Raw genomic sequence first — 72,089 nt, 5'->3', positions numbered from 1 at the left:
AATACGCACATTAAAATTCAGTCCAAGAGAAGTCCGAGTCTGATGTCAGAAGATGTAACCAAAGAAAATAAACAAAATGACAATAATACATAAATAACAACAGACTACTAGCAGTTAACTGACATGCCATTTATATATCAAAAATTGTTATTTCAAATTACAAAAAGTTTTGACCTAAGATCAATGGTTAAGTTTGAACTTGTAAAATATGAATAGTTTGAGAGCACAAAATCACAAATGCTACATTATATATATTATATGGTCACCTTTCCGATGGGATTACAACCTAATTAATTGTTTCATGTCAAAAAATTGTAATTTCTGCTAGGACTTATGTCAGATTTATCCATCTGTTATATTTTTGAAGTAAGAAAATAGAAAAAAAAATAAAAAATCAAGGATTGCACCTTATTTAGATATTTGCACTGCTTGTTTAACTCAAAATAAGGAGATGTGGTAGGATTCCCGAATTTTACACTTTCCCCAGTAAGAGTCTTGATATTAAGTTACAAAATCAGCCTTAATGTAACTGTGCATTTTCGTAGCCTGTATAACGATCTCTCTTCTGTTTCGGGTATTTCTATTTGCACACAAGTGATTTGATTACAAAATTGGCAATAACACTATAATATTTTTAACTCACGATTAGTTTATATTTTAGATATTAGTATTTACTTCTCATCAGTATTGCATGAAGCCAAGAATAAAAAAACTAGAAATATGTTGATGATCCATTATTTATTCCTGTGAAAGACGCTTTTTTTTTTATTTTATCGTCACAGATAAATATGTTTCAGGGCACCTGTTGTGATATGCGTAGCTCATACAGATTTATAAAAAAAGCAAAACCAATGCAATATTTGATGAGCTTTTGAATATACAATAAGAAGTGGAAAATTACAATTAAAATTCTCTATCTAGACACTTGAAGAGAACTCGTGGTCAAATATCCCCAATTACTGTACTACATTCTAAATATATACACATTCTAGATATAGAAAGATCAACATTCTAGACAACAAAGTTTATATTTGTTTTAAATTTACAAGGAATTGTCAATTAAATTAAAGGTGATGCAACTAACCATAGCTACAATGATAATGACATTAATGACGCCCGCACAGACACATATCCTTGGAATGTTTTCACGTGAAGACTGCAGTCAACAGACTGAACATTGTTATACAGAGCAGGGAGAGAGTGTCAATTATCATAGAAATAAAACTTAATATAAATTACAGTGAACACGATTTTGTTGTTAAACGTAAAATGATACTATCCATAAATATGTTGGCGGAAACTACCTACTAAAAATATGTTTGGAGTACAACATTCAACTTGAAAAAAAACCCATAATATCCGTAGACTTACACTCCTTAGTTCAGAAACACATATAATTAAAAGGAAATTCATATATTTTTCACGACGAAAAGAGCAATAGTATTGAGAACTTATATCTCATGTATTCTTCTGAGGTGGATTTATTTTGAAAAACCTTTAGATACTACAACCTTATTACTAGTGAAAAAAATGATCAATTTTTAGTTTTCATATATTTAGTTTCCATTCTTCAATATCACCATTCCCTTTCACAATTATTGATATTATATACTTTGTCATAAACACATGAGAAATTTATTCCAACAGTGTTAAACTTCTATAGCAAATTTGTGGTAGCAAATAACCATTCTTCCTACTGTTGGGTTTGAAACTTATATACTTCTGAGACCTCGAGGTAATTGCGCCTGCACTGTCTACTAGACTCCTCGGCCAAGTAAGATATATGTAAAAATAGTTTACCCATTCGGATATATATTTATGGTGGCATGTAGATAAGATATTTTGCAGAAATGAATTTTTCGTCAATCGTTAAGGTTGATAATACTTGCAATATACTGATATCAACTTTTTTTTATTATTTCAAACGTATATATATATTTGACAACTATATGGCACATCTATGATCAGATATTCAAGACGTATTCAGAACTTACATCATTAATTACTGTTACCCCGTTTGAAATGCAGTCCAATAATGTAAGCTGCAAGTTTGTGGTAAGAAAGTGTTGACCTCCCCTTAGCTTGAACTTAACCCATGCCTCTGTGACACCATTACTACGTTACCATGCAGTCAAATTAACATTTAATAATTTAAGATAAACATGTATAATGGCACAAGACCACCATTAAGGTGTCATACCACCAAATCATGGTACGTCACATCCGGTTGTATGCGAAAGTAGGTCGAAAAAAATATTCCCTTGAATTTGAGAGTTGTAGGTAATTAATCCTACATTTTATTGCAGTAAAAACATTTCTGTGTCATAAACATATGTCTGGGGTTTTTCAAAACACCATTATTTTTTATTTGGGATTTTTATAGAAAATTTTGCAATCTTGAGCTTACATGGTGACTAAACCTTGTACACAGATAAAATAAGGGGAGAAATTTGATTGGTTAACTTCCAATGATGGTTATTTTCTTATATGCAATGAAATGTTATGTGAAATCTTTTCTATAGAATTGGATAGGATTAAAGTTTACTCATGCCAAGTATTTCTTTATTTGAAACAAAGATAAATTCTGCACATTTTTTCTAAAAGTGCAAATTTAACAAAAACTAATAGGAGAAAATCAATGGTGGTATTGCACCTATTATGGGAAGCTGTACATGCACGTTTGACCTTGTGAGTAATCTCATGTGTTAAAATGTCTTGCTATTAAGTGAAATATTACAAAATATGAAATGTTCTGAGTGGATTGAGTCTCCAAAACACATTTTATGAGAAAATTGTCTTTAATAGGACTCTACCATGAATATTCAGTTGACAGAACAAGCCATACTAAGTGTATTTTTTTTTTGGGGGGAGGGGTCTCTTTATTTCTTATATTCTGCTATGATAAAACATTTTCCTAGGTAATACTTAAATAAATATATAGTTATAAGTAGATGAAATTATTTTTAATGCTGTAACGACAAATTATTTACTAAAAGAGAAACCTTTTATGTCCCTCTCTGGAATGCAGCGTAAATTTAATTTTTACGTAAGGACTTATTGAAACCTCCTTGGAGACAGTGAACTTTTATATGGATTGTTCATTCTGCTAAAATGCTTCATTTACTCATTTCTATTAACATTTCTAACATAAATGAGTGAAAGTTACCCCATAATTTTTATTTATTGGTCTGAAAAGTAATTGAAATTTTGAGGAAATAAGAGGTATAAATTGACCAAAAGAGACCTTATAAAGAAGACAAAGAGGTCCATTAGTGGTATTTATCTTCTTAAAATCATCTTGATCACATATTCAACTGTTTGTAGGCAGATAAGATAGATATTTGATCATTTATTGGTCCACACTCTATTCTATCTTGATGCGGCTTGGTTTGGATTTGTCGAAGGAATTTTTCTCGAATCGCTGTAGATGTCGTCTTTCATTTTACTAGATTTTTCTCAAACTATTGAACTGATTATGACAAAACTTGACAGAAATGCTTGAAATAACCAGTATTACAAAGGAAAAAAGTGACATGCAGTTTATTGAACAATAATGTCTTCTTTATAATGACCCCGCTTTTCGTTGTCCACGAATATAGTTCCCTTTAATTATAGTGTATTTTTCTTTATTTTTTTCTTTCCCTTTCTCATACATTTCTTAGTTTTTCTGGGGTGGAAATGAAAGAAGAGAGCTGAAATAAAAAAACTTTTGGATGTTTTATTTTAACTGATTTTGATATGGAAAGAGTGATTAGGCCAGGTGCAAAAATATGATATTTACAGTTTATAGTTTACGGAACATCTCTTGACTTGTCCATAGGGGTATCGATATGTATTGGCTAAATTTGTAAAATACAGAGCAGCAATCTTTCTGAATGTTGGATATATTTTTGGACTTTAAACACACAAAAAATTTGACAAAAAAATTAGATGCAATTTTTTTAATGAAACAAAACGTTATAAATAATTAATAGAGAATTTAATTGTGGTCTGTGTCCTAATGGAATTGCAACATCTTGGTAATTTGTTCATAATAATTCAGCTAAAGGTATATTAGATGAATCTAAGTCGAGGTGAATGTCAGACGTTGCTGGTTTATAATTAAAGCACATCGAACATTATGTCATTAACTGCAGGATGAAAAATTACCTAATTTAGTTGATTGATGCATGAAGTTGAGGGGTATTCTTTTTTGCACGATCAGTATTTAGAGTATTTTAAGAAAAAGTTTGAAAAAAGTTTATGAGAAATGATAGTTAACGACACAGTGGTAAAACAGTCCACTATTTTATTGATAACCTGTGATTAATTTCTACTTCTTTTTCAATCCATTTCAATTAATGGTTGACAATTGCTTTGAATCTTTATCATGTGTATCAGGTTCATTTTATTTTCATATATTATAATAGACGGTTCAAATGTTGGCAAGTTATGTTGTTTTACACTTTTGGATGAAATAATCAGACACAGTGTATTTTTAAGAACAAAAATTCCAAAAAAGTATATGTAGAAAAAAAGAAGAAAAGACCAAATGAAAACATAGCTCTATAAAGCAATTGAGCTTACTAAATTCTGGCAAAAAAAATATTAACTTTTATCAAATTGAGAAGAGTTGTTTAGTAAAATCACTCAATCCATCAACGTCAGAAATTAGACAGACCATATTATTGTCTCCTGTAAGTACTGACTTTTATTTAGTAGTCGTTTTATTCGATAATCCTCCCCTCCCCTTAAAAAGCTCTATAAATATATAACGTTGTAACCATGACATAAAAAATGTGGTTTGGACATAAGAAAAGTATATTATATTGTCGTTCTAGTATGTTTGACGAAAATATATCAAATGTCTTAGTCAAAGTTTAAACTTTTGTTTATCTGGCTGTACAGACTTCTCCTCTGTTTTGGATATACTTTTGTAGCTCTTATATTTTTTGTAATGTATATTTTACTGTTATTGTACTGACGTTGTTTATCATCTTAATAGCGTGTTATATTATTCTTTTATTTGTCTATATTAATATTACTTTTACTGTTAAGTCTGTTTTTTTTAGATATCCTTTTTGACTTAACTCTGTGCTTATGTACCCCGTCATACTTTGAACGACAAAATTATTTTATGATGTGACTCTATACCTATGTATCTTGTCATACTTTGAATAACAAAATTATTTTATTTATTAATAGTACTTTTACTGTTAACCCACTTTTTTGTGATATACATTTGACGTGACTGTGTACTTATGTATCCCGTCATACTTTGAAACACACTATCATTAGGTCTTTCCACTTTTCTGTGGAAAGACCTATTGTTTTTCTTCTGATTATTTTTTTTTCTTCCGCCAAATTTTGTTCTTCCGATAAACATTTGTTTCGCAATATGTCGCTTAGATATTTGGTATATGATATCGAACAGTTTATGCGCTTTTGAAATTTACCCTGCGTAACAGAATACTTTTCTTTGTAGGAGTTATCTCCCCAAACACTGTTTTCCTTGTGCTCACAACTCCTTCGCAACCGTAAAAGATTACGACAAATTTATTTTATAAAATTGCTCGTTATATCCTTCGCATGATTTGTCCAATTTCAACCGAAGCAATATGAACGCTCCATATGAGAGTTATTTCCCTTTTTGTATTTGAAATTTTGAAATGTATTTTAAACTGGAGCACCATAAGTGATAGAGACCTAGGATCTTTTGATTTGAGTTCCTTGGTCCAAAAAAATGAAAATCAGGTCAAGGTCAAAGGTCAAGGTCATATTCTAATTTTTGAATTTGTCTTATTTTCACTCATTTTCATTAACCTTATAAGATATCGACAAATTATTTTGTATAAATTGTTAGTTGCGACATGTGGTAACTAAATAATTTTAGTTGAAAGGGTGCGTAAACAATGAATGGGAGTTTAAGCCCCTATTATATCTAGAATTATGTGTAAAGTGATATAACTTATTAACCATACATATTAGAGACCTAGGATCTTTTGATTTGAGCTCCTCAGTTTGTGACCTTGAAATTTAGGTCAAGGTCATAGGTCAATATGACGTTCTAGATTTTGCCCTTTGCTTTAAATTCATATCTATACATCATAAAGCCATATGAACTGACATTTTAGACTGATTTTTAATATTTCAATATCAAAATAGATATTAACTGGTGGAAAGACCTTCAATTGTTCTCTGAACAATTGGTTTTTAATTTTATTTATTATTACTTTATACTGTTTAGTCAGTTTTTGTTATATCTATTTTGACTGACTGTATTTATGCATCCCGTCATACTTTGAACGACAAAATTATTTCATGTCTACCTTTGCGAATTTCAAACGCGCAATTTTACACTAGTACTGAAAACCCTCCGTCCTTGATGGGTGCATTTTACATAGACAAATAAAATCGTATAATATAATCAAAATGAGGATGTTAATTTGATGTGTGCTTCTTCGTTACATTTGTTGTCTTTATAGTGATTAATATGATAACACAATGTTGACTGCTGTACCCCTATTTTTGACATTTTAAACTATTGTGTCTGTTTGTTTTGTTCAAGCATCGGTGACAATATAATGGAATGTGATACGACTGTCATACAAGTGAGAGGTTTAGCTAGCTATATAACTAGGTTCAATCCACCATTTTCTACATTTGAAAATGCCTGTACCAAGTGAGGAATACGACAGTTCTTTTCCATTCGTTTTTGATGCGTATTGTTATTTGATTTTACCATGTGATTATGGACTTTCCGAATTGATTTTCCTCTGAGTTCAGTATTTTTGTGATTTTACTTTTTATAGATATAAAGGAAGCGTGTCATTTTCTCTGTAGTGATGTATGCACGAAAACAGAGAAACTTTTACTACGTGAAATGAGACTAATACAGCATAGTTTGCTGTTACAATTTGCCATAGATATTTTGATTATGTTTTAGTTACATTAAGTTAAGAAAGTTATTAAAATATGACAGTTGTTTAGCGATCGTTCCTTTTATTGATTACATTTGGTTTTGTTAGTTTATACGGATTGCCTCTTTTGAATTTACCTTTGAGCTCGGTATATATGTAATTCTTTTTACTGACCATTTAATCATGATTTGTTTTTAATTCAAATAAGTATTTGACCTTGCCATTTAATACTAGCAAATTACTGTATATTGCCACTTGGTCACTTAATTATATCATTATGACTTAGAAGATTACCTATTTTATAGTGGTGCAGTCAAAGCCATAAGGAAATATAATAAGGCATATAAAATATTATATGTATTTGAATTGTATTCTAGAGCAATGTTTTTTTTTCATTGTTACGGATTTTAACATTCTTAAAGCTACTTTTTCACCCCAAGGTTTTGGTGGGGTTCGTGTTGTCTTTAGTTTTCTATGGTGTGTCTTCTGTACTAATATTTTCTGTTTGTCTTTTTATTTTTAGCCATGGCGTTGTCAGTTTATTTTCTATCTATGAGTTTGACTCTCCCTCTGGTATCTTTCGTCCCTCTCTTTCCGAAATCAAGAGTTTGGCTAATGTCATTTAACAGATCTTTCTAGACTTAATTGAACGAAAAACGAAGTCGTGGCATATACAATAATTATAAAAATTAATAATTATTAAAAAGAAGATGTGGTATGATTGCCAATGAGACAACTGTCCACAACAGACCAAAATGACATAGAAATTAACAACTATAGGTCACCGTACGACTGTCAACAATGAGCAAAGCCCATACCGCATAGTAAGCTATAATATTCCCCGAAATTACAATGTAAAACAATTCAATCGAGAAAACTAACGGACTTATTTATATAAAAAACCCGATACTAATGTAAGAATATTAAAAAAATCACAAATGTCGCACTGGTCCATGTTCTTATAGATTATATGTACGAATTCTGGTGGTGATTAATTGTGTCTCCTATAAATAAAAGGGGAGAAACATTAAAATCTCATCTTTCTGGGTTTTTTTCTACTCAAATTTTGTAAAATAGTGAATTGATTTGTTTCTAGTCTAGAAACAAATCAATTCACTATTTTACAAAATTAAAAAAAGAAAACACATTCAAGAATATAAATATTATCATAGACAATAGAGAAAATGTTAATAAATAAGGTCACAATTGAAAATAAACAACGTTTAGTGGTTGACAATGTTAAATTTGATTTGAGGTCAAGTATAACTAACATTAGTTTAGTCAAACACAAAAAGGTTTTCTTAAAGATAGGTATATAGGCTAATGTACTAGATTTATTTATGATCTGATGGAAAAGATGTTGCGGGTGTAACAATTAATGACTCTGAATTTCTGTTGAGTCAATACGCTGATGATTCTTCCGTATTCCTGGATGGTGACCAAAAATCCCTGAATCAGTGTTTATACTTGTTTGATAAATTTTCAGAATGTGCTGGACTTTATAGGCATTACTTAGGTGTAATGTTGACAAAACCGAAGCCGTATGGATTGGGTCAAAAAAGGGTAGTATGGAAAAACTTTTGCCAGGAAAAAATCTTGTTTGGAACCATTCTTGGAGGTTTAAACCATTCTTGGAGGTTTAAACCATTAGGTATATGGTTTGAACTTGCTAAAATGGATAAAACTCTATGTAATTTTACAGACAAGATAAACAGTATCAAGTCATTACTTAATACTTTGGCTATATAGAGAACTAACATATATTTGAAGGGTTGTAGTTATAGACTTTAGCACTTCCCATTTTGGTTCAAGTTCTGACTGTCCTTCCTACCCCCCCCCCCAGAAGTGGTTTTGAAGGAGATTCAGAATATATTTTTTTAACTTCTTATGGAAAGGAAAACCTGATAAAGTGAAAAGGGCAGTTATTATGTACGAACACTGTGATGGTGGTCTTAAGATGCCTAATATTTATTATTTTTACTGTAGTGTAAAAATGTCTTGGCTGTATAAATTATTAGATCCCCAAAATCATTCTCCTTGGAAAGTCTTGCTACTTACATGCAGTTATATACAAAAAATTGTGGGGGGGGGGGGGGGGGGGGCTGGGGGGTACAAAATTTTACACTTAAGTCAAGAAGGTTTACTTGATTTAGCAGAAAAAGTTTATCCATTTTGGCATGATATCCTGGTAAATTTTTCCAAGTTAAAAAATAAGCCGAAAGCTGAAAACAATATTGAAATTTTGACCCAGTCCATATGGCTGAATCCGAACATCAAAATGGATGGCAAGATGATTTTGAAGTTCAAATATATTGAAAATAGTATATTCTTCATTAATGATCTGATGTCAGCTAATAATACATTATTCTCATATGATGAATTTAAAAAAAAGTATGATATCAATACTAATTTTGTAGAATTTTATAGTATTTTAAGTGCGATTCCAAAGAGATGGAAAAGTATAATAGAAGGTAGTTCAAAACTGGAAATTATTGAAAATAAGTTAATAAAAGAAATCTTGGAAATTTTTCTATAAATTATTTTGGGAGGATAATAAAGTGATATCTTTATCTTCCCGTGAAAAATGGGAAAGAGATTTAAATATGCAGATTGAAGATTGGAATGCTATTTATTCCATGCCCTTTATTATAACCAGAAACTCCTTTTTGCAAAACTTTCAATTTAAGATTGTTCATAGGATTCTACCATGTAATTCATTTTTATTAATATGTAAATTAAAAGAAACTGAACTTCGTGCTTTTTGTTCAGAAATTAAAGAATATATTTTTCACATTTTTTGGGAATGTAATGTATTACAAAACTTCTGGCTATCCGTTATAGATTGGATTAAAAATTATGGCATTCTCCTGCCTTTCAGTGCAAAAGAAGTCATTTTAGGGGTATCTGAGGATATTGTTAACAGTAAAACAGTTAATAATATTTTGTTGTTTTTCAAATATTATATATACAAATGTAGATGTAAGAACATATCCCCACAAAATATGGTGGGTAGAATATTTAAAGTATTGGATTAATATAGAAAATACTCTGTATGTTTCTTAACCCCTGTACAAAAAGTAAAAATGGATCAGAAATGGCATTTGTTAGAAGCAGTTTTTATTTAATTTATTTGATTAATTAACAAAATCATTTGTAATATTTATATCTATATCTTATTATATCCATATGACCTAACTGATCTATCAAGTATTACTTTATTTTTAAAATGTGAATCGAATACTGTAGTATGTAATTTCACATGTTTTATCATCAAAAATAAAATAATTACAAAAAAAAGTATAACTAACATTTGATATTAGGTTCCATATATCCGAAAAATAAAGACGGTTATGTTATCAAATTTTAAACCAATAGAATTTACGGCTTATATGGTAACATTATGATAATTGTATACTGTTAAATGTAGTTCGTGTTGCGTAAGATAATTGTATACTCAACTGTTAAATGTAGTTAGTCTTGCGTAAGATAATTGTATACTGTTAAATGTAGTAAGTCTTGCGTAAGATAATTGTATACTGTTAAATGTAGTAAGTCTTGCGTAAGATAATTGTATACTCAACTGTTAAATGTAGTAAGTCTTGCGTAAGATAATTGTATACTGTTAAATGTAGTTAGTCTTGCGTAAGATAGTTGTATACTCAACTGTTAAATGTAGTAAGTCTTGCGTAAGATAATTGTATACTGTTAAATGTAGTAAGTCTTGCGTAAGATAATGCATGTTATGAATATAAGCAATATCATGATTTTCTTTCAACAGTTAGTTCGTGATCTGAATGCCTGTTGTGCAAAATGTCATTTACATTTTAAGCACGTATCATTGTTTCATTGCTGCTGAAAAAAATTAGATCTTTAGAGAGATTACCTATGGTGTAAAATCCGATCCGATAGAATTTTGTTTTTATTTTATTTTTGAAGATGAACATTTTATAGCTAGTTTAAAACTAGCAATTGATCTCCTTAAAGACGGCTTGAAAGAAATAATTAGCTTATTCAGTATTTTTCAGGAAATTGTTGTGAATAAACCATACTAGTCAGCATGTTGTAATATATTTTAGAAGTCGTCATGACATAAGATACTGTCTGACTAAGCACGTCAACGTTAAGAATTTGGTGAGGTTGCATCATTTCGCTTCATGGTTATCTCTCTATGAGAAAATCATTTCATTAGATCACTTTAAATATGCAAAACTCCAGAATGATTATTCAATAATACAAAAAAGGAGATAACATAAGGAACAAGAAAGCATTACACAGAATATTTATAAACAGTTTGATATAACCACAAATAAGATGCTCCTCAACTAAATATTAAACATAAAATATAAAACGTGTAACGACATTTCAGGGCATTTGTTAACACCGTATTTGAGTAAATGTTCCATATGTCTACATCGAAACTTTTGACTCAATATTTTATATTCAATATCACTCTAGATTCAAATCAATTCGAAATTCTAAACTTAATATCCCAAACAAAATAAAACTAAGTTATGAAACTATAACGAGCAAGGGAATATCATACCCAAACAATTAACACATGATACCAAGGGTGAATTGATAACAAATGAAGTTGCATTGATTTGAATTTACTTCTGTCTGATTATATCGGATTTTAAACTTGATCAGGTACGTTCGTTTTCCAATGATGAATAAATACATGAAAAAACATTTACATTCAATACAAATAATCGTATCATATTTAAACTACTCAATATGTATATGTCTGTTATACGGATGAATATTTTTTATTTCAAACATAGCTGTATCGGCTGGGAAAAAAACAGTTTACTTACTTTACCATTGAAAATATGTTTTCTAATGTGAATGGCTCTCACACTAATAGAAAAAGTCAAACATTGTTTTTGAGTGAATCCCCCCTGCGAGTATTTCACACAAAGAAGAAAACGTATTGATAATCTTTATGTTTTATACAACAGCCAATCTGTATTTTGATTAATTTCATGACTAAACTTATTTGCTAGTGTAAACGTCGTTATGTAAACCGTCTACACATTATCATGACAATTCTCAAGGGTACCGTTCTGTTTGTATTCTATCAGGGTTTTAGTTACGTCCTTTAATGCATGTTTATAAGTCTAGAATTTCTTGAAATTCAGGGAAGTATATAAGATTATGAAGAACTGTCCTTGTGACAATGATATTGACTTCAACATTGATAATGACCTAGCCTTCATCTCGGGTATTATCAATACTTTTGTCAATATTATGTCCCTTGGGCAGTCACCATATCATCATAATGTCCTCTTCATAAAAAGTATTGCATATATGATAATATTGTTGACGTGTTCACATTTTCACTGTGACGTAGATGTCATACTAAACACATCTGTTGTAATTCCTTCTTTTGGTGAATTTATCTTTAACTTCAGGTTTAATGGCTGCATTATTTAGTTGTTTAAAAACTACTGAAGTTAACACATTCAACACAACGGGTGTCATCTGTTGAGAGGAATCTGCTTATCCTTCCGGAGATTCTGAGATAACCCTACTATTTCGCCGGGTTCGTTGTTCTCAGTCTCGAGGTTTTTATATTAAAGTTTGTATATTGATGTTTGTCTGTTTGTTTGTTGGTCTCTTTATTTTGCCATTGTATGGTCTGTTTATTTTGATCTGTCGCCCTCTCTCTTACTTTTTTGCGTAATTAAAGCCTGATGCCACATTACATGTTTGAAATGTTTGAAATGGGTATACGATACGCGATTCCCAGTTCTTTTATACAATGTTGAATGATTAGTTTTGTTGCATAAGTAATGCTAACTTTTTTTCTTATTTCTTCATTTGTCCAACAGAACATGAACGAATCCAATATATAAAAACCTATATGTAATACGAGGATGTTTATACTTTTAATATTTTATATTTTTTCAAACCAAAACGTCTTTAATGCGACTGTCAAACAAATTAGAGGTTATTCTAGCTATTAAAACAGGTTTAATTCTTTTTTTTTGTTAACGTGTCCTGTACCTAGTCAGAAAGCAAAAAAGGTAAAAAAAAAAAAAATGTTTAATTGTGATAAATTTTGTTAATTTGGTCAGGCACTGAATCATAATTCGTCAAACATTGCGACCGTCAAGTACCCCGGAAATTGAGACTTATCTTTACAATATAGATAGGGAAGAATGAAGGCAACAGTAGTATACCGCTGTTCGAAATTCATAAATCGATTGAGAAAAAAAAAATAAAACCGGGTTACAAACTAAACCTAAGAGAAACGCATGAAATGTAAGAGGAAAACTACACACAACAGAAACAAAAGAAAAGAAGCGAACAGGAAATTCGGATATGCAATTAGAGATATACATATATTTATATAAAGTTACAAACACCTATTCATAAAACTATAAGTTGATTAGTATTTGTTACGGAACGAACGTCTGGCGAACACAACTGTAATCCTGGTATCTATGATGAGCTTATTGGTACCTTTAATGTTTTGTCATAGGATATTATGGTTCACATTTCAATCAAAAGACACTTATAAGTAAAATCACAAAAAATACTGAACTCTGAGGAAAATTCAAACGGAAAATCCCTAATCAAATGGCAAAATCAAAAGCTCAAACACATCAAACGAATGGATAACAACTGTCATATTTCTGACTTGGTACAGGCATTTTCTTATGTAGAAAATCGTGGATGGAACCTGGTTTTATAGGTAGCTAAACCTCTCACTTGTATAAAATCCATTATATTGACAACAAGGCGTGAACAAAACAAACAGACATAATAGGTAAAATATGTCAAAATAGGGGTACAGCAGTCAACATTGTGATATAATCTTAAACCCTATAAAAACAAAAAAATATGTAACAAAGAGGCACAAAAAGTCATATATCATATATTGAATATAAAAACAAAAGCTAGTCGGGTTTGAAATATCTAACCATTCGTTCATTGATTTCGTAGTTCGTTGATACCTTAATGATTTCCTTTTTTATCATTTAATGTTTTATTTAAAAAAATCAAATCTTGATTATATGTGTGCTTAATTAAAAATTGATAACCATACAATTTGATAATCAAGAGACAACAAATGTCTATAGTTAATCATTCACTGAAAATATAGCAGACTAACAGAACTATAATTTTGTCTTTCGTGTTGATCAATAAATTTTAAAGCATTTGGTGTTTCCTCTATATTTCTTTAAATATTTAAACACACACACACAAAATGAAACAGATGTTTAAATAAGCTATCAACTTGAATATATGAATATATTCTATTTGAATATACTATAGATACAGTTGAAACAGAGGACGAATAAAAAAAACAATCCGTTTGGGGAAATATATATTTATACAATGAATATAATATATTTATTAAATGAAATGTTAAAAAGTGACTTGTGATTTGAAAAAAGGACATTCAGATAAATAAAGGCAACAGAGATTGATCGCTGTTTTATAGTCATAAATCGATTAAGTGTAAACGTCTTTTGATAAGTAATTAAATTTGTTATATATTATTGACCTCTAAATTCAAGTACAACAAAAATGTATTATATTTTGTACCCTTAAATATCAATATATATTAATTCTTAATTATGTCTTTCAAGTTTTGCACTTGCATGTATAACTAATGTGGAAGCTGAAATGTCATTCCAAACTTGACAATGGCAGACAATGTTTTATTTAAAGCTTTTGAATTACTGTAGGTTCACTTGCATGCATAATAACTGAATCCGGTATCAAACAAACATTTACCTATAAATGCAGACATAAATGATTCAGATCGCGATGACATTTGGAAAGCTTTAGACATATGTTGCATTGGTTATAATGACAAATTCAATATCTTCGTTGTTTATCTGAATGTTTTTATCCTAAATGTCTGAAAATATTAAACAAACGTATGTTCGAACATTTCCATTTTTTTCAATCATAGAACTGTTCAACGACAAATATAAAAAAGAGTATGTGGTATGATTGCAAATGAGACAACATTCACGTGGTCATGGTAGTTGAGCATCAACGAGGTCAAATGTTACGAATTCAAAACTTTAACGACTGCATCGTAAAAACAAAATAGCACATTCAAAAAATTTGTAAAATGCGATACTATAATAATACCACGTAAATTGAACAGATTGAAAAGTCGATAAATGTATTACTTTAAATGTACCAGCTGAAGGACGCCTCCGGGTGCGGGAGTTTGTCGCTGCATTGAAGACCTATTGGTGACCTTCTGCTGTTGTCTGTTCTATGGTCGAGTTGTTGTCTCTTTGACACATTCCCCATTTCCATTCTCAATTTTATAGTTTAACATATAGAAAAAAACATATATGAAAACTGTTTCAGGACCTTAAATTGAAGAAAAATCTATAAATAACATATTAAAAAGAAGTCCAAATGATACAAAACAAAACGTGCAGACACTTTTTTATGTATGTTTTACGCCACACGAAAAGCTTGTTTAATATAAGAAAATGTACAAAAGCTTTTTATCCTAATTAAGGTTGGTACTTATAACTGATATAAAAGGTAACAATCACGTTTGGAGAAGGGATTGTGGTAAAGGGTAACAATCACGTGTTGAGAAGGGATTGTGTTAAAGGGTCAGAACCACGTGTGGAAAAGGGTTGTGGTAAAGGGTCACAATCACGTGTGGAGAAGGGATTGTCGTAAGTCATTACATTCATATGGATATTCGTATAATCGCAATAATTTAAACTCGCATTTTGATTTGTTTAATATAAATTATACAGGATTTCTTCTCATTCTTGCATAAATTAAAATCGCATCTTAGTCTAAAATGACAAAATTGCAATAATAAATGCACACAATAATTTCTGAATTTACAGAAGAATTATCCAGAAAAGCGCTTCGGTCGTATTGGGTTTATACTGTGTTGTATTCATTTGTAAAAGTGGTAGTTTACCATCAGCAGTGAGACGACTGGCCAATACAGCATTTAATTGGTTGGAAAAGCAATATTGAATGGAAAATTAATTGGAAGATGAAATAAATTTGAGTATCATGTTGAAAATTTGATTCAGTTTCAAGATACTTTGACAGATAAACAAGGTGATTTTTTTCTGAGTATTTTATCATTCTTGTAAAGTAAAGTATTTTTCTGTAAGATAACATGTAGAATATTTATGTAATGTATGAATAAAGTGTATAATATGTCGAATTTAGCTGAATACCAATACTTTAGTTGACATATCTATTAAAGCAAGAATCGTGTTTTATTTGATATTTTGTGAAATATTTGTCCTGTAAGTTAAATGGTTTTTATTGATATTTAACACTTAGTCTATACGAGTATTATAACGTATTCTTACTTCATACGTGCCTCTGTTTAAATTTGGAAAATATCTTTAAAAGTATAGAATTAATCTTACAAGGATCAAACAATCTATAGTTTTAACTTTTGTTATTAAGTAGTACGTCAATTGAAAATGTCTAAATATATAATTTGTCCATTTGATAATACCATGTAAAGAAATTTGTAACGAAAATTAACAAAAATTATCAATAATCAAACCTTTTCTATTGTATTATCGGTTTACCTTTCACAGAGACAAATAGATTAAAAGCATGATTATGATATTTGACGATTAAAACAAATGTGTGAAGGCATTCACACAATCATGTGTTTCGCCTGCAATTGCTTAATTTAGTGTTAAAATGTAATGATGAATGTAAAAAGCTCATTTAGCAGTGAATATAAAAGCATACTAAAATAAACTAAACTCCAAGGCAAATTAAAAAAGCTAAAGTCCATAAAAACTAAAAAAAAAATCAAACACTACCAATCAACGGAACAAGTGCAGAACACCGGCCATATTCATAAATTTTATTTGATGCTTATTCTAGATTTCGCAGATTAGCGTCTGGACCTCGAAGTCTGGGAAGTTTCATAAAAATCCATGAAGGTTTACGAAAATGTTCATGTAAAATGAATGTAAACTGTCTGTAAATGGTAAGTCAGTTCTTTGTTTCAGAAAATATGTCTGAAATCCATAAAGGTTTCTGCAAAAATGTACATAGGATTTTATGAAGGTTGGACAAATTAATTGATGTATACCAAACTTTAATCATAGACGTTATATATTTGTTAACTGCAAAAAAGAAGACCCCCCCCCAAAAAAAAACCCCAACAAAAACAGTAAAATACTGAAAAACGGAAATAAATAATTTTAAAATTTTACTAGATATATTCTTTCGTTTATAAAAAAAGTATGTAAAAAATTCATAATACTAAAAAAGGTTTGACAGAGTTATTGAGCTGAGTTTAAATATTGATTCTGTCGTCGAATCTAGAATCTCTATATCTTGCTTTTGTGATCGACATAAATTAACGCAAGCTCGACAAAAACTAACAAACTTTCCTACCAGTAATATGTGACATTTTCAGAACTGATGTCACTCCAAGGTTCATAAAAATAGAAGACGTGATTTCAATGAGACACCTCTTTAGAAGAGACCAATTGACACAGATTTTGATTTAAGTTTGGTTTGTGTACTCAATTCAAAGTTTCTGTGGATTGCTTGTTGTCTTTAATTGTCTGTACCAAGTCAGGAATATCACAGTTGTTTTTCATTCGTTTGATGTGTTTGAGCTTTTTATTTTGCCATTTGATTAGGGACATTCCGATTTGAATTTTTCTTGGAGTTCAGTATTTTTGTTATTTTGCCTTTTCCTCGTTTTTCATTGGAACATGGTATATGTTGTATCTTCAAAACATTTTTTGATTGTTCCCGTAACTAGTATCTTCTCTCCTCGTTGCATACAACCAGCATGAACAGAATTTTTTTAATCGAGGAATGAAAGTGAGATTGAACAGTAAAAAGAAGGTTTTTATAAGAAAACATGTTATTACAACGTTCATAATGGTCAAATAGTAACTCGACTATAGAAAATTTACTACTGAAAAACTGTTAACCAGTATACAATTACTGAATACTACTTCCTTTTTGTGAAAAAACTAACAAAGGGGACACAAGGGTTGCTCATATTTCTTGTTTTATTTTTTTTAAGCTGATTCAACGCAGTAAACTATTATTTGAGTTGTACAAATATAAAAAAAATAAACCTATTTGACACTTGAAACTACACAATCTAATAATGCGACTATTTCGACTACCAGGAATTCAAACCAAAACAATAATAAGAAGAAACTGTACCAGAGAATTCATCATTATAAATGGATATCACTAACACAGTTCCGATTTCCTATGGATGACTATGAGTACATGTAAATGTTATATGTATAACTCGAGCGCTCTTGAAATGTTAAATCTGTCCAAGATTGATGATGTCCGCTGATGTCAATCTGACATTATCACCGGAATGTCACGTGTTCCTGACGTCAATACTTTAACATTATTGTGTATCATGTGACGGGTAATTGGCCATACCATTTTTAATATTTGAGAATAGGGTGGATGTTTATCTTGTCAAATAAAAAAAACTAAGAAAATTTTCAGGCAAATTTCAATTCCTCTATTGCTTTGTTTTAAAACCTCCTGGTCCCGAAATTGTGCTATCAACTCCTCAATTTTATACATTAAGACAAGAGACAAATATATTTTGAGCAAATCGATACATTAGTGCTCCTTAAGAAATGACTTTTGGTACCCCTCAGATAAAGCAATCCACCCCTTTTTCAGATATTAAAACACCATTCCAGCCATCCGACAGTTATATCTGCCATGTTTTCTTTTATATTAAACCTGTAGATATCAAATGCAAATTGGTAGTGCATGTAAAAAATAAACTAGAGATTTAAATGTTGAAGTTATTTTATTCAACTAAACATCAGAATTATACAATTTCCAATATAACGTTGATAATGGCATAGCAGTAGCACAACGGTATGTAAATATATACACCCAATGTTAACATATATATATAAAAATAAAACAATTTGTATCGAACAAAAATAAATATGCCACATTCTTCAATGATCGTAGTATGAGGAGGACCTACCTTGATATAGTTACATGGAAGCATATCAAAAGATTCGGTACTCAGTTGCTATGAAGAGAAGAATTATGTGATAGAAACTTGCGGCTTTAGAGAGACGTGCAGTTTTAGAATTACAGAATAGAATATAAATAATGACTAAGATAAATAAAAAATAATTTTGTTTTGAATTAATTATATTTTTTTCAGTTGCTCTCTATCTACTGTAGATTTTGCCAAAATTTAATTTATAGATTTGACCAACACATAAGAATAGGTAGAGTACATCATTATAGGACAATATCTGATATAAGGAGTTAACTTCATTTTGAAATGTTGACTTTGTTGTATATCTGTTTTTCCTGAACATTTACTGTTACAGTGTTTCTTGATCTACTATATTTATTTTGTAAAAAATGCTTAAAACAGATAAGAATTATCATTCACTCTTATGGTGAACGGAATGAGAAGTTGGGCTATGTATATACAAATCGTATATTGATGATAATTTTTTACTGAATATAAAGGTAATCTTTATCTACTACAGGTATGTTCAAAAATGCAAAACCTATGTAAAAAGTCATTTTGGAACAACAAGTCCTATCAGGAGTTAATTGACTTTTTCGGCTATTTTAATAAATTTGTAGACCTTGTCTTATTACTCGTTTTTGTTATTGTAATTTTTTCTTTATCTAATGTTTAAAAATTACAAGCCTTTTAAAATTATTAATCAAAAACGCAAAAGCAAAAAGTTTATAAAATAACCATCGTGGGGCAATATTTTCTGTAAAGAGTTGACTGACGATTTCGGAGATGTTGAATTGTCTTGCTGATTAATTTTGCTATTAAATCTTTACTCGGTCTATGATAGTCTTAAGGGTTAAAAGGCAAAACAAAATCCAAAATGGTTTAAACTAGTCAATTAATGGCAACATCTTCTATAATGAGTTATCCGAGTTTAAGTTGAAAAAGACAAAGATACAGCGACGATAGACGGACGGACGCCAAGTAATGAAAAATATCTATTGACTATTTGGCTTTGGTCAGCTGAAAAATGAAATAAATGTTTCAGAGTCACTGTTGTTTCAACATAAGGTAAAATTCAAGGATCCCTTGGATAACAATCCTCGATTGTGCACTTGAAAAACTGCCGATAAAACAAGTCAGCACTATGGTATAGGTTTGATTACCATAACGAAATACAAATATTCATAGGACATCAAATTTTGTTTTTCCTGAACCGATGAATTTTTTCACAAAATTTCGCAGGGACACATGCTGACTTTAAAAAGTATGTGGAAGTTTAATAAAATCAAATTAATTAATTAAATTTTGATCCACTATTTTAAAATATGAGAAAAAAATATCAGTTTCATCTTTATTTAAATCACTATCATGCAGACTCTTATTAGACTTGCTGATTTAAGATTCAAGTATTTTTTTTTATAAAATAAGATTATAGAATAATATTCATTACCTTTTTTATATTAAAAATGGGAAATCCTGACAATATTTAGGATACAATAATGCAAGATCTACTTTTGGGTTTCGTATGAAGTTTCCTTACGACACGCTTTATATTTTCGTAACTTTCGTGTAAGAGATGTTGGATATTTGTCAAAAAAATATTCATTGTATTTTTACCGCAAAATAACCAATTGAATTCGCTTAGCCGTTTCAGATGATACACTCATTGTTAGTTATACGAGGGTCATGGAATTTGTAGGCTACATATTGCAAAGATGCTTGTCTTTTCCACATCTACAAAATTTCCTTCCATACTTACTTCATGTGTTACTTTACATGTATTTCCTATCATGAAAAATTCACTTAAGTTACATATACAAGTATTTTTATAAGTAAACAGCAATTTCGCATCGTCATTTAGTTTCATAAATTATCTGTATTCTATCAGTACTGTTTCTTATAAATTCTCTCGGTAATTAACTTATAATTGGAAAATTAATAAATTGATTTAAATGTGTATATTTGACCGTCTACTGTCGCATGTTTATCGATAAATATTACTTTAATAAATTAGTTTTTCCTGTTGATCAATTGTAATGGTAATAGGTATTGTCATTGTTTGTTTATATAATATAACTTCAGGTAATTTATATATGAAACATTTTTAAACTTTTAACTTCGAAAGAAGTTTGAAATATAAAGTACCACATGACGAAAGTATATACATAAACATGAATGCAAAATGTGCAAATATGCAATCTACAAATTTGATATATCCTTTTTGGAAAAGGTATAAATTTTGTATGGCATTCTTGACTAAAATATTTGCCAGAAATCGAATCAACGTTCAATAACAAATCCTTCAACATTTTTAGACATTTTGAGGATTGTTTTGATAATAAGTAAACAGAACTAATGATCTAAATAATTTTAAAATGGTAACAAGAAAGGTAATAAATATCCACTCTGTAAAAATATGTTTATATTATGTAAAAACTAAAAAGGTATGTTTTTCTTCCTAAATTACTAAATAAACTCATCATAGATACCAGGACTAAATTAAGTATATACGCCAGACGCGCGTTTCGTCTACAAAAGACTCATCAGTGACGCTCGAATCCAAAAAAGTTAAAAAGGCAAAATAAAGTACGAAGTTGAAGAGTATTGAGGACCAAAATTCATAAAAGTTTTGCCAAATACAGCTAAAGTAATCTATGCCTGAGGTAGAAAAGCCTTAGTATTTCAAATAAATGCTAGTTATGATACTATACTGCCAGTTACTAGTTATTATAATAAGCTGCCAATTACTAGTAATCATAATATATTGCCCATTACTAGTAATTATAAAATACTGCCAATTACTAGTAAAAATAAAATACTGCCATTACTAGTAATTGGAATAGTTTCCTTCAAGAACGGGATGCAGTTGGATAGTGTAGATGTTATGAAAAACAAAATATCACAAACACGTATTATATACAAGTCGGTAAGCTCATCTGTCCAATGGAATAGCCTTTAGAAAATAAAATGTTTACATACTAAAAACTTAAATAAACAGACAAGGAATATTAAAACGGGTATAACATTTTATGCTCTATGGTTTGAATGACTTGACATTTGATGACAGATTGGAACAAAATATGCCAGAGAAAAGATACGAAACCAAATATGAAAAGGTCGTAAAACGTGACGACACAGGTGTTTGGATCAATCAAAACTGATGTTTAAAAACAGTGTATATATAAAGTAAAATGTTGCCATATAAGCTCACTTAAACTAGGCATGATACAATTAACCGGCTGTTCCCACACCCTGCTACAAATGTTTTGAATGTTAGTAAACGTTTATAACGAGGTGGGGGTCCTTAAATTTAACTTCTGAAGATAATTGTATATGCGTTAGAACTATGTATGAAAAAATCAGATGGCGGGTAGGTGATCCAAAACAGAATAAAACAAATGAGATGGCGGGTAGGTGATCCAAAACAGAATAAAACAAGCAAATGCAACAAATTTTGGTCAATAATAAACAAGATTCTTTTATCTTTATCATTTATGAAGATTTTAATCAGTACAATCTTATTTTGAATGTTGGATTTAGTGCATTTAAAAAAGACGAACATGGAACACTGTTTAAAATGGAAAATACCCGTGCGAAGTCGGGAGTGTGACAGTTGTTATCCATACGTTTGAAGTGTTTGAGCTTTAGATTTTGCCATTTGAATACGGACGTTCCTTTTTGAATTTTTCTCGGAGTTCAAATTTTTTTCGTGATTTACTTTTTGTTTTATAGAACATGGTAGCACGGTATGTTCACGGTGAGATATAGTTTCAGCTTATTCGGAATCGTTTAACTGGTCAGAAACCAAACGTATACAGTTCAAAAATGTTGGGCCATGGCAATAAATTTTATTCTGTTTAATGTTTTGTTGTTAAAGTTTGAACTTCCTTTAGGTTTTCAACAAATGAGAAGGAAGTGACGTTTTACAATAATTGCAAACAAATACCCTATATACAGGTAAAAACAAATACTAGTACCCTACGTTAAAAGGTAAAAAAATTGAAATTTAAAGATTTCCATCGTCCAGTATTTTGCTTCATTTGTAAAAAACAAAATGAAATGGTTTATGTAAAGAATAAAGCTATTGGATTGATATACTTCTATTGTATCGTTATCTGTATTTTCAAAATATGGAAACAGAATTCCAAAATTCCAAAATGTCGAGCATGATGTCTCTTTGAACTGAGGTTTAATGCAATTACAGATATTCTGGCTAAATAATAGGCACAACTGTGAAACCCTGAAAATACTGGACATACAATTCACGAAACACCATAAATAGAATATGAAGGAAACAGATTTTTAGAAAAAATGGTTCAAGATTTCAGGGTTCTAAAAAGCTTACATATAAGTTGGTGTTTAAACATTGACTCCCCGTTATTATATAATTATGTACCTTCGGATTCCTTATAATAAAAGTCAAGATCAAGGCGCCAAAAATTAAATATTCAGATACCAAAATGCATATCATGTGTCAGTTTCGCAAAGGGAAAGATACAAGTATGCACATGAGCTGAAAGTACAACGATCATTTTCAAAACAATTTATACAATATGGACCAAGAAGATATTATGGAAAAGAGAAAGACGCAATGAACGTATTAGTTTATGGCGAACGTTCTGATGTAACTGGATCAGTGGGATTAAGGGGGATTGTCCTTTCACAAAAATCTATATGAATGAATACAATGTTAATCAATAACGACAAACAACATTAATTTGATGCCTCCGTGATGAAAAACAATATTTTATGAATATATGGCATGTGGAATATACATGCGGACTTTATGAAGTATTTGTTATGTATATATTTCTTGATCTTAGCAGGTTATTTGATTTCATAAAAGTCAATTATGCATATTGGAAATAGAAAGCTCTGTAGAAATGGCATATATTTTGATCAATTTATCGTTAAATCAGAATTATTCATAAATACATTACATTAAAATCATCAAAATAAGAAATAAAAGGAATAACAATAAATAAATAATGCGAAAGTTTGCTATACTGTTCATACATTTATTTTAAATTAAATGAAATGATGTGAATTTTATCTCTGCGATTTTTGTGAGTATTTGCCAAACAATATTTTATGAAAAGCGTGTCGAAACTCGGGACTAAAAATTGTGTAAATTATAGGATTCAGCAAACTATTAAAATAGCCCAACCAAAGCACTATCGAATGTAAAGTAGGCGGAAATTCATATTGTCCTAAAGGTCCAATTAAAGCTATCAGAAAAAATGGCAACCAGCAAACAATGTATGCACCTGTGATTATTCCAAGAGTCCGAGCTGCTTTCCTCTCACGTTTCATTTCTAATTTTTCCTTTGCGCGTTTAGCTTTAGCAGCAATAGAATCACCCTTTGGTGTTGGAACTTGTTCTACCAAAGCATTTGAATGAACTTTTGAGTTGTCGTTCTTGTCTGAACTTCCGTTAACCATTCCATTGCACGAAGTTTCGTTTATCAACGTTATGTCTGTTGAACACGTATGACCATTAATAGGTGATGGCGGTGCTTTTAAAAGACTACTTTTTGCAAGATCGTCAACATTCTTGTTAGCCGCGTATTGTTTTTTATGAAAGTTTTTCCGCCGAATTCGAGATCTTGCTACTTGGAAAATTTTAACATAAATAATTAACATTACAACTGTTGGCAAGTAAAAGGCACCAATTGTTGAAAACACGGTGTAACTGTCTATTTGGCTAATGATACATTTTCCCGTGAATTCAGGCGCAGGTGCATCGTCCTTCCAACCAAACAAAGGCGGAATAGAAATAAACATTCCAACTGTCCATGCCATGGCGATCATCAGCAGAATTCGCCTTGCAGTTCGATTTCTGATATAGTCAATGTTTGTAACAGCCCAATATCGGTCAACAGATATTGCAACAAGATGTAAAATAGAAGATGTACAACACAAGACATCAAAGGATATCCACATATCACAGACTTCACCTCCTAAAAACCACACTTCACTAACCTCTGACACTACACTTAACGGCATCACTAAGGTGGCTACCATCAGGTCCGCTACAGCCAAAGATAATATCAAATAGTTCGCAACATTATGCAAGTTTTTCTCCAGAATAATAGCGGCTATCACAAAGACATTTCCGATTATGGTGGCTAATATCATTAGTCCTAATACAACGGAAGTTCCGACTAAATGTGCCAAGCTTTTGATTTGTGGACCACCAATTTTATGTGGTGTTTCCGTGATATTTTCTTGGAAAGTTGTATTGTAAAATGTTGTTAATTCCATGCCTGACTAAAAACTGTAGAGTATGATAAATTGTCTGTCACTTTTTGATATAATACTTCCCTATTTTAATTTTTCATTCTCCATTTGAAATGCCAAGCTGTATGATATTCCTATTGTAAATTGTCTCTTCATATTTGCATAGAATATTTGTCTGTAATACTATTCATAATTCTGAAGTTTATTTACGGCACATTTCTGTAATATCTACAGAATTTTCTTGTTATATCAACTGACGACTCCTCCACTTAATAAAACCAAGCATGATCATTTTCATTTTAAATAATCATTTGTAAATAACGTTGATGTCTAGTAATAATATTTACATTTGTATCTCCAAAGGTCATTGGACGATTGCGTTAACCAATCAATTGACAAGTTACATATCTATTCGAAGATCACTGGTTGTTATATTTCATTCAATCTACTCAGTAATCCTTTGACAGATCAATAATACCCGAGTGATTCTGTTCATATACTAAGAAATATAACAATGCAGTGTTTATTTGGCAATTATTGACGACTTTTGTCGTTTATTGTTGATCGTTATATCCACTAATAGCTAGCTGTGTTCATTCCAATGTTAAACATAATCCGGAAATGAATATTGTTGCACCACCATGACTTCGTGTTTTACATAAAACGAATACTTTCAATGTAATTCAACATTTCCGCCTTTCAAGCACACTGATATTATATTCATACTTACATCTTGTTTGAATGTTATTTCAGTCCGATTTACAGTGCTTATAATTATTAACCGAGACCTTTTCCATTTTGATCTTATTGATTCTAACTGTCGTTCTATGTACAGCTTGTTTTAACTGAAAATAAAATAAACACATTGTTCATTTTAGTCATAAACCCAACAAGTGTAAATTGGAGATTTCGCAGCTTTATGAATAAATTGATAATAACAAATTGGAGTAAACTTCTACAGGAGTGTAATTCAACACATAAATTTCTCCGCCATAATAGCTTGTTTAATTAATATACAGCTAAACCCACTTAATTCTATTACCTAAATGCCACTTTTTATTGGCAGTTCGGTTATTATAAAAGCGCTGATACATTACTGAACAAAAGTGACATGTCCATAATCTAAACTTATCATTAACCATTATGTAAACGTTGCTTACATTGTATTTTATGAAAATTGAGACATGTTGAGGATAAATACAGTTATACGAATAACAATAATTGCTTCCGACAAAATGTTGCGTAACACTGCTGTAGAAGCTTAAATTATAGATAACCTTTCTGTAAAATAAATTTCTGTGAAGTGATAAGAATATGATCGATTTCCAGCATCCTTCCCCACAGGTATATGGTTGGTGTCATTCGATGTAAGATATTTCCTTAAAGTTGATGGGCAAAACGGTATCTATCGCTAGTGTAAAAGTAATAGCATTAAAACGTAATATAACATTTCTCAGTAATGGAAAAATGAGTGTGATAATTTTAGTTACTATTATCATTAGAATATTATCTGTGATACATGCAGCATGGTCTCAATTTAGTAATTATTTATATATAATAAGTTTTGTATTTAAGAGAAAGTAAAGACGTAATTAATACTCATTTAAAAAAAGGAAATAATTGTTTAGAAAAATTCCTGATCACAATAATTAATATTTGAATATCTTCATTAAAAGTTCGCGGTTAATATTGCACTCAACGACTGAGCAAGTGGGTTTGAATATTGCAGTGTATCACCCTAAGCTACAGGCGCGGATCCAGAGGGAGGGTTCCGGGGGTTGGAACCCCCTTTTTTTTGGACGATCAATGCATTTGAATGGGGACATGTAATTGGAACCCCCCTTTTGTCCTGGGTTAGGAACCCCCCTTTTTAAAATGGCTGGATCCGCCCCTGAGCTATTGTTTTATAGTATACAAACATAAAGCATTTGTATAAGGTATGTATATAAATATTTACAAAGAAAAGATGTGACTTTGATTTTACTTTTGTGAACTTTCCATTTGTAACAACACACAAGTATTTACTGCATGTGTAAGTGAAAGGTGTATATGTTACAGTGGATTTGTATAATCAGGGATTATGTAGAATCCCTGATTTTTCAGGGAATATGTAGAATCACTAAAATCATTAGTAATTATATATAATCCCTGAAAATGACCAGTGATTTTACATAATCACTGAACATTTTAATAATTATTCTACAAATTCCCTAATATGATTTCAGGGATTATGAATAATTTAATGATCCTTTGTTTGATAAAAAAAAATATAGACAAATTATATTTTTTTCTTTCATTAATTCCTTGCCAAATGAAGTAATTTTGCTTTTAAACACAGAGGATGATCTAAGAGATATAAACCAGCACAGGGTTTCGAGATAAAGTTGAAGACTCAAAATTAATAATATCAACATTCCCTTTATAGCAATAGCTTTACATGTATTGTTTGTTTATTAAAAGCCAGCGTCAAATGAATATTCAGGTAAAAAAGAAGATGTGGAGTTATTGCCAATGAGACAACTGTCAACAAGAGACCAAAATGACACAGAAATTAGGCTCCGAAATAACAATGTAAAACAATTCAAACGAGAAAACTAACGGCCTTATTTATGCTCTATTTTTAAATCCACAAAGCATGTTATTTGTGATACATGTAAAGCAAATGGTGAAGAAGATTATGGAACATCTGTTTTGTGTGTTTTTGTTTTTGTTTAAATGAACAAGACATTCAAACTTTGAGAACTTAGGCATCTAAATGTAGTAAAAACAGGCAGAACTTAGGATTGACACATAGAAACAAATTTTAGAGAAAGCTTGCATTTGGTGTAATATTCTCATAGCAATTCCACATGGTAAAAAAGGAAAGGGAAACCCGAAAAACATAATGACAATTGTTTAAAAAAAGTCTGAAAAAGGATATCGCCTGACTACAAAACACGGTATCTGTCTTGCTCGAACCGGTTCAAGGTTGCAAATTCCCATATTTTTTTTTGGTGTACATTCAGATGTTTTACTGAACACTTTATTTCACGTAGGCGTGTCGTTAAAATCTGATTCGATATGTGCAGGAAAAGGTTTTCTAAAATGTGGATATTGTGGTAATAACAGATGTGAAGCATATTATTTTGATATATTGTGTTTCACATTTTCATGTAGTGTGCCTAACATTAAAAAAAATTGGGGTTATCATTTTGATATATTGTGCTTAACATTTTACAATTTATGTTACTTTAAAATGATGTTTTTATGTGATTTTATAGAATAAATAATTTCAATTTTATTCATTTTCTTTATAAATAAAACTATTTCTTCATTTCAGTTATTATGTAGAATCCCTGACGTTTTTTCTAGTGATTATACATAATCCCTGAAAATTTTAGTGATTATATATCACTGATTATACAAATTCACTGTAACATATAGATGTATCAGTACCCGCATAAAATATTGTCCGATGGACAAAACTACATATAAAATATTGTCGGTAGTTCTTATGTTGTCCTGTTACACCATAGTCCTAGTTTGTGGAGGGTTGGGATCCCGCTAGAATGTTTACCCCAACACATTATGTATGTATGTGCCTGTCCCAAGTCAGGAGCCTGTGTTACATTGAAATTCTGTCCATGATAATTTTTCACTGTGAAATAATGTCTAATAAAATATTTCTTAATCTAATTATATCTTCCTTCTAAAATTGTGACCGTTTCTGGAACTTTTTCAATACATTTTATGAAAATGATGTGCATCGCCATGATCTTATTGGTGACTGCATAAATTTATAATGCAGGTTTGTTTGTTATTTTCAATCAAATAAAACACTTGAATATTATCAATTAAAGAAAATAGTTGTGTGTGAACTCCCTTTCATGAGATAAAAATTACAAGGCAATCCATTTTAACATGAATTATTGTCTCAATATACACAATGTGTTACCTTGAAAAGATTCGCTTTCACAAGACACAACTGCATATACATATTCATCATAATGTCTAAATAGGGACAACATTTTAAATGGAAACTTGTCCTTCTCTGCTTATTTTTCATATATGGAGACACAATTTGGTGTCTTTGGGACATGGTTATATTATCTAGGCTTGGAACAATCATATCATTTATAGGACAACATTTTGCCTTACATAATAAATAAATATATATGCTGAGAAGCACGCCTCCGGGTGCGGGAATTTCTCGCTGCATTGAAGACCTGTTGGTGACCTTCCGCTGTTGTCTGTTCTATGGTCGGGTTGTTGTCTCTTTGACACATTCCCCATTTCCATTCTCAATTTAATGCTTTAATTTAAGGCCTGAATAACCTTTCATTTTTGTTCATAGTGGGGTTGCTACAAACCATCTTCGCGTAACCCTTGGCTAGCGAAGATGGCTACAAACAATAAAAAATTAAACAAAATTTCTTGAAGGTAAATGTGTAATAATCTCTTGGAAAGTTTAACAGATCTTATTATCACTCGGTTGAAGGTTATGGAATATGTGTGTCACGACACCAACTCCTCTGTTATGACTTGTCACCAGATTTAAATTATCATGAGAAACAATATGGCTACCGCTAGCAGAGAATTATCTGCTTGACCTTTCAGAGCACTTGAATTCAACCTTGTGGGGTTTATATTAGACACAGACGTTACGCACGGTATTGCATCGCAAGACGTAACATGTATAATTGACAAATGTGACGCCATATACTTACTTTGACATTTTGTTATCAAGAGCGGAGAACCAACTCAATCGACTTTTATCAAAAAAATACAATAAGCTGACGAAATGATTCAAAATTTATCATGTATAAGGCAATTAAGTAAGGATCGCTTTTATTTTCTGATCTGTAATGAGATGAAAACAAATGCAAATTTTTTCAATTTTATTTTGGATAGGATACACAGCAACCTTTAAAAAAAATCTTGCTCCCGGAGGGACACATGAAAACAAAAATATAGCTGAACATTTTTTTGACAAATTGAACATAACCACTTATGGTATTTATTTCATAAAAATCGGTCATATAATAATTCAGCAATATTTCTTTTTATAAGGATTTTAGTTGAAATGGTTTTTTTTAGATTGAACTCACTTTTGTCCAATATTTGTATGTGTCTGTGCGAGTTTTCAGACTATTTCTCTATCTTTTTTGGCACTGATGCGACGATTTTATTTTACAAATACGTATTTATTTAATTCGTTAAAAATTATAAGACCCTTGTACCTCGGATTCAAATCGGTTTCTAATCTATAAAGGTGTTTTAGATTTGCGTAAAAACTTTTGTCCATTAGAAATTATCCCTCGGCCCATCCCCCCTTTCCCCTATGTCTATAAAGGGTTTATTCCTTATGTTCGTGTGTTTTTCTAATCTGAGTGTTATTTTGATTCTGCAGACCATTTTGGAATGAACATTTCCCGGCATTATTTTAACTGCCTAAACAGTTTGTAAATAGTGTGTATTTGTATAAAAGACGCCACTGTGCAAAAACGTCAAGATGACGCCCTTGGACATAATGGCTAGACATAGGGAATGCTTTCCGAAAAAAATTGTAAGGTCATCATTTAGCCATTTGTATGAACTTATAGTTTTTATCTTATAAATATTTTAGTTTTGTATTATAAATGCACATTTAGTATTTGTACAACATGTTTCACCTAAGGAATGGACAAAAATTACGTTTGGACATAGTGGCTAGACATTCGATTTTTAAAAATTCTGCTTCAAGAAAAAGGTTTTGTTTTACATTTGAAACTTTGGAAATGTTTATCTTTTTCAGATCTTTCTATTGAGTATAGTTTTAATATGATTTTATTATTTTATAGGGATAATAATTGTCTTGTTGACTTTTATATCTTTTAGCCAGCCATGATCTAATAGAGAAGAAAAGTTTTTACGTCTTTCGCCAAGAAACAGTGTTGTGTTTCATCAAATGCCAAAATGATTAAAACACAAAGGGTTTTCTTACCCAGGTATATTGCATCAACCACTAACACATGTGGCATTTTGGAGTTTTCGGTTTCAATGCTTTTCTAATTCATGGCTGATTTAGCTTTACAACTGCCTTGATTTGCTTGCAGCTGTTGATCCTTATGAAGTCGAAATGCTCATACATGGCGGACTAAATTATAAACCATATATCTTTGATATATAACCAGTAAGTTGTATTCCTTACATGGCATGGCATCGATGAACCTCGAGTTCACACCATTAGAGAATATGGAAATTGTATATCAAATTACTAGTATGTAAAAAATCCCACCCTGAACGTGACAAATTCCAAAGCAAAGAAACATAGCTTGCAATGAAAGGTGAAAGGGAGGATTTTTCATGGAGTAAAAACTCTACAAACACCTAATTGTAAGTTCAAGACAGTCCCTAAAAAATGTTTGAGCAAAGTTCATTTTGTAGATGTCGAGAACACTAAATGTTCCTTAGGTTCTAAAATACAAAACTTGTTTAATATCATCAAATTATAGAATTAAATAACATCTGAAAAACTTTCATTATTTTTCATAGTGGGGTTGCTACGAACAAGAAAAACTGAAAGACATTTTCTTGAAGGAAAATGTGTTATAATCTCTTGGAAAGTTTAACAGATCTTATCATTTGGTTGAAGGTCATGGAATTTGGTTGAAGGTTCTGGAATATATGTGTCACGACACACTCCTTCTAAAATACAAAAGTTGTTAAATATCATCAAATTATAGAATTGAATAACATCTGATAAATACTGTCATCTTTACAATATTCCGAAAAATATAAATATTTTATAGAACGATGTGTGTATGTTCAGATAACAAAATTTATTTCATCAGATATAAAAATCGAAGTAAAAATTAACATATTACAATATTTACACGCACGTGTGTATGACTTTTTAAAACGCTTTACATGTATTTATTGAAAAAAATCCAGATTATTTATAATGAGACAGCAAATATAGAGCCCGAAAGGGCGAGGATGTAAGCAATTATAGAGTAGTTAGATATAAGAAGATGTGGTATGAGTGCCAATTAGCCAACTCTCCATTGAAGTCAAAATATGTAAAAGTGAACAACGTTTTATCAGGCGCCAACCTTCACCCTAACCTGAAATAATAGTGTTACATCTCATCATAGAAAGACAAACTATACAATATCAGTTGAGGTTCTTTCTTCTACAACGAGAACAACCAAAACTGTAAAGTTGGCCTTAAAAGTCCCGGACATGATAAAACGGTAAAACAATTCAAAACGGTATTTTCATGCAGTGATAAAAAATATGAAAGGGTACGAAAACTGTCTGTTTAAATGAATTTTGTAATTGTTTCAAATCCAGTCGGGCAAATTGACCTTGGATGGATTGACGATTTTTATGTCCTTTTTGAATGGGTAGCTCTTCAACTTTTTTGGTTCTTATACATCCTTAGCTTTTTAATATTTGGCATTGAACGTTCCTGATTTTAAAGAAAACTCCAGAAAACCGCTTCGGACGCATGAAATTTATAACGCGTTGTTTTTTTTGTTTTTTTTTTAAAAGGTTCACCAACCAAAACCTTGAGCGAACTGAACAAAGATGATAACAGATTAAAAATAAAAATATGCCCAATATTTTGAAAAGATTTATCTTGTGAGGTTTAATAAAACTTTATGTTTTTATTAAGACAGTATGTCAACTGACGAATTGTTCTGTTGTTCCATCATACTATAACAGATGTATTATATATATAGTACCACCATTTGTAGATGAGACAATTAACAATTTGTTCTAATTTATACCATGTTGTTAGCTACTATTGAACATAAGATAAATTTCATCATTTCCAGACAACGATCAAACAATGAAATAATCATCAGATATTGACAAACCAATTAGACTTCATCAAATCATTTACACGTTACTTTAATTTAATATATTTTCATGTCTGTATAATTATCTCCCTTACAACACGTACATCTCAGTAATCGATATTGTTGCTGAAAATACATACACGTGTATTTAATCATCATAGAGGGGGGAAATAAAAATAAAATAAACAAATTATAATGAAAAAACTAATTACAAACTAAATACACGTAACAAGTAGGATGCAGTCTGTCATTCCCCTCGTTAAATTTTAGAAATAAATTCTAAACCTAAAATTTTCCGGAATTATGTAAGCAGTGTGTCAGTTTGTTACCAGACCGATACCTTTTGTTAAGTCCTCGGTTTAGTCTTTTAATATTTTTTTATTAACATAGATTTACGCGTTCATTTATTTTTATCATCACACAGAAGAAACGACGATGTTTATAAAAAGCAATGAAATATGAGAAAGGAATTAAGTTCTTAACGACGAGAGCAGTTAGTCGAATATGTTATTAAGCAGTTGACAATCTTGACAGTTACAGAAAAACAGCCAGAGTTATTCCGCTTAACAGCAAGACTGTCAACAAATATGGTCAAGTATTGGAAAAATGTATAAATGATTAAGAAACTAAGGTATCAACTCCCTCAAGGAAAGTTGTGCTTAGAAGTATTTGGATATTGTTTTATGTCCTTTTCTTTATAAATCATTGGCTTTCAAATATTCGGCTTTGAGGGCTCAAGATAAAGGTAATCCAGAAAAGCGCCTCAGACGCATGCAATGTATTAAGTGTTGTTTGCATTTTTCAAACCTTTTGTATCTGTCATATGACCGCAGGCCCCCATATGTGACTGGGAATAGAAATATGTCACTTTTTGCTTTCTTTCGACTGGCAATAAAACCCTTGCAAAAGTTGGGCGTTCGTTAAACTGTTCGGGATGTACAAGTACGCAGTCACGTGCGGTCGTTAATGACCTGATGCAAGGTAAAATGTCTGCCCCTGTCCGATATACCCTCATTTTTATGTCTTGCTATTATAGTAAAATATATCTAAAATTTTACAACTTTACAGATTTCAGATATCTGCTATAGTAATTATACTATTAATGTATTTGTTTCCTAAGATTAGGGAAAACTACACAGGGTCATTTTTTTCTCTGACCGTATATGACGTCTTTCAACTAAATCCATAGGATGGTGGATGTGCACTGATTGATAATTTAGTCTTAGACGCATGATTTTTTTTTATTAGTTGTCAGTGGCTTTGAATTGTCTGTCAGTAACTGCGAGTACTCTCAGATCTGTACTTAGTGTCTTTTAGTTGTTGTTGTCGACGTTCACTTGTATTTGTAATATTTGTCTTTTTATCCATCTGATGAGTTAAGCCTTTTTCAATTGATTTTTATAGTTTGTTTTTATGTTGTACTGTTACACCACTGTCCCAGGTTAGAGGAGGGTTGGACTGTTTAACCCTGCCACATTATTTATGTATGTGCCTGTCCCAAGTCAGGAGCCTGTAATTCAGTGGTTGTCGTTTGTTTTAATGTTACATATTTGTTTTTCGTTCATTTTTTGTAATTTGGCTGTTAGATTTCTCGTTTGATTTTTTCACATTGTCATTTCGGACCTATAGTTGTTAATTTCTGTGTTATTTTGGTATCATGTGGAGAGTTGTCTCATTGGCAATCATACCACATCTTCTTTTTTAATATTAGATAGATCTAGATAATTTATAATTTTAATAATCAACTTTTTTCTTTAATAATAATAATAATAATAATGAAAATTTATAGAGCACCCTATATAAAAAAATAAAAATTACTCTATGGCGCTGTACATTCAGCATGGTAATTAAAACAAATCCAAGACAAAAACATAAAACATACACTGTGTTAGATTCAAGTACTAACATAAAATATAAAACAAAAATGCCTACCATAATATAAAAGGTCGATACCCAAAAAAGATGAATACTATTAAATGGATAAAATAATTGTGTGCAGTTTCCTTCACAATTGTTTATTAATCTGCATGTTAATTAACCCACATAAGACATACCGTTCACAGCATTACATTAAGTGACATTAATTGTGGGGCCATATCTAAATGTTTTCATTTTTTATAAAACTTTTTTTCAAAAATAACTCGCTGAAAACCAAGCTAGAAAACTGAGAAAGCATTGTTAGCCCTTTGAATTGGTTACCATCAAACAAAAAAGACATGCATATGTTTGACAATATAATACTTCCATGGTTAACTAATACAATTTAACTTGTTCTCATTCCAGCTTTCAGAGTATATGCACGCGACTTCATTCATACAACCATGGAAGTATTATATTGTCAATATAATACTTCCATGTTACAACTGAACGACTATCCCAAGGTTTTATACGCGTAAACGTAGTTTGACTCACTATTGCATTTTACTTCATATTCTCAACAACGAAAACAATTATAACTTTCCAATAAACAGACAATTTTCATCAGCTCGAAAATAACAGTTCGCATTAGCGGGCTCGCTTGATATTCTTGCTGATAAGTCAGTATCAAAAACAAAAATTCCATTATTCTATATATATAGTTACCATTTCAGAGAAAAACAAAAATATATTATTTTGTTAAATTTTCATCCGCCTGTCACCACTTCCTTATTGTTTATGGATACGTGACTACTCTGATACAATACAACCATTATGTGTCTTCCTGACATTGTGCAGGTTCAATACCATTTCCCTTTTCCCACTTGTTACATAAAACGTTCCTCTTTCACTTTCGTAATATAAGACCGATGTCATTACAGGAAAGAACAACCCATAAATATCAATAGAATAAGGCCAATTGTACATCTTATAATTTTGATACAATACGGTTTTTTTTAACCTATCGCGGACTATTCGATCGCTTATATTTGCCTCTAAATGGAGTTTTAACTCGTTTTGTACGTTTTTGCATCGGAGGACCTTGCTTCCCAGTTTGTAATGATATTTTTGGATAAACCCCAATTAAAAAAAAAATTGATCAAACATGGTGTGTTAAGATATCTTTTAGCGTTTAAAACGTGCTCATCTGTTTAGAAAAACACCATAATTGTTAGATTATCAAAGATCACAAAATGAGCTTTTAAAGTAAACACCGAAAGACTTGAAGATAGCCTTGCTGTGAAATAAATATAAGGCAAATTGACAAAAAGTCGAAATAGCAAGTAAAACGATGAAATTAAAAGTGTTAAGGCATGGATAGCGATGGTCCAGTATAAATGGGGTTAACAATTAGTACGCCTGATCTGTTGTTATTCCATCTTGTGTAACCATATCAATATAGATCAATATAATACTGATAGCCAAAAGCTTTTAACGTACCTAATGATTCACTGTGTAAATATTATTTATTGTTTTTTAATTGATGGAATTAATATTTAATGAGAAGCTATTAACAGTAATATTGAAGGATTGATTTGTTGCAGACAAAAACTTTAGTAAATTTAATAAAAATTTGAATGGATGTTTGAAAACAAAGCTTTTTTGTATTGATAATGGTAAATCAAAAATATGAAATATAATATTACTATGGTAGTAATACAATAGTTTACCCCTGAATATTTTTCTACTTTTTTTTTAAAATTTGATATTATACTGATAAACAACTGTGCTTTTTAGCCTGCTGTTCGGTGTGAGCTAAGGCTCCGTGCTGAAGACCGTACTTTGACCTATAATGGTTTACTTTTACAAATTGTGACTTGGATGGAGAGTTGATTCATTGGCACTCATACCACATCTTCTTACATCTATTTTGATTAGGTTCACGGTATTTCATGACTAATTTTCATGAATGAGTTTCTAAATACCTCCATACCAAGCGATATATTCCCTGAACTTGAAGTCAAAAGTTATATTGATGATTGTGACTATAATAAATATTGCAGTCGCTTATTTCTACCTAGTTCTTGAATAAAGTTCTAAGTGTTTTCTCGGTAAAAAAGGTATTTTTAAATTATTTTTAGAACTCGCAAATGTTTTCAATTGTATCTTTGACAATATGACGAGTACTGCTGGCATATCAGTGATAGAAAAGAAACTGATTACTCTTCCGGAGAATGTTTATATCAGCCCCAGTTTTTGGGTGAAGTTCTTTTTGTGTAGCCTTTTCTGTGTAATGTTTGTAGATTGTTGTTTGCTTTTTTGTGCCCGTTTTTTTTTTTGCCTCAGTATACATAAATGGAAATACAACTTGAGGAATAAGGAAATAAAAAACATCATGTATATTAGTATAATGATTACTGTACAATAACTGACAATGATTAAGTCGTCAAGATACATGTCGTCAAAATAAATCATACCCTAATAGGGAATAAATACGAGTCAGTAATTTATTAAAGGGTCAAACATTTCCAATTCCAAGAAAATGAACGAGTAATTGTTCTCTTTATTATGTTTTTAATTCGTGTTTCTTGGTATAATCCTTGTATTCTACATGATACAAATATAATGGTTGATTTAATCACTTTTAACCTTGTATTGATGTCTGTTTCAATTATCATGTTTTGTTTCCAATACTTTCAATGTATTATTTAAACATAGTTTTTACTATATGGATAGAATAAATATTTAAATATCAAGATACATGTTGATGTTACACGGATTTTATCTATTTCAATGACAGTATCCAAAAGACACAATTCAAATAAAAAGTACAATTAATATCATTCAAAACCTTTAAAACTGTTTGGCTCAGTCGTTCATCAAACCAGGTCCGTTTAATAACAATGAATGAAAATGCAAGATTTCAACAAAGTAACAAACAATCAAACTAAAAAGATATTAAGATGTTGGAGGCCTTTACATATGACTGTCAGTCAGCAGGGGCCTCGCCAGGGGGTTCTGCAGCTTTTATTTTCTATGTGATCGCAGTGGATACACAGTTTTGTGATACGCTCACGTGGTTGGGGTTATGTCTCCGAGTATCCTTTAATACACAGGTGTATGCAGACGTACGTGCTGCAGGTTTGGGCCACTCTTTTGACATGTCAAATATATCAATTGGGTACTATTTCACGGATATATACTATAACGTTGGTGTATGTATGTCAATGATTTATATACAACTCGTGTCAATGATTTATATATATTCATCTTCAGTTAAGCTGTCTGTAAAAACTATGTACTTATCTTTAAATCTGATTCTTAAGAATGATTCATGTCGTTAACATCTAATTAAGATGTCAATTGTATGTCTGGTAGCTAGGAAATGTATAAATAAGTCATCGTTTTCAAATGAAATTGATGTATTGGTAGGTATCTTTGAATACATCAATGTAAATTCGGTTGGTTTTTAAAGGCCTAGTCAGACGTCTGTACCAACTTTGCTCATCGTAAAACTACATTAAACACACCAAAACGAGCGTAATTTTGATACGAATACTGCTTTAGCATTCTGTGACTGATTATAAAGATTAACCTTGTTTGTCTCAAAACTTAAAATATTTTCACGTAATTGTAGCTTTTCAAAAAAAATAATTCCACATCTGACTTACACCGCTGATTTAGTAGACAGTAAATAGGGTCTGTTAGAATGCCCCCCCCCCCCTAATTAAAATAAATGTTTTATTTGAGTTCTTAAAAAAAATTTGCAGACCCAGCGATCGTTGTTTCGATAGAGATATTTGGACAATGTGTATCTAACTGTATAAATGGCGGGATACATTGTAACTAAGTATAAAAATCATTTTTTTTTTCAAGAAAATGTTACAAAAACATTTAAATTGTAACATTCACAGATGAAGTCATCATACTCCATGGCTGTTTATTCAATTTGTAAAGACAGGAGATTGACATGGTTGGTTGGAGGAAGTATACAAAAAAGCAACAAAATATGTCATGTACATAATTACAAAATCAGTTTTTAGCTCACCTGGCCCGAAGGGCCAAGTGAGCTTTTCCCATCACTTTGCGTCCGTCGTCCGTCGTCCGTCGTCCGTCGTCGTTAACTTTTACAAAAATCTTCTCCTCTGAAACTACTGGGCCAAATTAAACCAAACTTGGCCACAATCATTATTTGGGTATCTAGTTTAAAAAATGTGTGGCGTGACCCCGCCAACCAACCAAGATGGCCACCATGGCTAAAAATAGAACATAGGGGTAAAATGCAGTTATTGGCTTATAACTCAAAAACCAAAGCATTTAGAGCAAATCTGACACGATGTAATAATGTTCATCAGGTCAAGATCTATCTGCCCTGAAATTTTCAGATGAATCGGACATTTCGTTGTTGGGTTGCTGCCCCTGAAATGGTAATTTTAAGGAAATTTTGCTGTTTTTGGTTATTATCTTGAATATTATTATAGATAGAGATAAACTGTAAACATCAATATTGTTCAGCAAAGTAAGATTTACAAATAAGTCAAATGACCGAAATGGTCAGTTGACCCCTTTAGGAGTTATTGCCCTTTATAGTCAATTTTTAACCATTTTTCGTAAATCTTAGTAATCTTTTAGAAAAATCTTCTCCTCTGAAACTACTGGGCCAAATTTAACCAAACTTGGCAATAATCATCATTGGGGTATCTAGCTTAAAAAATGTGTCCGGTGACCCGGCCAACCAACCAAGATGGCCTCCATGGCTAAAAATAGAACATAGGGGTAAAATGCAGTTATTGGCTCATAACTCAAAAACCAAAGCATTTAGAGGAAATCTGACAGGGAAAAATTGTTTATCAGGTCAAGATCTATCTGCCCTGAAATTTTCAGATGAATTGGACATTCCGTTGTTGGGTTGCTGCGCCTGAAATGGTAATTTTAAGGAAATTTTGCTGTTTTTGGTTATTATCTTGAATATTATTATAGATAGAGATAAACTGTAAACATCAATATTGTTCAGCAAAGTAAGATTTACAAATAAGTCAAATGACCGAAATGGTCAGTTGACCCCTTTAGGAGTTATTGCCCTTTATAGTCAATTTTTAACCATTTTTCGTAAATCTTAGTAATCTTTTAGAAAAATCTTCTCCTCTGAAACTACTGGGCCAAATTTAACCAAACTTGGCAATAATCATCATTGGGGTATCTAGCTTAAAAAAGTGTCCGGTGACCCGGCCAACTAACCAAGATGGCCGCCATGGCTAAAAATAGAACATAGGGGTAAAATGCAGTTATTGGCTCATAACTCAAAAACCAAAGCATTTAGAGGAAATCTGACAGGGAAAAATTGTTTATCAGGTCAAGATTTATCTGCCCTGAAATTTTCAGATGAATTGGACATTCCGTTGTTGGGTTGCTGCGCCTGAAATGGTAATTTTAAGGAAATTTTGCTGTTTTTGGTTATTATCTTGAATATTATTATAGATAGAGATAAACTGTAAACATCAATATTGTTCAGCAAAGTAAGATTTACAAATAAGTCAAATGACCGAAATGGTCAGTTGACCCCTTTAGGAGTTATTGCCCTTTATAGTCAATTTTTAACCATTTTTCGTAAATCTTAGTAATCTTTTAGAAAAATCTTCTCCTCTGAAACTACTGGGCCAAATTTAATCAAACTTGGCAATAATCATCATTGGGGTATCTAGCTTAAAAAATGTGTCCGGTGACCCGGCCAACCAACCAAGATGGCCTCCATGGCTAAAAATAGAACATAGGGGTAAAATGCAGTTATTGGCTCATAACTCAAAAACCAAAGCATTTAAAGGAAATCTGACAGGGTAAAATTGTTCATCAGGTCAAGATTTATCTGCCCTGAAATTTTCAGATGAATTGGACATTCCGTTGTTGGGTTGCTGCGCCTGAAATGGTAATTTTAAGGAAATTTTGCTGTTTTTGGTTATTATCTTGAATATTATTATAGATAGAGATAAACTGTAAACAGCAATAATGTTCAGCAAAGTAAGATCTACAAATAAGTCAACATGACCAAAATGGTCACTTGACCACTTTAGGAGTTATTGCTCTTTATAGTCAATTTTTAACCATTTTTCGTAAATCTTAGTAATCTTTTAGAAAAATCTTCTCCTCTGAAACTACTGGGCCAAATTTAACCAAACTTGGCAGTAATCATCATTGGGGTATCTTGTTTAAAAAAGTGTCCGGTGACCCGGCCAACTAACCAAGATGGCCGCCATGGCTAAAAATAGAACATAGGGGTAAAATGCAGTTTTTGGCATATAACTCAAAAACCAAAGCATTAAGAGCAAATCTGACGGGTGTAAAATTGTTCATCAAGTCACGATCTATCTGCCCTGAAATTTTCAGATAAATCGGACATTCCGTTGTTGGGTTGCTGCCCCTGAAATGGTAATTTTAAGGAAATTTTGCTGTTTTTGGTTATTATCTTGAATATTATTATAGATAGAGATAAACTGTAAACAGCAATAATGTTCAGCAAAGTAAGATCTACAAATAAGTCAACATGACCAAAATGGTCAGTTGACCACTTTAGGAGTTATTGCCCTTTATAGTCAATTTTTAACCATTTTTCGTAAATCTTCTCCTCTGAAACTACTGGGCCAAATTTAACCAAACTTAGCCATAATCATCATTGGGTATCTAGTTAAAAAAATGTTTCCGGTAACTCGGCCAACAAACCAAGATGGCCGCCATGGCTAAAAATAGAACATGGTGGTAAAATGCAGTTTTTGGCTTATAACTCAAAAACCAAAGCATTAAGAGCAAATCTGACAGGAAGTAAAATTGTTGATCAGGTCACGATCTATCTGCCCTGGTATTTTCAGATGAATCGGATAATCGGTTGTTAGGTTGCTGCCCCTGAATTGGTAATTTTGAGGAAATTTTGCTGTTTTTTTGTTATTATCTTGAATATTATTATAGATAGAGATAAACTGTAAACAGCAATAATGTACTGCAAAGTAAGAACTAAAAATAAGTCAGTATGACCAAAATAGTCAATTGACCCCCTAAGGAGTTATTGCCCTTCATAGACAATTTTTAGAAATTTTCTTAAAATTTGAAGATTTTCAATAACATTTTCCACAGAAAGTACTGTTATAGATAGAGATAATTGTAAGCAGCAAGAATGTTTAGTAAAGTAAGATCTACAAACACATCACCATCACCAAAACACAATTTTGTCATGAATCCATCTGTGTCCATTGTTTAATATTCACATAGACCAAGGTGAGCGACACAGGCTCTTTAGAGCCTCTAGCTTATTCAATGCATTATCAGCCGATATAACGAATTTCATGGCAGTTGCAATGCAAATGAATTGATAAAAATTGTTTTCAGTCACGATAACGCCTAATACTCTTATGAGTACAAATAAAGCCCGAACTCGTCAATTGTACAGGACTGGAACCGATATATTGTTCAACTTTAATATCATACTAGTATTGTAACGATATTACATCTTTTTATTGACCCAACACATAACACCACTATTACAATCGGCAATGTGAATGACTGACCTAAACTCGGTGTTGTTGTAAGTGTAACTCACACGTAAACTAAACAAAATTACGTCCCCATTGATAAAATTCAATGTTTACATGTAGTGTTAAACATGTTTTGTCTAGATGCAGTCGATACTCTATGTAGGCCTTGTGTAGATTAAGTGTACACAAAACTCCGCATTTAAAACATTAGTTTCACCGTGTATATTTAAGGAAGAAACAATTTTTGAATAAAATTGATATTTATAACAGTTATTAATAAAGTTCTTTACAGAAATATTTGTCTAAACTTGATATATTTATTTTTTTTTTTTTTAAACTTAACGTAGCTTTATTAAGCCCTTATCAAGACTTAAAGCAGCATCATTGCCGAACACATATCAAAAAAGAAGATGCATGTGGTATGATTACCAATGAGACAACTGTCCACAAGAGACCAAAATGACACAGACATTAACAACTATAGGTCACCGTACGGCCTTCAACAATGAGCAAAGCCCATACCGCATAGTCAGCTATAAAAGGCCCCGATAAGACAATGTAAAACAATTCAAACGAGAAAACTAACGGCCTTCTTTATATAAAAAAAAGAAATGAACGAAAAACAAAATATGTAACACATAAACAAACGACAACCAATGAATTACAGGCTCCTGACTTGGGACAGGCACATACATAAATAATGTGGCGGGGTTAAACATGTTAGCGGGATCCCAACCCTCCCCCTAACCTGGGACAGTGGTATAACAGTACAACATAAGAACGAACTATAAAAATCAGTTGATTTGAAAATTAAGGTCTTTCCGAATCGACTTGACTTGCACAGAAGTGTTTGCCACTGGTCTTTACTCAAACAACGATTCACTCATAAATGCATTACTTAAAAATTGTGAGGTAAATGTATTGTTTGTCTAGTACATGTATCTCGGATCCATTAAATTACCCTTAAAACTAAAAAAAAAAAAAACATTACCCCCTCCCTTTGCCAAATACTCCTTGGAGAAGAAATACCATTTGAAACAAACAGAAAAGATAGGAATATAGTGATCCCTAATATATCATTCCTTCTTCTCCTTCAATCTCTGTACCGATGTAATGCATTGGCTTTATGAGAATAACTACTGCAAATAATCAAAATGGCTTTCATAAAGAAGCAATCACTTAACTTAAAAAAGGGGGGGGGGGGGTATTTTGTTAATTTATCTGAGCCAGAAATTTTTCCGCCCAAACGTTTTATTCCGGTTTTTTTTTCGATGCTGGTAATCAATTTTTTTTTCAACATTGAACACTATAATGTATGGAGAAACTCTTGAATTAGAATATTTTTGTATCATCTGTATGACCTTTTTTTTATTTTTTTTTTATCCAATTTACCAAAATCATTTAAAAAGGTTGTTATACAATAAGCTTTAGACGAAGCATTTTTGGCGTTCTAAATTTTAAGCCTGGTACCTTTAATTCAAAGATATTCTTGAAACAAATTTTCAAGATTTATGTAATGGTCGCATTCAAATATAAATTTTGTTTATGTTTTGTATGAAAAATAATAACGCTTGACATTTCAAATGCCAAGGTTTCATTTTAATATTTCTTTTTTTTTCGTTATTATTTTTTTTTCATTAAAAAAACTAGCCGGGAGAAGACTTTTAATTGTTTAAAACACGTTTGAACAAAGACTACTTTTGCGTCTGCGACATGTAATTAAACATCACAAAACTGTGAAATACAATTTTCTTCTGGGGTTCAATTTTGGCTAAGGCGCTGTGATGTTTTTTTTCGTGCTTTATGTATTGATACTGAAAATGTACATATTTCAACGCTTTTATCCACTATAAAACTAAGCTACGAAGCATTAATTTCTCATGATGAAAATTTAATGTTTAAACAATGAACGTATGAACTTAGTAAGATTTTCGTTTGTTGTGTTTTAAATATCCCTCTGCATTGTATTGACGTTGTTTTATATGAGTATTCATAAATATTGCATTTTATTAAAATAAAATATCATTATAAAATGACATAAGGTAGGATGAAGACAAAACTTTGAAATTCGATTTTTCATGTTTCAAATATTGATAAAACCGGAGTATTTTGCTATACGCAGTTTATTTGACAAAATAACCGCAAAACATTGCTGATGTATTATTGATTTGCAATTGAATTATTCGACCTCATGGGAATTCGTATTCATGTGAAATTCAATTTTATAAGATGGGGTCTAGACTCAATTAACACGATATATCATCCAGTCCATGCATTGCCAAATATTTATTTTAGACTTTTTTGAAAATTCGTATATACGTATTAGTTTGTTATAAATCAAATATGTAAATGTGAGTCAAGTTGGTGAAAATAAAGGTGAAGGTTCAGTAAGACCCCTTTTTGGCCCCAAAATATAGCAGTTTTAGAAAATTGTGAAAATGTAATCGTTAAGATATTTATTGAAAAGGAGAATGCTTCTGCTACATAAATATGGATTGTTTTTGACAATTCAATGCACATTTATCGAGTACTAGCATCATTAAGTCATGCTAAATTACTGAAATCTTCACAATTTCAGCATTTTAGTTAAATTTTAGACGGTTACCGTCTTAAATGAAAGTGGCCGCATTCGTGTTCATTCATAATATTGAAATGTAAGTTGTATTTGATGATAATACATAACATATATAAAGGTTGAGGATGAACACGGATGCGGCCACTTTCATTTTTGACAAAAACCATCTGAAAAGTGACGTTTTTTGGCATATTTGAAAGATTTTTCATATTTAAACTTGAATCGGAGCGTTTTTTTATAACTTAATCGGTTAAAATCTTTCACATAAACTAATTGAATCAATTGAAATAGACACTTAAGTGTTCAAAAAGTGTCTCAAATCTTTCGTTAGATGAACTTGAAAATTGAGGCCGAAATCGGCCTTTACCGAACCTACTCCTTTGACAGCTAAAACCCTCTTTTTTTATAATCCGATAAAACACAGATATAAATATAAATGCACAGAAAAGCACACCCTCTCGTTTAACACCGCTTTTTAAAAAAAATTATGTCTCTATGATTTCAAGTCGTAGATTAAAAAAAAGAAGGAAATAATGTGTTTGTTCACATAGGTTTGTATATGAATTATTTTGTGTTGGTCTTATCAGTTAACGATATTGTTCTTCCCCGTGGCTCCATTGTTTCACAGTTTCGAACCGCGTTGTTGATAGTCTGGTTTTTTTATAACTGAACATGCTCAGTACATGCGTAAGGCATATTAGGCCAGTATATGGTTGAACTAAATGTCGCATGACTACGGATTCAAATGACCTGGAATAATTGACTGACAATCCAATGAAACATTTGCGATATGTCTAGCTTATTTTTGAAAAAATACAACCAAATTGACTGCTTTTAGTAATGTTTGAAACAAAAAGAATCATATTTTATTTTTTTGTCCAAATCGTATCGAATGCCCACGTGATTTATGTCTGACATCCAAACCGATGGGATTCCATATAGTATGAATTATATATAATATTACCCATACCTTCTTGTGTGTTAAATGCTTGCTACAAATGTAAAGAACATTTCACTATGGCGTTCAAAGTAATTTAGTATCTGCAAACGTAATTATTTTAAATAATAAATAAACTAATCGGCAAAACCCAAAAGGAGAAAAAAGGAGATAGGCAAATAAAAGGGAATTGAAATATTCAACAAAACATTTTATCAGTCTTCTGGGAACTGATAAATATATATATATAAATCTTTATCATAACATACTGATGGTAAAAGAAATAGTAAAACGTGCAGTAATGAAAGAGAAAGTGGGCTAATAGTGTCCTGGAAATCAATATTAAAGTACACTTGTAACTCGGAGGAAAACTGTTATTAGTTGAACGATTGGCGAATAAACTTCATAATTTGACTTGATAAGGGAACCAATTATAGTGTACAGAATAGTTCACATGACTGACAGACAGTTAAAGCTACATATACTATAAACAACACAAAATGGTAACATTTTTTTGTTGTTGTTTAAGCGGCAGCCTGCCATTCTGAACTTCATACAATTAACACGTTAAACATTATGAAATTAAAATTAAATGGATTTAAACCAATGTAAAAAAATGAAAGATGTTTGACGTTGTTCATAAACCACAACTTTACCCCACCTAAAATTTAATTTAAGTTAGTCTTACAACTAAGTAGTATCAGTGAGGAGCTTTCTATTTATTATTTCGTGCGCTAAAATACTACTTGCATGCAATACTATTAAATTCACTCGTGAAAGCGTATTTTCGTTCTAAATTCAGGACACGGCAGAAAGAGCTTTACATGCGACTTTCAAGCACGGTCATCATTACTAACGGTATTCTGACCTCGAGTTGTTTCTCTTTTGTTCCTTTTTTGAGTCACGTTCCTATTATAAACATTCCTTAACTTTGAAATGTATTTAACCTTTTAACTTTTTTCATTCGAGCGTCACTGATGCTTTTTTGTAGACATAACTCGTATCTGGCGTACATCATTTCAATTCTGGTATATTTTTATATCTAAATACCTTTTTATATAAATTGTTTATTTTGAAAGTGCGTAAAGGTATTCATAAACTCCTGAATTAAGAAATTCTTCGGCAAAACTGAGTTTCCCTGTAGAATGTTTGAATTGATTTAAGTAAAATCAGGAAATCCTTAAAATTTGAGATGTTTCATGAGACCAAAATAAGTCTCTTCATAAGAGGTCCGAACCAATTGCATGCCTTAGGTTTCACCGCATACAACATCTAACATAAGTAAAGACAACTTCAAATACGAGTTGAGAATATAAAGGCATTCATGTAGAAATCAAAATATAGAGATATGATAGATAAAATAAATGCATCCAGAATTTCCTGATGATATTTGCAAACTGAGTGCACAAATTTATAGTGCGATAGGTTTGTGCGATTTGCATAAGTGTGCCCAAGACAGGGCGTAGGAAGTCAACTTAAGAGCGCTGTGATTGGATGTAAGGGTACAATATATTTTTTATTTATCTATGAATAACTGTAATGTGTATATTTACAATATAAATTTTGAAACCTATTGAAATATTTTCTAGAGAATTATTCGAAAAGAGTTGCAAAATAACATAAACAAGCTCCGTTGGAAGTTGGTCATGATACTATTTGGCTTTAATTTTTAAAACACAATAATAAAGTACTAACACAACATATAACTGTTTTATCCAGGTTTTTATCTTAAAAAGTGGTAAATTTAGAAAATGTTAATATTGTCGCCTATGGCAGAATAAATAGTACCGTTTTCCCTGAACGTTTAGCGTCGCTTCCAGGCTTATAGTAAATGTAATTTACAAAGATCCAAAGAAATGTACACAGATAAAAATCCCGGATCTAAGGCTTTGTAGGGTATCATGTTTTATTTCTATATAAATCACGTCATTTAATTTCATATTTAAAAGGATAAGTGAGATTGTTTACAATTTTTATTAGACTTGCTACATATCCCTTCCTAATACTTATTCTTTTTTTACATTATTTTGACACCTGGGAGGAGGAATTAGTAGAAAGAAATAAAAGACAGGGAATTGTAGCAAGTCGAAATTTTGATGCATAATACTTGTGAAAATGATCTGATAATGAGTCATTGCAAGAAGTGGCATCTACGACCTTTGCATGGTTTTCGCAAGTTTTTATTATCCATTTTAATAGTATTATATAAATATTCTTCAGAAAAACATGGTTAAAGCTAGATACTAAGAATTTTGATTTCAATTATCTTGCTGGGAAAAAATGTTGAAATATATAATGGACAAAGAGAGTAACTATATAAAAAGCTATCAATAAAAATTCCTGGCAATATTAGTCAAGGTTGTTAAAAGACAATAATGTTCTGTTATGAAGTTAAATTGAGGGGTAAAGATAGTACTTACTAGATAGGATTAAATCAAGTAATACGCATGTTTCTACACTTTTAGTAGTAATTACATTCATTCTTAGCATACGAATCGGGTTTTATGTTCTTAACAGGAAAAACATATACATAAAATATATATAATTAGCAAAAAAAAAAACAGGTGATCACCCTTGTTCAAAATTACAATTTATATTTTTTTGTAACTCCAATCTTGTTATATAGCAGTTTAGAACAACAACACAAATTTCCGCCTTCAACATGACGAAAGAGGTTATTGACTTAGATAATTTAACGCTTTAACATGTATTATCTTCAATGCGCATTCAATTTGAACTCCAATCAGAAAACATATAGGAAGTTAATTGTATCATCGGAATTCAAATACTATTATATAATCAGTAAAATTAAAAAATACCACACTTCTGTGATGCTTGAAAGTTTATTGTTCTCCAATGGTTTTCATTTATAAGATTGCTATCATGATATTTATATCGAGCTGCAATACCAGAGCCAAACAATACACTGGGTTTTAAAATTCGTCCATAAACATCATTGTAAAATATATATTGCCATTGTGATTTAGAATTGTATTAATGTACAATTTCTAAACCGATGCAGAACGGTAATGATGAAATAAAATACTTTTGTAAATTAGTTGAAAGTTATCAATTTTGCAATTTATGTTTTCCAATGATGCATCAATCACGAATCAATATGGTTTTTGTTCTACATGTATCAAAACACCAAATGTAAAGCATTTGCAATGTTTATCTTGGGAATTTTCAAATTTGATAAAATCCGTTCATGAATAAACAACAAGTCAATCAAGTTATTGTTCAGAAATTTTATAAGACCCTAGATTCACTTCAAAAACTTAAAAAGAAAAAAAGATTCTTTTAATCTCATTGAATTAATGTAAAACGCATGCAATGTGATTCCATTACAGTTGAAAAATAATCAGCATATTTCACAAAAGGAGGATGATTTATAACACCATCAACAGCCAAACAAAGTATTTAATTCAGAAAGCTTTGAAATAAATTATTTTTTATTGAAAATTCAAAAGGAATATTCGAAATTTGGCGAACTTCAAAGCACTTTTATTATTTCCTCTACGAAGTGCTTACAAAAGAAGTCTGGAACGCAGAAGATAATACTCATGTTCAGACGATTATCACATCAAAGGAAAAAGTGTACTAGTTTCAAGGTGATACCATCGCAATGTCAAGTAATACTACCTTGACAAACACATAATCTGATACACGGCGGACGAACGAACGTGAGGACTTATACACATACCCGAAAACGCAGCCCCTTAATATCGTATACAATGTTGTGAATGAAATAATCACAAACTTTCAACAAATTATTTTGCTTGTACTCGTTATCTTGAATCACGTTTTTCCAAAATTGGTTTTCATGTGTAAGTGCACTGGACGGGATCAAGAATTAAACCAAATAAAAGCCACGAGTTTAATTCCGCCAGATCTTCAAGTTTCTGTACCATGGCCAGTATTTGTTTCGCATCATACCTTATTATTTTTATCTTGAGAATTTGGTGCTGATTACAAATATTTGAGAGTTTCTAATAAATCTATTCACAATGTTTTTAGACCCGGAATGAGTTTGGCATATTGTAAAGACACCGACTCGCTGATCGTTGAATTACAACAACACAGTTTCGGTTTTATACATGCATTTTGTGCATTTTTAGTAAATCACGGCACAGAAATCCATTTGAGAATTGGACAAGATGATGTTATAAAATATTTTTAGGAGTGCAGGCGCCGTTTTAAGACTGTAAAGAGACATCAGCAGATAAGTACTTTGAACTAGCTTTCAGTAAATGTTTTGATATTTTTAGACGGTATTATAAGATCTTTGTTGATATTTGGTTATATATGTATCTTGTCTAGACTGGATAACATTAGCGCTTCACATATGCTTAAAGCAATTGTCCACATTCCCTCTAGATATCGCTTCTGCTTTAATCGGTATCTTTGAGAGTTAATATCCTCTATATATCGCTTTTGCTTTATTCGGTGTCTTTGTGGGTTACCCTCTATATATCGTTTCTGCTTCAATCGTTGTCTTTGAGGGTTACCCTCTATATATCGTTTCTGCTTCAATCGTTGTCTTTGAGGGTTACCCTCTAGATATCTTTTCGGCTTTAATTGGTGTCTTTGAGTATCGCTTTGGTTTTAAACGATGTATTTGAGGGTTATCCTCTAAATATTGCTTCGGCTTAATTCGGTGTCTTTGAGGGTTGTCCTCTAGATATCGATTCGGTTTTAATCGGTGTCTTTGAGGGTTGTTCATGATGACACTTCCACGTATGCACTGTAAAACTCTGTATATTCATATTATTCCATGTGCATGTGCAGTTTTTACTAATGAAAATCGAAACTTCAAAGATGCCGTGATCGGGAATTTTCTGTCAAGTCTACTTAGACACATGTATTAATGTATTAATAATCGGGATAATCACCTTTATTGGTTCCTGTTTTAATAACATTTTCAACGATATCTCATTATTGAAAATTTCATGAATTTATAACAATTTAATTGTTTCTGTTGGCGATGCAACATTGATTCGTATTAAAGATAAATGCTGTAAAGTTTCATAATTGGATTTCACACAAATGACAAAATCAGTTATTGGACTGCTTCCTTTAGTACCTTACAATATATATCGCATTAGAATTCACAGTTCGTTAAATTTGACCATGAGCATACCAAATATTCTAAAAAATTACATGCACTTTATTCATAAATTATCATTAGCATTAATGAAAAGAGATGTGGGTATACGTCAATGAACCAGTACCCTAATGGCATAAAAAGGAGGGATTTAGAGGTTATCATATGGTTTTCTACCATGTTTGTTGTTCATTTCAATTTTAAAATCTCTCAATTTTATCACGTTGTCTGTTTATCGAAACTCTTTTGAAATTCAATGTTATAATTTATTAAAATACCTTGATATGATTCTGTTTCTACAGCCCAGTGTGAAAAGCATCAGCACATGGGGTAATGAGTTTGCATATACTTCATAATATATGCTTTAACATCTCGGACTACTAACACAAAGGTTCCTGGTTCGATTCCCGTTCCGGGATGAAAATTTCAGGGACTGAATTTTCGACTCTTCCTTGACACCATTTGCGAGTATGGTCTTGAAGAAACGATTATAGTCCGTCGGAAGGGGACGATTAATGACTCACCCGTGTTAAGAGAGAGCCATATCTCTTGCACGTTAAAGACACCCTTATAGATTTAGAAAAACAGCAGGCTAATGCCGCTACAAGGCAGTACTTGCACCCGCAAAGGGGAAAGGGATTAATATAAGTTGCAAAACTTGTTTCCCAATCCACTATAAATACATATGTTTAAACTAATCTCAAACAATATTTCTTTTACTCCGTTGGAAAAAATATAATTTGAAAGAATCAATATTTTGTTTTCAGTGACATCAATGTCCTTATTGACAAGGTTGCACTTTATTGTAAATTATACCGAACAAAGACAAATCGATGAACTATTTGGTTGGAATATTCATGATATGTAATATTATTGTAGAATGGATTATAGCTTTGCATGACAAGATTTGGGTTATGAATACAATTAAAAGGTGATTTCTCAAATGAGAAAATATGAATGAGATAAAAAAAAAAAAAAAAAAAAAAACACAACAAAAAACGAATATAGTTGAAATCGAACAGTTTTAATTTGAATGTTGATTTAAACTTAAATATCATTCTAGAAATGTCAACTGTTTTAAACCAACCATTGTCATACGAATTGCATTCATTTTGACATTGCTTATTTATACATACACTATTTTATCCAAATATACTCACCATAGATACCGGGATTGGAATTTTGTATTAACGCCAAACGCGCATTTCTTCTACAAAAGACTCACCAGTGACGCTCGAATAAAAAAAGTAAAATCGGCCATATAAAGTACAAAGAAGAAGAGCATTGAGGACCCAAATTTCACCCCAAAAAGCCAATTACGGCTATGGTGATCCATAATTCCTGAGGAAGAAATGCCATATCATTTCAAGAATTCAAAGTTTTGTAAACTGTTAATTTACGTAAAAAATTGACCGTATCAGTGATAATTCATGTCAATACAGAAGTGCTGACTACAGGTCTGGTGATACCCTCAGGGAATGAAAACCCTATCAGCAGTGGCATCATATTTACCAGGAATGGAATTCTGTCTTTACGCCAGACACACGTTTCGTCTAGAAAAAAACTTCATCAGTGACGCTAAAATTAAAAAAGTTAAAGCGGCCAAATAAAGTGCAAAGTGGTTATTTGATGTATCGAATTGTTTTAAGCGAAAGGCATATGTTAAAACTGATAGACCCATGTCTTACCTAGTAATACAACAGACAAAACATTAAAGTGTACCTTCCAGAACACAACAGATAACAAATATCAGGTCAGTACAACAGACAATAAATTCGAATTCTTTTACCTGTCCAATACGACATCAGACAATATATCTAAGAGGTTCCAATAACCTGCCTAATACGACATCAGACAATATATCTAAGAGGTTCCAATAACCTGCCTAATACGACATCAGAAAACAAATGTGACTGCTCAGTTCGACAACAAACAATACAATCTGATGGTTTCACTACCTGCTCAGTACTTGTGACAACAACAAAACAGAAATATGAGGGTCCCACTACTTGACAAATTCGACAATAGACAATAACATGCGCGATATAAAGAGTTTACAGAAACTCACCTAGAACTTATTTGTCAGGAAAAATGCTTCACACCTGTAGAGTGTTAAATTACAACAGGGGAATTCGTCCGTTTTCAAATTTCCTGTTTGTTCGTAAATTCTGTGCAACTTCGTGAACTTTAATTCTTCTCTAACTTTGATCTTTTTCAAATAATTAAGATTGTTTTCACTTCTAAATTGGAAAGCAGAAACGAAAATGTAAAATAATTGATGTGAAGCGAAATGAAGTATGTCAAACGTGTTGCAATCGCTATCACATTATCATTATGGAAAATGGAACCCTTCATACGTAAACCTATACACGCCTTATCATTACGACAGATACAACAGGATATGTGTTCACGAGTGCCATTCAAAACATGTTTTATTGCTATCGATGTACAACAGATTTTAATAGTTTTTGCTATCATGTACAGCATATATCAGTCTTTTTTGCTATCATCTACAACATATATCAGTCTTTTTTGCTATCATTTGCAGCATATATCAGTCTTTTTTGCTATCATGTACGTCTTTTTTGCTATCATGTGCAGCATATATAACTTGTTTTTGCTATCATGTACAGCAGGTATCCGTCTTTTATGCTATTATGTACATCATATATCAGTCGTTTTTGCTATCATGTGCAGCATATATCAGTCTTTTTTTTGCTATCATGTACAATTTTCAAAACACTGAATTTTGAAATCGTGTAGATGTATAGATCGCCGGTAATAGGGTATGCTATACATGAAAGAATAGATCATAATATAAAAAAAGATGTCAGATAGTTTATCAAGACATGGAATGATATTCCAAGTAATTGTGATGTTTAATTTTACAAGTTAACAATCTTATAATTAAACATTGTTGAAGGCCGTACGGTGACGTATAGTTGTTAATTTTGGTGTCATTTAAGTCTCTTGTGGACGGTTGTATCATTGGCAATCATGCCACATCTTCTTTTTTATATTTATCTAATATAAAAGAAAATGATGCATGATCGTTAATGACTTAACTCACCATAGACGGAAGGCTGTTCTAATGAATATCATTACGTGTGTACAATGTACATGGTAACATACACCTTGTATAAAAGAAGGAACACGAAAGACCACCAATGAACCCCCCACCCTCCCCAACCCAAACAACAACAAAAAAAACAAAACAGATATATATAAAAAAGAATGAGTTGTTACAAATTAAAGTTTAAATTAGAAAGCAAAACTCAATGCAATATCTCCAAGATCCTGGCTTATAAGGTTATAAGATAAATTGTTCTTTGTTTTTCTAACGTCCAGTGACGAATGTTTCATTCATATTAATGGTTAAACACATAAACAATTATACATTAAATAAGAAGGTTCTACAAAGTAAAAGCTGCTTGTTTCTGAATCCTAGATATATATATCAAGTGTTATGTGATGGTTTATCGTAATAAATATTGTTTAAACTAAGGTTCTGCAATGTTGGCCATATTTCTAAAAGTTTCAATTCTTGGAACACAATACTTCATCTAGTGTATTTATACGGAAAAGGATGATTGGCGATCTGGACGCGAAGTGTTTATCAAAACGGAAGCGATAGCAGGTGGTCTGAATAAAGCCAGGAAAAATGAATTAATGCTGCTGTAATTATATATGATCTTACAAGAACGCATATGTATTCGACACAAGATCTTCATAGAAGCGAATCAGATACTTTTAAAAGAAACCATAACTTTTTGTAACAAAATAATCAAGCTTGCCATAAAGTTTTCTGTTCGGATCTTTAATTTGTATTGACAGAGGTATATGTACGTATGAAGGAAAGTAATCAAATTCGAAAATGGATAAAATTTGTAAAAGCAAAACAGAAACCGAAACTTGATAACGGACGACACGTAATTATCTTAAAAGTTTATTGGTAGTTGAAAATAAATGAAGATACAAACATAATAATATTAACGGTACCAATTTTCCTGCACCAGATGCGCATTTCGACAATACATGTCTCTTCAGTGATGCTCGTGGCCAAAATATTTGAAATCCAAAGCTTATATGAAAGATGAAGAGCTTTAATCCAAAAGGTCCAAAAAGTATAGCCAAATCCGTGAAAGGAATCAGAGCTTTGCATGAGGGAGATACATTCCTTAATTTATATTAATTTCTAACATTTTGTAACAGCAAATTTTAATAACACAAAAAATTCGTAATTTCATGCCAGTACCGAAGTACTGGCTACTGGCTGGTGATATACTTCGATGATATTAACACTTTTAAAAACATTTAATATTTATATATATATACGTGAATAAAAAAAGAAGATGTGGTATAATTGCCACTGAGAAAACCTTCCACCAGAAACCAAATGACATAGAAGTTAACGACGACTTCATCACTGAACAAAACCCATACCAATACATATGTAAATGTGAAAGCTAAATTCTGGCTTCTTGTAAGATACATCAGGTATTTGGATGCACTTTTGAAGTCATAATCAAAAGCTTCGTTTATGTTTATAATTATATCCCATTTCCGTATTTTATATTGGCAATCCTTTTGTAGAAAATATCCAAATTGTCCTACCCTCTGCGAATTAGTTTTGAAGAAAAAACAGTTTGAAACAAATCGATTAATATAATTCTATTATTTTTCAAATTATATTTTCTTGAACATTATAAAATCTGTAACTAAAGATTAAGATTAAGGAAACTTAAATTACAACCCAAAAATGAACTTTGCAACATGTATAACTCTTTTACTGACTAATTTTGTCAAGTCCTTGGTGTGACAATTTTGAGATGAAATGGGAAATTAATGGAAAGCGAGTGTAGAATCAATGTTAACGTGATTATTTTATGAGCACTATTGATTTTGATGGTTCTCTGGTGACTTTTCCCAGGACATATCAACAAACAAACGATTCAAAATACTCTGATTTCTTCTTGTAATACATTGTAGAATAACGATTGTAATTGGTAAACACTTTTTTCCTTTTATTTCCAGCGTTCACATTATTAACTCTCTTCTTAGGGTTAAATATATTAAAGGGTACTATGTTGTCCATATTTTGATGACAAATATTGTAGAAAGAGTAAGGACATCCCTCCGATAGGACCTCGTACCAATTCTTTCAGATGAAGCAATTTTGCGTAGTGATTTTTGTTACGATAACAAGGTAAAGCAATCTGTATACGGAAGGTATGCATTATTCTCTTTAGTCCCAGTGGTAATAGTCAATATACATATTTGATTCTAAACAATCATGTAGTATTAAGTTTGCAATAGACATCGTTGAATCATAACAATTCCTGGCATCGACTTGAAACTAACACTAGACACAATGACTTTGTAGATAAGCTACGGAATTTTAGTGACAGACTCTGACCACGCAATTAAATACAATACTGTATTTTTACGACATTGAATTACTCACCGATACCCTATACTAATAATATGCTTATTATTTAACAAAATGATAGACATAGGTATGTCTGTTCGAGAAATTAATGCGCGCCGTTTCCACATTAGAAATATATACCATGAAAGATAAAAGTATGGTCACATAAATGGTAGTCCGTCGGGGTCTGTTCGCGAACAAATATCAGCAATTCTCGCTGAGTCTTCGTTCAAACCACCAGTTTAATCGGAAATGGGCACTACAGGTTTATTATAGGAATCCTACGATCGCAGCTATTAACCTGTGAAATCAAATCATAATGTTCAAAGTGCTTCAAACAGGTCCCGCTTGTGAGATTTTCACAAACCTTTAATTATTTGCTTAATATAACATTGTTTTTTTTATTACGACAAGAAACCTTGGAAAGAATGATTGCTGACTATTATCAAGTTTGCATTTAAAAAAACATTTGATGAATAATTTATAAAATTCCTAAAGCAAAGAGTCTTAATTGAAATTGCATGGAAACTTGCCAAAACGTTACTATATCTTTTTCGTAGCTTCAATTACTAAATCTGTTCGCAGTTTTTGCCATGGTCATATCTTCTATTATCCTTTACTAAAACGAGTTTTGTGTTATTATAATTAAAAGGCAATTTGTAGTGTTGACTTTACCAAGTCTTTTATAATTACATGAATAAAACATTGTAAACATAATTATCAAAATGGATTCGCAAGTCCAAATTGTTTTTAGGAAATTATTTCAATCTATCAAGAGTTATTGTTCATGATATTTGTTTAGTTAACATCGTTAATTAAATTATGTTTGTAAGAAAAGGGTTAATAGATTAGATTAATCCGTAACAATAATGGCATTAACTGTAACATATAAAATGGAATGGTTCAAAAACAAAGGCAAAAGATACCAAAGTGACATTGAAACTAATAAGTAAAAGATAAACTGATAACATCATTGGTAAAAAGGAAAAAGACAAACAGACAAACAACTGTATGACTAATGGCTTTGAAATTTAAACGGAGTTTCATCCTGATATTTATATAGCATACTATACAACACTATGATAAAGACTAACATTGCTTTCGACTTGCATGAAAAATAACTTTCTGTTGTCATTTGAGTCATATGACTATGCCTGAAGGGACCAATTGTTTACCAATAACAGTACCGACAATACTGTTATCTAAAGTGTCCTAATGGGATCTGATATTTTACCAGCAGTAGTAATGAAAATATTGTCTTTTGGGGAGCCCTGAAAGTACTGCTAGTTAACCAATAACATTACCGAAAATACTGTTATAATGTGTCTTAACGGGATCTGATATTTTACCAGCAGTAGTAACAATAATATTGTCCTCGGGATAGCCCTGAAGGGAATACTAGTTGTTCACCAGCATTACCGAAAATACTGTCATCAGGGGTGTCCTGAAGGGAATATAAGTAAAACACCAGTAGTACCGAAAATACTGTTATCAGGGGTGTCCTGAATGTACTATTAGTAAATCACCAGCAGTACCGAAAAAACTGTCATCAGGGGTTTTCCTGAATGTACTGCTACTTAATCGCAGCAGTACTGAAATGATGTCGGGGATTTATAGTAAATGAGCAATGATATCGCCCTACAATAGTACTGCCTTCTGTTATCGGTCCGTTATTGTCGATAAGAACCTGTATCACCCTAGGACATTACTTCTAGTTATATTCTAGTTGAGTGAGAAGATTTTAATTATCAGCATATTAAAAATAATACTGTCCTTGCTTCGGTTCTAATGCTTATCTCTGTGAATAAAATTCTAAGAGCAGCGATATTGTTTCCGACTATTACTTGCTACTGTTCTGATGATACGTTCGGTGACTAATACCAGTAGGCCAATAGCATACGTTTCATAATGGAAAGTTTTGTCTGCTGTTCTGATGGTACCGTCGTTTTCGTTGTACTGATATGACGGTTCTCTAGTGGACTTAAAGTTCATGGTATCTCCACAGGAAAGTATGAAACTACGTACTGGGTACCATTATGATAGTTAGCTCGGTGACTTATAGTGCATGAGCAACTATACAATATCGTCAAAGACAGTTCATTCGATTACTTATGGTCCATGGGCACTGCTATTGCCCCAGTGCAGTACTGTCTACTCATCTGATGGTTGTCTCGGTAATATATAGTCAATGGGCAGGTGTATTGCACCGCTTGTTCCTATTGTTCTCTTCGCAGTACTAAACATATTTGTATAAAGCCTTTTGCATATTGTTTGTAGATAGGGTTTTGAATTGTATAGTAGTTATAGATTTTTTTTGCAAACGGCAAAACATTTTCCTCTAAATGACCTCGTGCGATAATTATATATGTGTACAAAATCTGACAGACTAATTTACTGGCATTCAAATAAAGGTTCAGAGCTACACTTTGTTAAAGAAGAATAGAAAACTTGGAGACATAGTTAAAGAAAGCAATGTCCTATGGAAAATGATTAGAAACAGTCAATTTCAAAATTTTGTGTGGATCTTGTACATTAAAAAGATATTGAAAAAGCTACTTATAACCATCATCTGTGAAATTTTGAAACACGTTTCATTATTCATTCAATTGTCATATATTGTGATAGTCACATGATGATAATGCATATAATATTTGTTGAACGTGTTACTTACTAGGTTATAATACTTGTCGAACGTGTTACTTACTAGGTTATAATACTTGTCGAACGTGTTACTTACTAGGTTATAATACTTGTCGAACGTGTTACTTACTAGGTTATAATACTTGTTGAACGTGTTACTTACTAGGTTCATTTATGTCCCTTTTATTTTATTATAGTTTAATTTATAAAGTGAATAGAAGATAATAGGCTGATTTGTCTCTTTACAGAATTGAACTAAGAAGTAAGTAAAACTATCACAATTTAGATAAAAACGGTTTTAGTGGTGCTTGGTTTTGGTTTACTATAACCGTTTAATGGAAAAAATCTATAAAAATATATATCAACATGATCAATGTCATAAATAATTTTATAAAAAATAGAATAATTTCAAAATGTGTTCATCTATTTTATATCATATCAAAACTCCCTAAAATATTACAACATTCAACATGTCTTCAACTCCCATTTTGACCTTTCTTACCAAGTTCTATATTGATAAAATACCTTCATTTATAATAAATGGAAATACTTAATTTGTAAACACTTTATGGAACGGAGATACGATAATCGAATTAGTCAATTTAAAATGCCTTAAACGTCACAATGATATGAAACGGATATTGCAAAAAAAAAAAATTAATTGTAAAAAAAAGTACGATTTTACTTTTCAAAAAAAAATTAAATTCAATTATAAATCAATAGTTATCAAAAGTACCAGGATTATAATTTTATACGCCAGACGCACGTTTCGTCTACATAAGACTCATCAGTGACGCTCAGATCAAAATAGTTAAAAAGCCAAACAAATACAAAGTTGAAGAGTTATCACAGTTACAGATTAGTATAAATAAAGTTCGAAGCAAAGATCGATGGTTAAAGCTATGTTTATTATTTTTTATTTATGTTTTGTTTCTCCCCCTTAAATTGTAAATTTCAAACTGTCAGAATGATACATTATTATATAATAGATAAGCATAACACAGGCATTTTTACAAATTACTAAATCTGTCTTACCGTTTATTAAGATTCTTTGCGTAAAATGAAACAGTAAGTCCATTCGTGTAAAATACAGTTCTGAAAAAAAAAAATACTTTTGTTAACTACACAGAGTCTGGTACACACACTAATACTTTTTATACATAATGACGAAAGTCTAATGTCGCCAATACAATCGTAGAAATATAACTAAACTGAGGTATTGTGTCAAATATATTGTAACCGCATTAATTAACGAACAAAATGCCAACAAATATCGCTACTGCAGAAATGATATAACACAGTATTTCTTTCCCTTACTTATTGACAAACTTATTAAAACATACAATATGTTGACTTCCCATGACAAAAGTAAGCATCTGAAATTAACGAATTCTCTGATCATGCTGCAGGAAAAAAGTAAACAATTAAAGATCACTGGAGAAGTTTATCCATTTTACAGTCATCTTTGATTACAGGGTTTAAACGCCTGTGGTAGTATTGATTCTGGGAATATATCACATGTGATCAAAACTTAAAAATAATCAAATTGAACATTTCTTTAGAAATGTTCGTCAAATATCGTGTGATTGTTTAATTTGTCATTTTTCTACTTCGGGTTCGTAATGTGACTCCTCAATAGAAATACAAGCAAAGATAATTGAAAATTTAAGGTTTCTCTTCGTGATAATCTTCATGTTATAAAAATCTTAAGGAAAAAGTAATTCAATTAAACTGAAGCCGTTTTATTGTAAAAGATTAAAAATATTTTAGCTTTAGCAAAGATTTATTTCGATGTTTAAAGACGGCGATTACATACGTGGAGTTTTTCTTCTGCATTCTAAATCAAAGATGTGTCATTCCAGGCATTATGATCAGAGGCTAGAATAGTCATATGCTTATGTTTTTTTTAAATAACAATATTATAATAATTGATTTCAGAAAGGTTTTTTAATTTGCATTGTCAAATTAAAGATATCCTAACTAATAGTTATCAAAGGTTTTTCGTTTCGTCTGCATACAAGACACATCAGAGACGCTCAGATCAAAATAGTTATACAGCCAACAAGAATGAATTTGAACAGCATTTAGGATCAACAGTTTCAAATAGTTGTGTCAAATACGGCTAAGGTACATATAATCTATGCCTTGGGTAAGAAAATCCTTAGTAGTTCGAATAATTCATACTTTTGAAAACATTAAATTTATAAGAATGACCATATAATTGATATTCGTGTCAGCACCGAAATCCTGACTACTGGACTGGTGATACCTCCGGGGACGAAACGTTTACCAGCAGTGGCATCAAACCAGTGGTGTTATTAGTTACCAATAGGTACCAGTCTTGTATTACAACTCCAGTTTCCGGTACATGTCAAAACACTGAGGGAAACAAAATACTGCATTTTTTTCTGATTTTTTTTTCTGAACTCAATTTTTTCTGTTTGATTATAGGTTTATGCTGAATTGAAACATATGTATAGACTTTCAAAAAATCTTGCATCTTTTGGGGAATATCAATCCAGGAAAAGGGAAGGATATCATATTTACTGGAAATGGTGCGGCCTAGTAAAAACAGCAAACAGAAAGTAGAAAAAAATGTTTTTACTTCAGGTTTACGTAATTTTTTATTCTTCGTGGCATGACCATTTTTTTTTTGGGATTAAATCACAATTTCACATTAGTACATACATGATATGAACAGGATTTTTTTTTCTATGTAGCTTTAAATTTATTTTCAAAGATCAGCTGTATTGCATGTAAGCCTATGGAGCAGTCAATTACAAGACTGCAACCTCAAAGGTACCAGGCTCACAATTTGATACGCCAGAGACTGTACCCATATGACTTTCATTTCTCCTAGATAAATTTTATATCTATTAAAATAGTTTATGTAATTGCACAACACGTGCTCTATTCTATAGTAGTATTTTAAACATTGTGGGTGTCGAACAATTAACAAATTAAAGTCAGATTAACAACACCACATAGGTGCATGCATTGCCACTGTCGCTATTTTTTGTCTTCCATTCATTCACCAGAATTCCCCCTATTCTCAATTTGTTCAGCAGTTTGTTTTGAAAATCTCGAACTAAATTATTTGGAACGAATCGTTAATATATACTCAGCTTTATAGATCACATTGTGACATTAAAATGTCTACATACATTGTATAAACGTGTGGATATTTCAAGGAATTTTACCTTTATCATTTCCTAAAATAAATAAAAACCAACTCGTTTGTCTCATGGGTCAGCGAATTTTAAATTGCCATTTGCTACTTCTCAATTAAGCATGCATCATTTAGGTCTAATACAAAGTAATTTTGGTTCGGAGTCTGAATAATATCGGAGTTGTTATAATATGTGTTTGAGAATTGTTGAACGTCGCTTTTCTGCTGATAGGTGCAAGTTCAAAGTTAAACTCTATACACCGGTAAAGTGCAAATAAGAATATGAGTATACTTAGTGTACCTATATTTGTTATTGTCTGGAATGTACCTTTTACATTGCCGACAGACGTTAACGTAATCATCTTTCAAATCCTTCTGTATTTAAAATAAAAAGAGCACTGAAGTTTGTAAGTTATTTTGCACATAAAAGGCATGAAAGTTACTTCATTTACTTCTTGAGACATTAAATTTCTCCTCAAACAAAAAGTTAGTTGTTTGGTTAATCCTAATTGGTACCTCACTATCCGTTATGTTGTAGATATTAATTGTCTATGACTTATTAGTTTCTAACTTTATTTAAATCGCAAGAATAATGTTGTTGCAATCAGACAAGATTACATATATGATATGCCCAACTAGTTTGGACATAAATTGAATATGAAATAAAATGTTAAAAAGGTTAAGAGAAAATCTATACTGCAGCTCGCCAAATTTATATCTAGAAAGTAAAAAATCATAACAAGTTATGACTAGACATTAAGTAAGGTTAAAGTTGAAGTCGTAAGTCATTTTTCCTCGCGTTAGTATTCAAGCAGTAACGTTATCTTGACGTAAAATCGATGTCGTAGAGACGCTTGAACTCAATTTCCCATGTTCCCATTGTTTCTGAATGAAGAGTATATTAGGGGTAAGTAAATGAAATTATTATTTTATAGCCATGGCAGGCAGTGAATTTCTAAACCAATCAAACAGTGTCATACTTCCTATTCATCACTCAAGGACACGTAAATGTTTGCATTTTAATGACTTATCCAAAACAACTTTTTATATTTTGTTTATTGATTTCCATACAGAACATGTTCATATAAAAAAAGACAGATTAATTGTAATTCATAAAAATAAATCACAGCTTGTTTGTTTTACTAATATTGAAATTGCATTGCATGTGGTACTTTTTCAGAAAGGCATTTGAAATAAATATCTGAAGACTTTCGAGTTCTCTGTGTGGAAGGAAAAAAAATGAAATAGTCAGTCTTTCTAATGGTCTTTTCTAAAATAAAAGATGCCTATATCAAATAACTAAGTTAAATAATTTTAATTTTATACTGCATTTAATTTCCAATCATTAAATTCTAATGTTAGCAGAATCACCTTGTACGCCTAATCAGTCAGTTTTTTCTATTTCATGATAGGGTTGTTTTACAATGTTTTTTGTTTTAAAATTGGTAAATTATAATACAAAAAAGTATAATTAAAGCAATCTTCACATGCCAAAGGGTACTTGTCTGGTAAAGTGACTGCCTTACAAACCAAATCAAATGTAAGAAAGGTACAGGACAAAAACAAGATATTTTTGTCCTCCGACCATAACAGAACTTGATCAATCAGAAACACTGAACGGTAGCTTGTGCTCCGTAAGGATGCCCCATTTTCATTTAATTACCTTCAATAACTTGTTCGGGTTTTCTAAATGAGTTATAGTTATCAAAGGTACCAGGATTATAATTTAGTACGCCAGACGCGCGTTTCGTCTACATAAGTATGTTGGTTCTAATGTTGACATATGCAATTTTTCATTTTTGTTTTGTTATATTTCTTTGAAAATTGCAGTGTCAGGTTTATACAAAGAAAAACAAAAAAAAGTTTATGAATAATTTATTAACATGGCTATCTTTTTATGTTAGAAAATATTTTTAAAACACTTTTTTGTTTAATCCATATCATCGACCTATTACATAAGTAAAACGAAATTGTGTTACCCGTTTGTTGTTTTAACGTGTTTAAAATTTCAACCACTAAAACTTTAAGTCTATACCAATTCATGTCTACTTTTGATTTTGTTTAGTGCAATTTTATACCATTGCTCTTATAAAAATCAATCGTGCTATCAGAAGAATAGGTCTGGTTTGAGAAAAAACCATTGTGATATGTTCCGTGAATAGTTCAAGCTAGGCTAGAATGAAGAAAGGGTCCCATTTAATGACAAAAGCAGCGAGTTTGAATATTATGTCAATTTGATTTAAAACACAGAAAAGGCAATCGAAATTGTTATTGACATGTCTATGAAACAGAATAAGGTATGTGTAGTTTATTGTCCCTTCTCCAACTACTAAGTTAGATTGACCAGTGAGATTCTCTGTTGTGAAGCTAACAAAAGCCGTCTTCTATGATATTTTAACTTTCATGTTTGCTTTGCAATGTCTTCGAAAACATTGTGGAAAGAAAATTATTTCCGACTGAGTTTCTTTCGCTCGTCCTTTTTTACTTCCACTACGATCTTACAAATTGTAAGTTATTATAACTCCAAACCAACAACACAATCATATATAATTGTTATGTTAAAAGCAAACAGAATACAAGAGTATCAAACAACGCTCTACATCTAACTTCATTCAACATAAATAATTACTTTAATTAATTTCAACAATATTTTTACCAAATAACAAAAAAAAAAAAAAAAAAAAAAACCCGATAAATGACAATCAAATTCACAGGCTTGAGATTTTTCAAAACGGAAGGTCCCTAAACAAATGGCAATATCAAAACAAATTGATAACAACTGTTGAACAAAACAGACATAATGTAGGTAAAAATGGTCAAAAATAGGGGTTCAGTATGAAAACAAACAAATATGTCAACAAAGAAAAAAAAAATGCATATATACAAAGCGCATTAGGAAAGACAAAAGACAAGAATACACGATATGTACCATAGCACAATAACATAATGACGGGCTGTTTAAGAACTGAATCACGTCAAATGAATATCACCAAAAATAGAATAAACGGTAAAAGTATAGTGATTTACAAAAAACAAATAAAAGAATACTGTAACACAATTCTAGGATATACATTTATCTTACCATATACATTTCTAAAAGTATGATTTGTTAAGAGTAACTTCATGGAGACCATGTATATTCCATATTAGGTTAGTAAGGTTCCATATTAGGTAAGTAGTGGAGTTGTGTCCCTTTATACAAACAACACAGCGGTGAGAGAAAAATCTTAAAGGTTTCAACAGACGATTAATGGATAATGCACGATTGAAATTAATTCCATACAACTAATTTAAAGCTGGTTCATAATACTAACAGTATTAAAGACTTGATCACTTTTATAGGCCACTAGTATATCACATATTAAGATAGTCGGTAAGATAAATCCGTTACGCACTATGTTACTAATAATACCGAGCCACGTAAACAGCAAACTTTAAGATTAAAAATGTACAAAGACACATAAAAAGTACACTATATATAAGTAATTAAGACGACAACAACGTTAAATATTGAATCTATACTTCAAGACCATCATGTATTATTTATGAAGTTGATAAGGAATATTTATTAACAAGATCTTCCGATAATCTATTTTAGAAAGACAAAAAACGAGACACTCTTAGACCTAACCCTGATTAATCAATGCTGTTTCCAAACCTTATTTCTGCTAATTACACGAAGTACTGATATCTGTCAATTGAAAAAAACAATCTAAATTGAATTACTGAACAGTGCACAAATGTGTGCATGTCAAAAAAGCATATGATCTTTAATGATAAGAAATAAAATATAGAGGGAAATATTTTTTGTACTGAAATTAGTTTATAATTAGATAAAGTATATCTGAGGATTGTAATTTAGTTGTATGGTTGTTATCAGTGATCACACTGTCTTGTGTTCTCGATATACACTACATGTCGAACCTTATCTCATTCTATAGTTAATAATCTGATTTTAAAATTATTGATTTTGATTTCATATCTGTTTGACTTTAATTGTTGGCTATGTATGTACTGTCACTTCATGAGATGTCAAAACAAATGATTAATCATTTAAAATATACTATGTAAAACAAAGTCCGATTTGTTTTAAATAACATTTTTAAATTTTGCAAGTTTATTTAAATTTGACCGTGGTTATTTCCAAGTTTTAAAGACTCCAAATTCACTATAATTGTATGACTTCCCTTTTCGTATGTACTATATAGAATAACAGACACCACAGGAAAATCATCCCTTGCTTTATGGGCTATATAAGTACGTTATCAACCTTATATATCATTTACCGTCCATGCTAGTCGATATCAAAGGGTGTATAATATCCGTCATCAAGTGTAATATACAAATGTTGTAGAGGGTGACATTTGAGTGTCTACAACCAGGATGTAAAACATATATGTTGCTGTCATTATGGTGTTATTACAGCTTTCTGATTGCTAGACACTACCACCCGGATGTAAAACATATACGTTGCTGTCATTATGGTGTTATTACAGCTGTCTGATTGCTAGACACGGGAAGTGTTTTCAGTGAACATTACAAGATGAATGTTATGGCTTTTTTACGTTACCACGGGCATTTCCGTCCAGTTTGAATAAATAAATGTTACAGGAATTTGTTTGTTTCACTGCGATTAGATTATAAGTCATTAAAGCTTCCATCGAATCATCCTTTGTAGATCCATTAGCATATTGTTTCATTGGAATTTTTGTATTTTTTAAGTACAACCAAAAAAGTACACACACTGTTTTAACAGCATAACTTTAAAGGTCAAGTTATATCATTGAAATTACCTTTCTTTAAGTACTAGAAGAACAGGGAATCTGATAGAAGATGAACTGCAATTATGCAAATCGTTTGGAAACTATGTTTAAATGAGACATGGTGTGAATGGCATGCACACTTGTTTATTTTTAAAATGATTTGTTTATCTCTTAATGCATATGATAGTGATGTATTACTATCATCATATCAGAAACCTTCGAAATAATGCAACAAACTCTTCTTTTACTTGAAAGGTATTGAATACAGAGAAACTTTTGTTTTAATGTTGCAAAAACGAGGGTTGTTGTATTTTGTGAATGGAAAACTAAAGTTCAACTGTTTTTTTTTTGCGAAACTCTGGAAAATCTAGATGGTGAAATATTTCCTTTGCAATACAGCTATCATTGACTCTCCTTTACTTCCAGAATTTACTTACAACTGGGAGACAGAGGGTGTGAAAGACAACAAAAAATATATGAATTTGATTTTCAAGAAACAAGTGTAAGAACACCAACTAAAACAAATCACGAATATGGTGACCTTGTCATAACATTAGATAATAATAATATAATGACAGTATAATATTTCCAGGTATAACTCCGTTGGGTGTCTTTATTAAACATGTAACTGTGGGTAATTGCTACCGGATTGTTTGTAATAATCGCAATGTGTCCTCCATTTATTATTTATTTGAGTATAAATAGATATAGGAAGATGTGGTGTGAGTGCCAATGAGACAACTCTCCATACAAATAACAATTTAAAAAGTAAACCATTATAGGTTAAAGTACGGCCTTCAACACGGAGCCTTGGCTCACACCGAACAACAAGCTATAAAGGGCCCCAAAATTACTAGTGTAAAACCATTCAAACGGGAAAACCAACGGTCTAATCTATATAAACAAAACGAGAAACGAGAAACACGTATATATTACATAAACAAACGACAACTACTGTACATCAGATTCCTGACTTAGGACAGGTGCAAACATTTGCAGCGGGATTAAACGTTTTAATGGATCCAAACCTTCTCCCTTTTTCTGAAACAATAGCATAACATAACAACAAAGAAAAACATACGATAAAATATCAATTGGCAGACTTAACTCAATCAAAAAACGTATGATTAAAAATGAAAAACAGATATATTTATACTAGTATTCCAAATATAACTGTTCCAGTAATATTCAAGTTTTGAAGAAATGAAAATACTTTTAATGTATTGTAATATAAAGAACTAATCCCGTTTATTAAAATAAATGATAAGATAATTTAAATGTACTCTAATTTGGATAATGTTGTAAAATCACTGTTTAAAGTTTGCAACCATCTTTCCTATCCCTGGATACCGTGTGAAGCTTATGTATAATACCTCTTGTTACAATGATATTTGTATTAGAGGGTTTCTTAAAGTCATATAAAACGAGTGACTCGTGAAAAATGATTTTTATCCAATTCTTGAACCAATGAATGTATATATCATAAACTTAGTCTTCTGTGCACGGTTTTATCATTGTTTACGTAAATATATCGTATAATCGTCAGTCATTTTCTCTCACTCTGTCTGTTATGAGGTGAAAAAATGGCAGCTACTTAATTGTCGTGTTTTGAAGTCGTAGTTTACCGATTGTCACTTTATTGTAAACAATCAATAAACAAGCATGGATATTGAGCACGTGTTTAACATGTACAATCAGATAATTGTTAATTTTAATGACAGATCCATGCATATAATGATCACCGGATTTTTTTCGAGGAGGGTCAGCGAATTACTTCTGGAAGCAAGCAATTAGAAAAGTAAACTTCTTCTTAATGTGGACAAGTTAAAGAATTTTCATCAGAAAAAGGATATGTACATAAATTTTATAAGGAAAAATATCCATTTAGTTATAAAAAAACATATGCATAATTTTTTTTTAATTTGAGGTTTCATATGACTTTAAAGAGTATTAGCTTTATATTTTTATATAATAAGTGTTAATTTCTATACCATTGAGTTTAGACGGATTTGATAAACGTAGTTCATTACAATGAATGAACAAGTCTTCTTTCAAATGGGCGGAATTGGTACCCATAGGAATATCTATCTGAAGATAAATATATTTGCCAAAACTATACTAAACGTTGTCAAGGAGAATATTGCTCCTTTAACTAATTTCTAAACTATAATGATAAGAAAATATTCACACAATGCAGAATATTATTCTGATAAGATATAAGTGATTTTTTTCCGTTTTATCAATAAGATAATACAGCACAATTAATTATGCTTGTTAGATTAGAAATGCAAATGCGACAATTACCTGTGCTACCTAACTTTTATAAATTATCTCTTTCATTTTTAGCTACGCATCTAGTATCATAGATCATATGTATGTGTTTTCCTAACTGTTTTTTGTTTTATTATGCTATAATTGTACTCGGCTGTCCAACCTTTGACGTTAAGTGTAATTTAAGAGATTTATGATGAAGTTAGAAGTAGAAGGAACAGTTGTATATCGAATATAAAAGAGTTATATTGCAGACTTGCTGTTGAATAATGAGAATGCACTGAAAAGATGTCCTTGAAGTTTTCACGCTGCAAGCGTTACCATTTAAACATAAACGGACATTTTTTTTTCGTTATTTCAATAATTCCTACATTAATTTCAATTCTTAGAACATTTCTCCCTTTACTTTAAATATCTTTCTATTTGTCGCCTGTGTGTGTATGGGTTTATAGATAGAGCCAGATGCTTGACTTTAAAATTTCGTTATAAGTGAAGCAATATATATAATGGTTTTTTTGGGCTAATTTAGTTAACTTAATGAGGCAGTAACGTACCAACACAATATCAGCAAAATAATTGATACAATGATTAACAAATAAGGGTTTACATTGAATATCCTATATTTTTTTTGAACATGCTGATGCCCCTGTCTATTGAGAGTTGATTAGATTGGATAGAACAATTACTATAAAGATAAATACATGACGAACAATTTCTATATTAATTTCTCGTCTTCCGTTCACAGCTAAGAAACGTTTTCAACTTGAGGGAACTTTACAAAAACGATTTTCATGCGTTAATTTAACACTTGGCCACAGATAATATAGGGAAATAATTGAATGCAATAAATCTATCATAGGACTTAAGTACACGCCATGGTTAATTGCGAATCACTTCTTCAAGCAATACTTAGCTGAACAAGGCTGGAATTGTCAGAGATCCATTTGACACTATTCTGTCACATTGATTATTGACCAAGGAGGATACATGTTGTGTAACCTTGATGTTGTTAATATATACACACAAGTTTACACGTAAATCTTATAAATGTTTTTTTTTATATTTTCGAGTTGTTTGTTTACTTATAAAAAAATAAAACGGCAATGTTTTAACTCTTTATTTGAGATTGAAGAAATGGTACTAACTTAAGTGAACATTCTCCGTGGTATTTCTATAAATAGTCAACCATCTTCACAGAAACAGACTTGATAGGAAGAATTTGTAAAGTACAAGTTTGGCATTACACCTCCATACTTATAATATCAAATCCCTTTTCTATAAATTTGCTGTAGTTTTAGATTACATTTTTTCTATTGAAAACTTGACAGATAGTGTCATTTTCTGTCAAACCAAATCCTCTATCCTAGAGCGACTCTCTTGTTTTATCAATCGCGTATATTGTCTGAGCTTTACATTACCGACTTCTACTGCCTCATTACAATTTGTGATTTTCTGTGAAATAATCAGTTCTGATCAAATCAGTAAGAATAATAGACACAAATCATAAATGAAGATATCTGAGTAAATCCCAACAAACAACGTTACGAATAATTCACAGAATGAGAACAAATATTGTATAGAAAATCGATTTATAGCGTATGTAGTATTTATAGATATCTTTTATTTTTGCTGGAAAATTCTTCTTTGCCTTAATTTACCTTAAAATAAAAATTGTTTTGCCATAAGACTATTTTTGCATTACTCAAAACAAAATTAACTTTGTAATAAATCTTTGCCTGAAGAAAACTATTCCTTTGCCAAAGGTTAATTCTTTCTATGCCAAAGTAAATTCTAGCTTTGCTTTAAGTCACCTATTCCTTTACTGTACGACAATTCTTACTTTTCTGTTGTGCAATACTTGTTTTTGCTTTAATTAAATTTTAACTGTATGTTTAGAAAATCTCAGTGTTTTGTTTAGATTCTGAAAACTCTTAAGCACCACTCGGCTTGCCAAAAAATCGCCAAATTAAAGCAAAATAGTTTGTCAGACAGCTATTTCTGATTGTTTTTGACAGCATGGTGTCCTCTAGATGTCACATGGTTTTTGTTACATTGTTTTGCTATTTCATTTATTTATAATCCCATCTTCTTTAATGCATTCTCGATTGTAGCATGAAGCTTCTATTACAAAATCTTTTTAATTTGCCCAAATGTCGTTAAGAGACTAATTTCATTTGAAAACTACCTTAATCATTGATAGTGTAAAATAACATGCAATTCGAGAAAATTGATACCTAATTCAATATTTTAACATGCCATATGTACATCAATTCTCAATTCAACATCTTCATTTGTAATTTATAGAACGGTAATGAATTTAATCTTACAGTAATTAGCTTTTGAAACTGTCTGAATGCTTGTTCTAGATATCAATATCAAAATCAAACTCAGGGACTAAAAAGACAAAATGCTATATTAACATGTGTAATTTACAATCAAATGTGTTTTTCAAACGTATATAATTTACAATATTTCCAGACGAGGAAAGAATTTCAATGTTATTACATTGTGTATAATTTTCCTACGTTGTAAAAAAGATTTTCTCTGAATCACAGAATCTTTCATCCGATGTAAAATATATATATAAAAAAAATACCCAAATAACAAAATAACTGGGAATAAGTCACATTCATTATACACAATCAACTGATGAGGTTGGAAGATTCGGTTTTGATGATGATGGTTATGATTCAGTTGGAAAACTTATCAATATGATACAAATTGAACCCTACTCAGTACCAGACAGACACACTTATCTTGATTTCATAAGAGTCGACCAGACTTTACTTTTACTTCTTAACGCGCATGCTTAGCTGAGTTGCAGACTAGCTTTGATGCAGCAAATACCAATTTTTAAATCTTTAGCCAGGCCAGAGATCG

At 31.2% G+C, this 72,089-nt stretch overlaps 1 protein-coding gene across 1 annotated transcript; it reads right to left on the bottom strand.

Moving 5' to 3' along the window:
• Window positions 1–18,671: 18,671 nt before the first annotated feature.
• LOC143065304 (5-hydroxytryptamine receptor-like) lies at window positions 18,672–65,523 on the bottom strand. Its single transcript, XM_076238807.1, has 3 exons — window positions 65,258–65,523; window positions 60,042–60,101; window positions 18,672–25,964 (listed from the first exon to the last, which is right to left on the bottom strand). The coding sequence occupies exon 3, from the start codon at window positions 25,141–25,143 to the stop codon at window positions 23,929–23,931; it is 1,215 nt and encodes a 404-aa protein (XP_076094922.1). The 5' UTR covers window positions 25,144–25,964; window positions 60,042–60,101; window positions 65,258–65,523; the 3' UTR covers window positions 18,672–23,928.
• Between the last annotated feature and the right edge of the window lie 6,566 nt (window positions 65,524–72,089).

The sequence above is a fragment of the Mytilus galloprovincialis genome, chromosome 2 (genome assembly GCF_965363235.1).
Source record: "Mytilus galloprovincialis chromosome 2, xbMytGall1.hap1.1, whole genome shotgun sequence".
NCBI classification, from domain to species: Eukaryota; Metazoa; Mollusca; class Bivalvia; order Mytilida; family Mytilidae; genus Mytilus; species Mytilus galloprovincialis.
Note: the sequence above shows the minus strand (reverse complement) of the source record. Positions and strands in the feature narration are given on the sequence as shown.

Bases quoted from the DNA above. Each gene is read 5' to 3' on its own strand.
- LOC143065304 (XM_076238807.1), bottom strand. From the start codon at position 25,143: ATGGAATTAACAACATTTTACAATACAACTTTCCAAGAAAATATCACG.